The sequence below is a fragment of the Peromyscus leucopus genome, chromosome 23 (assembly GCF_004664715.2).
Source record: "Peromyscus leucopus breed LL Stock chromosome 23, UCI_PerLeu_2.1, whole genome shotgun sequence".
NCBI classification, from domain to species: Eukaryota; Metazoa; Chordata; class Mammalia; order Rodentia; family Cricetidae; genus Peromyscus; species Peromyscus leucopus.
The window spans coordinates 1,115,765-1,176,712 of record NC_051082.1 but is presented as its reverse complement, the minus strand read 5'-3'; the positions used below and the strand labels follow the sequence as shown (position 1 = coordinate 1,176,712).

Genomic DNA, 60,948 nt, shown 5'->3' with positions numbered 1-60,948 from the left:
AAAAAAGGGAAAATGCCTGATCATATAACTAAGGTCCTGGGATGGTATCTCACTTTCAAGCATAGCTGCTCCTGGGGTGATCTTGTCTGCACCTGAATCAACTTGTTAATCAAATATGCCTTAAGTCTTCAATCTCTGATTGCTTCCTTCTCATGTAGTTCTTTTCATATAGGGACCCAAGTGCAACTAGTTCCTAACTACTGAAGAAAAAGATTCCTAGTGTCAGGACTGAAGGACACTGGGGTCAAAAGCTATTCCAGGGGTTGGGGATTTAGCTCAGTGGTAGAGCGCTTGCTTAGCAAGCTCAAAAAAAAATAAAAAAATAAAAAAAAGCTATTCCAGGTGCCTATTAGAATACCAAAGCACATGTTGGCCCCACCAGGCTCTCAGTGTAACAACTACCTATGGCTCTTCTCACCACGCCCCCTACCCTAAACTTCTCCAGCTGAGTGGCTTCCCTTCCCCAGCTTCTCACTCCTACATAACCTGCCACAACTCTAATGAATCTCTTTTGTCTTCTTTGGTTTCATTGCCTTTAATATTCAAGCCACTCGAATTCCCATTAGCCCTCAGCACTAGGCCTGCCAAACCTCAAGGAAGAGAGCTGTGTGCCCACCTTCCCTGTCCTGTCCAGGTAAAGAGCTTCTGAAGCATAGTGCTCAATTGATAGCCTAGCCAGCAAGCTACAGAGTGGTCTATCATCAACCAACCAAGTTAGTTATAATAGGTCAGAAACAGAGAAGTTGCTATTAGAACTGCCTGTGTTCCTGTGTGTAGCGAGCACATACCACAGTTTCGGGGGAGGAATAATCACTCTTGACTCAGACTTGGTATAACACTCATTTATTCACACAATAAGATGACAAGCAATATTTATCCCGTCTTCCAAAAGGAAGTGGGAGTACCTCTCCGGGTGTACAGATCCGGGCTGGACCCGTCTGTTCCTCTGGATCTTGGGTCAGCCTGCACTGGGGACAGGATCTCACATCTCTGGTGGAGGAGAGTCGTCTCACTCGAGGGTCTGACAAACTCTGTTAGTCAGGTCTGAGGTTTCATCTTTTATCCCTTTCTGGCTAGGTTTCTAGTCTTACCCCTACTTTCACACATAGCTTATAGCTTATCACTACTCCATCTGTGGTTTACTTACATCATTCTGACCAGGGTTGTTCACCCTAGATCTTACATGTTCCTTACACTGTGGCTACTAACCCCAGCCATAGTCCTGAAACAAATTCCACTTTTTATGAGGTAAAGTGTGGGCCACTGTTGTTGGTTATTTTAACTCTTTACTCTTTTGAGGGGCCTGCCACCCAGCTCCCAAATAAATCACACATGGAGGCTTATTCTTAATTATAAATGTCCGGCCTTAGCTTGGCTTGTTTCTTGCCAGCTTTTCTTAAATTATCCTGTCTACCTTTTGCCTCAGGGCTTTTCCCTTTTCTTCCTTGTGTATATCTTACTTTCACTCTTACTCTGTGGCTGGTTAGGTGGCTGGCCCCTAACATCCTCCTCTCCTTGTTTTCTTGCTTTTTTCTTCTTTCCCTCCTAGATTTCTCCTATTTATTCTCTGCCCACCAGCCCTGCCCATCCTTTCTCCTGCTTCACTATTGGCCATTCAGCTCTTTTTCAGGCCACCAGGTGTTTTAGACAGGCAAAGTAACACAGCTTCACAGAGTTAAACAAATGCAACATAAAAGAACGCAACACATCTTTGCACCATTAAACAAATGTTCCACAGCATAAGCAAATGTAACACATCTTAAAATAATATTCCACCACAGGCCACCAACAATGTTTCAATTTTTACATGTCAAAGGGCTGTCACTGCAACCAGGCTTATGGGATACAAAAACGGTTCGTTACTTTTGGCAGTTCAGACTTCACAGTCAAAGGAAAGTCCTTAAGTTCAGAGCACTTGCTGCTTTTGCTGAGATCTTGGGTTCACATCCCAGAGTCTACATGATTATTCAATCACTTGTAACTTCAGTTCCGGAGGCTTCAATGATCTCTTCTGTACACCATGGGCACCAGGCACCCACACGGTATATATACATGCAGGGAGAACTCACTCACATTTAAGAAAAATAAATCTTAAAAAAAAAATCTTTAGACAGTCTCTTGTGATTCTGTCGGTTTGAGTCAACATCCTTTAATAATAATCCCCTAATAATATAAGCATGACTTAATAAATTACAAGAGACAAAAACACATTTGTTTTACAGTCAGAAAGACCTAGGTTGGTACCAACCTTTCTTCTTCCTCCTGCTCTTCTGATTTTATGGGTACGACTGTTTTGCTTGCATGTCTATCTGTGAACCACTTGTACGCCTGGTGCCCACAGAAGCCAGAGGGTGCCAGAGGCCCTAGAACTCCCAGCCAACTACAGGGTTTCCAGGGGAGCTCCCAGCCAACCATGGGGTTAACAGGCAGCTCACACACTATTGTGTTACACAGGTTGGAATAATTAAATGCCCCAAACTTAAAATGGAGTTAAAATTTTGAGCCACTGAGGAACCTGCCTGACTCCGTTTTGAAGGGGAGTCATTATGCTCTATTACTAAAAATAAGTTTCTATTTACTGTAAGAGCTGAATTGCTGGGGGCTGGAGAGATGGCTCAGAGGTTAAGATCACTGGCTGTTCTTCCAGAGGTCCTGAGGTCAATTCCCAGCTACCACATGGTGGCTCACAACCATCTGTAATGAGATCTGGTGCCCTCTTCTGGCCTGCAGGCATACACACAGGTAGAACATTGTATACACAGTATATAAATAAATGTTTAAAAAAAAAAAAAAAAAAAAGCTGAATTGCTGTTTTTAAATTTTCTGGAATCTGACCTTACCCCAACCCATGACCTTGACTTGTTTTTAAGACTACCCCTACCCTTCCCAACCCTCCCAGAGTCATCTCTAATCACATGGTGACCACAGGATTTTTTTTTTATTTTATTTTTTTTTTGCATTTCCTTATTTCGCCATTGTCTCTCTTCTGTAAACCTGCTTTGCAACTACTTGTGATTTTACTCTTTAAAAGGAGCCCAAGAAATGGATTCAGGGCTGCTCTCTTTAATCAGACTTAGAAGGCAGTCACTGGCCAGCTCAGCTCTTGAGTGCACCCCAATAAAAATCAACCTTGCTTCAAGTTGGGCTCAAATTGTGGTAGTGGTCTTATTCTCGCCAGTGGGATTAACACCACCATGTGGGTACTGAGAATTGAACCCAAGTCCTCTGGAAGAGCAGCCAATGCTCTTAACCACTAGAGATATCTCTAGCTCCTACCTTACTTCTCCACCTTCACCTCTACCACAAAGATAGTTGAAGGACCTAACTTAAAGAAACATTTTTCCCTCAAAACTTGGGGGAAAATTAATCTCAATGAAGCCCCAAGAGTTCAGAGATGCCGGGCGGTGGTGGCGCACGCCTTTAATCCCAGCACTCAGGAGGCAGAGGCAGGCGGATCTCTGTGAGTTCGAGGCCAGCCTGGACTACCAAGTGAGTTCCAGGAAAAGGCGTAAAGCTACACAAAAAAACCCTGTCTCGAAAAACCAAAAAAAAAAAAAAAAAAAAAAGAGTTCAGAGATATAAACTGTATAGATAAAGGATAACTTCTCTGTTTCATTTGTTTTTAAGACAAGACTCTCACTGACAGCTCAGGCTGCCCTTGAACTCCAATCTTGCTGTTTCTGCTTCTCAAGGTCTGGGATGTATTCCAGAAGAGTGAAATCAGACTAAAAGACACAAGGAGCAGCATGCCTGCCATCACATGGCTCCTTGGCAGACAGTCACCACAAATCACCCAATATCACCGTGTCCTTTTCTAAGGGACCTAGACATGTGTTGTGAGTGTGGACAGGGTTTCTCTGTGTAGCCCTGGCTGACCTGGAACTTGCTCTGTAGACCAGGCTGGCCTCAGACTCAGATGTGTGCACCACCACCACCACCCCGAGGGGCTGAGACTTTAAGGGACCTTTACAATTTGTATTCAGATCATACAAACTAAAACCAGAGTGACATCCTGAGAAGCCAGACTGCTGACAACAGTCAAGGTGAAGATCCAGATGAGAGGCACACAACAACTTCTAACATTGTTTTAGAATTTTTTTTTTTAATGTTTATGTGTGTCTGTGTGCAGGAACAGCTGTGTGGGTACCCACAGAAGCCAGAACTGCAGTTACATGGGTGCTGGGAACGGAACCTCAGTCCTCTACAGGAGCGCTCTGAACCACTACACCACCTCTCCACACAGCCCCTTAACAATTGTTTTTTTTTTTAAAGAAAAGGAAAGGGATTCATCTAAAGTGCTATTCATGCTATTCACAGGCTAATTTCCACAAGGTTTTTAATTGTGTATCAGCGATGGAAAAGCAACTGTTCCCATCATTAAAATACAGACTATATTTTTAAAAAAATATATATATATAGTCTTTAAAAAAAAAAAGACTTCAAGGGTAGAAAAGACAATCACAGTGTGAAAGGAAGCACATTTCTTTTTTTCTTTTTTCTTTTTTTTTTTTTAAAGGTTTTTCGAGAATGGGTCTCTGTGTAACAACTCTGGCTGTCCTGGAACTCACTCTGTAGACCAGGCTGGCCTCAAACTCACAGAGCTCCACCCGCCTCTGCCTCCCGAGTGCTGGGATTAAAGGCGTGCGCCACCACCGCTGCCCAACTGAAAGCGCATTTCTTTTACGTTCTAACTAGTGCATCACACACAGCCAGGCGCTTTGTGCTCTCAGCATCGTCCACTTCCCGTTCCAGGGGCCGCTTTCGACTAGAAGGCTGGAAATAAAGCAAAGGGAGAAGTGTTCAAAAGAAAAGCACGGCTTCTATCAAAACCCCTGAGGGCAGTAAACTGGGGGCATGTCACAGGAAATGGTAAGGACCAAGAGTCACTAGTTGTCATGACAACTGAATCCTAACACACCTCTGATATCAAGATGCGTATCTACTCTGCCTGGTGATTTCTAACCACTAATGTATGTATGTACAGTTCTTGGTTTTTCCTTTGTTTGTGTTTTGTTTTGCCTTACAGTGATACAAAAGCAAATTCAATCTTTCCCCTGTCTAGCAAAATTCTGGGTGAGGCATGACTTAAGGCAGCCAGAGCTCCCAGCCAAGCACAGGGTTGGGAGTACCAGGGGAGCTCACACATTCTATTGTGCTACAGGGGTTTGAATTATTAAAGGAATTCCTTATTTAAAATGCCTCCAACTTAAGGTGAGTTCCTCAGGATGTGATCACACTGTAAGCTGAAGAACATCTAAATAGAGACAACAGGCAATACCAACAGCTTCTCTTGGTCACTGTCTCCTGACACTGTCTAGCTATAGCTCAGTGTTAAAGGTGTTTACCATGCACTAAGGTTCTGGTTCAACCCTCAGCACAGAGTGTGTAGGGATTCCTAATCTCTCTCACAGTCTCAAGTTTTTCTGTTTTATGGAAACAACAATCTTTTATGCTATAGTTTATTTTCCTATTTATAAAACCAAGAAAGCACAGTGAGGAAAACAAAACAGGACAGGAATAAACAAGCATACCAGTGTAAACGTACAAAGAACTCTAAAAGAATAAAATTGCAATCAAGAAATCACCACAACCAAACTCATTATTTTACTCACTAACAACAACAACAAAAAAAATACTTTAAAAGAGAAAACCATCATAGACTATTTGCCCAAGTTTTACATTTTCCAAAAATTTAAATTTGTGCCTCTAACAGGGTATTCTATCTTGCCACGCAAAAGACCTTTTGACTGACAAGCTTTGCATCTATTGCTCCAACTCGTTCAACACATCCTGCATTATTACATCTTCCAGGGCTGCAGGAACACATCAAAACCAAGATAGAAACCCTGGCTCGGGCTGGAGGGGTGGAAGGTGTGCCTAAGCAGCATAAGGTCCCAGGTTCAATCCCAAGAATGGCCAGCAAGGAGAAAATAAGTATCTACTGCACTATACTTGTAGGGTAGAGTCACACTATGTAGACCAAGCTGGCCCATGACTCCCAATCCTTCTGCCTCTGTTGAGATTCAATGCCCAGTCTCAGCCTCCTTCCTAAGTGCTGAGAATATATGTGTGTGTCACCAAGCCTGTCATTAAGCACCTGCCACCACACAGAATTGTCAGTCATCAGACTTGCTCATCAGCAATTTAATTCTAGGATACAGTACAGTCATCAAAATACCTGGGCGGGAGTCAGGGGCAGGGCCATCAAATTCTTTTCCTGAGCCAGGAGTAGATCCTGAAATTTTTTCTTCATGTATTCATCCTGTGAAGAGATCCAAAGGCATAGATAGGCTGCACATAAGGAGAAGCAAGCTCCTAGAGTGACAGGTAAATGCCCAAGGCTACCATCCTGACGGCAAACCTCATGCATTTGCTGAAATCTCCTTAATGAAGAGACCATGACTGTTCACTTCTGCCTTCTCAGAACAGCCAGTGCTCAGTCAGCATTGGCTAAAACAAACTCAAGGGTCATGGGTTCTCAGTTGACCAGCCAGGCCCCTAGCTGTGGTTCAGAACTAACCCTAACCCCTGAGGAGTCAGGAGGCCACCCTGAGTACTCCCAGAACCAAACCCACCCCTCCTGCCACAAATATTGCCAATGACATGTGAACAGCTAACCCAGCACCCTAGGAAAGTCACACAGCAGTGCTAAGCAAGTTGACAGAAAGACCTTAAGCCCACAAAACCTCAGGCCCACATCTCATGAGAAAAGATGGTAATAAACAGGACCAAACATTACAGGTATTCTGGGTGTACGAGGGAGATGTGTAACAAGGATGGCATCGTAAAGGGAACTCTTCCCCAATGTGCATAATTTGCTCCCACCTCCCTCAAGGTAAAATCCTGCAGGGTTCAAGGACTGGCATGCAGAAGCCCTGAGAAGTAGCCAGGCACACCTCATTTTCAGAGACATAAAACAGAATCTATCAATAAAAAGATGGACTCCAGCCGGGTGGTGGTGGTGGCGCACGCCTTTAATCCCAGCACTCGGGAGGCAGAGCCAGGCGGATCTCTGTGAGTTCGAGGCCAGCCTGGACTACCAAGTGAGTCCAAGGAAAGGCGCAAAGCTACACACAGAAACCCTGTCTCAAAAAAAAACAAAAAAAAAAAAAAAAAAAAAGATGGACTCCAGATGGAGGCTGGAGAGGTGCTCAGAGGCTAAGAGTATGGACTGCACTTGGAGCAGACCCGAGTTTGGTTCATAGCACCCAGGTCAAGCACCTATAATTCCCATACCAGAGGATCTAACCCCTCTTCTGTACACCTCAGGCACTGCACTCACACATCACACACGCACACACGCACACAGCCTCACTATGTAAACCAGGAAGGCCTTGAGTCACAGAGATCTGCCTTCACCTGCCTCTTCCTGGGTCCTGGGATTCCTTTATCTCTGCACGCAGGAGGAACAGGCAGGTGGATTTTTGTGTGTCTGAAGCCATTCTGATCAATGGAATGAGTTCCGGTCTGTTTAGACTTTGTCAACATCACACACACTGGGGTCATCTTGGAAGAGGGGAATCTCAGTTGGGGAATGGCCTCCATAAGATTAACCAGTGGGCACATGTGTAGGGCATTTTCTTTCTTAATGACTGAGATGGGAGGACAAAAAAAAAAAAAAACACCCCTAGGCAGGTGGTCCTGGGTTGTATAAGAAAGCAAGCTAGCAAGCCCTGGAGAGCAAGCCAGTAAGCAGCACTCCTCCACAGTCTCTGCCTTCAGGATCTTGCCTTGAGCTCCTGCCCTGACCTCCCTCAGTGACTGACTGTGATGTGTGAAATGAAATAAACCCTCTCCTCCACGCTGGCTTAGTCAGTGTTTATCACAGGAATGGAGAAACCAAACACGAACAGAAATAGTGTGCAGAGAACACAGACCCAGATTTCAAAGCCCTGTGTACATTCCCACCACAGTTTTCTACCTCTACCATGGCGTCCAGGAGGAGAGGCTTCCAACATGAGCAATTCTGTGGAGGTGGGAAATTCCGAGGACCAAAGGATGAATAATGAGTTCCTCTCTATCTACTAACAGGAAGCAGCAGCTGCTGGCATCCCTGTGTTACTAGTTACTGAGTGGCTCTCAGAGTACCTGTCTTGACAGCACCAACCTCATACACACATCCCCATGGTCTTAGGATCTACTGCAGAATCACCCCTGAAGTGCACCTGCCTCTACGACCACCTGAACTGCACTGCTCTGTAGACCATGGTGCCTAACACTGTTTGAAACATGAACTCATTACCTGTGCTCTGAAGGAATGAATTCGAGAACAAATAAAACCGCAATGGAATGCCCCTGTGCTTTAGATAAGTGCTCCTAAATCCTGTGTATTAAATGCTTGGCCCCAACAAGAGTGTTGCTGGAGGATGTGGCGCCTTGAGAGGCAGACGCCACTGGGAAGAAGTTATATTATTGGAAGATACCCTAGAAGGAAACTTTGGACCTCATCCTCTTCCTTTTTAAAATCTTTGTGTGTATGCACAGCTTGGGCACGGGCACTCACACACACACACACACACACACACACACACATTTAAAACAAATCTTACCATGTCTTCCCCAGGCATGTAGGCATATGTAGCATGCATGTGGAGGTCAGATGACAGACAACCCTGGATGTTCATTCTCACCTTCCATCTTGTTTAAGGAAAGAGTCTCCTGTTGTTCATCCTTGTGTACAGTCGCGCTAACTTTGAGCTACAGGGGAGCCTGGACCCCCAACCTCTCAGATCCTCATGTTTGTGAACAAACACTTCATCCACTGGCCATCTCCTCAGAGCTTCTTCCTCTCTCTTCTCACATCAGTCATGGACCAAACCCCCCAAAACTTAGCCAAAATAAACCCCTCCTCTTTATGAACTGGCTTCTCTCACTCAGTGTGTTACAGTAACAGAAAGCTAATTGACACACAAATATCCTCTCCTAGACATTGTTTGGTGTGGCCAGAATGACCCGAGGCTATGTGCATCATATTCACAAGCTATCAGTCAAGAGAACAATGAAAATGAATCTCCACCAGGCAGTGGTGACACACGCCTTTAATCCCAGCACTCAGGAGGCAGAGCCAGGCAGAACTCTGTGAGTTAGAGGCCAGCCTGATCTACAGAGCGAGATCCAGGACAGGCACCAAAACTACACGGAGAAACCCTGTCTCGAAAAACCAAAAAAAAAAAAAGAGAGAGAGAGAGAAAGAAAGAAAAAAGAAAATGAATCTCAACATTAGCATAAGTTACAAGATTTTTCTGTAAATCTGTGAGAAGTCTACATCCAAAAATATTAAGGCAAGCAGGAAGGATTCTTCTATTTTTATTAAAAGTGAAATAGAGAGAGTTGGAGAGATGGCTCAGAGGTTAAGAACACTGACTACTCTTTCAGAAGTCCTGAGTTCAATTCCCAGCACCCACATGGTGGCTCACAGCCATCTGTAATGAGATCTGGTGCCCTCTTCTGGCCTGCAGGGATATGTGCAGACAGAACACTGCATACATAATAAATAAATAAATCTTTTTTTAAAAAAGTGAAATAAAGTGGGTCAAGACTATCCCCCCACTGGATATAGCTAATGACAAAGCAGAGAGGATTCATAGTCCCCCAAACCATGAGACCTTTCCCACAAGTCCAAGCTTATCATCATAAGCAGACATTTAGATAGCCCGTTTGTACCCTCGCCCTCCTCATCCAGGGCCCACGATGCTACTTCAGGCAAAAGGTCGAGAAGTGTCTTCACATGAGACTGGGGCAGAGCTGAGCTTCACCGTTTCTTGCTTGTGAATAACAGTTTTCTTTTGAGACAAGAAGTACAAACAAAATGGGCTACACTGACTCATCCATCTCAGGCAAATACAAACCCTGTTGCTAGGCCTAACTGGCCAGCCGCAGGCTTTTTTTTCCAAAGCTAACAGAGAAAGCCAACACAGTGGTCTGCCTCCATTTGGATCCCAGAAGCTGCCCTATTAAGGCATGTGAAAAGAGCCAAGGCGTGGGTTTCTTTTTTTCATCAGCATTAAAGCCCCACATGCAAAGATACCTTTGTTTCCAAACTCCTTGTCTCCAAGGCCCTTGCTGCTTTCAGATTGTGTGGTCTCGCAAACACTGAATCATCTGACACATTTCTTCTGGGAGGAGAATGTTTCCAGGGCAATATCCAAAACACATTTATCTGTCCTCCCCACCCCACCCTCCTCCTTCTTTAAAAATTATTTTATTGCAGTTTTTGTTTATTTATCTCGCGTGCATGTGTGTGGAGTCCGAGGACAACTTTTAGGAGTCAGTTCTCTCCTTCCATGTGGGTACTGGGGATCAAACTCAGGTCCTCAGGCTTGGTGCTGGACCTGGTAAGCCATGCCCCAGGCTCAGCAACCCTCCTTCCGACTTGTTCTCAACCTGAGCTGGTCTGGCCAAAACTTAGGTGTTGGGAGGGTTGCAGGAGAGAAAGTGGACAATCTTCCGGAGTCCCCGGAAGAGTATCGGGAAGCTTGATTTTCCCAGGTGTTCCCAAAACAGAGAATCACAGATGAAAGAGCTCCAGCCACCTAGTGACGTCACCCAGGCCGAGGAAACTGAGACCATAAGGAAGTTCACAGAAAAGTGTGGCCAAGCGGAACAGCAGAATCACACATCTACCCGAAAAGCTGCTGGATACGCTGGTTGATTAATTCCGAGCCAACAATTAATCTCCCCAAGTCACAGACGCTCTTACTCTGGCAGCAGCTTTGAATGAGCTTGGCACAAAAATCTGACATCAACAGGGACGTGTGAACACAGACATCATGCAAACTGAAAGGGTGCAGGTGACAGCCCGCACCGAGGGCACGCTTGCTCACCAGGAACAAGAGTGGGGACCCTTTCAAACACAACCACCTGGCTCAGGAAGTGACTGGGTTCCCTCAGGGAGACTGCCTTCCTGGACCTGCCCCAGTTTTCTTGATGGAAGGTGAAAAAAGCGGCTGGACCATAGCCCAGCCCACTCCACTTGGTAGAGGGAGAGCAGAAAAAGGAGACAGCTGGGCACTGAGGAAGACCAAGCTCGCAGAGGGTTACACAGCCACACGGCAATGTCAGGGCAGCCAAATGGAATCAGAACCTGACATGAAGTGAGCTTGTTCATCCAGGAGCTACGGAGTCGCATGGAAAGAGCTGACAGCAATAAAATATTAAACAATAAAAATTAAAAAAAAACAAAAACAAAACATGCACACATACTCATTCATCCTCCCTCCCTCCCATCCTCTCCCCCTCTACTCCTCCCTCTCTCCCTCCTCCACATGTATGTGCATCCTGATTGAAAACAACTACACACACACACTATATCCTTACGTAAATGAACCCAACAACACGGAGACAGTGTGTGACCCTTAGCCCAACCTCACGCAGTTCAGGGCTCCCCTGAATTTTAGGCAAACATGCATTACCTCATACACCCACCTGTAGCCAGGGATGACTCAAGGCTTCCTCAGTGGTAAACCTAGTCTTTGGATCCACAACCAACAGTTTCTTGACAAGGTCCAGAGCTAAGGCAGCAAGAGAATTGGAGAAATCATAATGAAAGAAATGGATACATTCCACCTGCATTTCTAAACCATGCCAGAACTACAGGCCACCAGCCTGAAGGAGAGCAGCATGAATCCAGCTGATTTGGTGGACAGAGCCCTCTAGGTCCGCCCTCTCTGAATGCAGAGGATAGGGACCTTGGGAACAAGGACGTATCCCATCTCTCCTGCTGGGACATCACAACCTTTTGGCTCCTTGCTCCCTGTCTTGCCGCTGGACTCGAGTTCAAGCTAATTAAAACTAAACTTCTACCCAGCTCTGAGATACTCAGAATGGACCACAAATTCTGCATCCCATTGCTTGCCGGTGAGAGACCAGAGAGGGGTTCCCTTCTGGGATGTCAGAATAAAGCTCAACCCACAGGCCAGCAACAACCAAAGGCTGTCTTGCCGGCTGCAGCAATATTCTTCTTTGAAGCCCTGATATTTAACATAATCACCTATGTTATATTATTGGACACGTGGTTTTCATCTACTTTTTCTCCTGGCAGTTGCAAAGTTGCACTTTTAAATTAAAAAACATAGGGATTGGGGATTTAGCTCAGCTGTAGAGCGCTTGCCTAGCAAGCACAAGGCCCTGGGTTCGGTCCTCAGCTCCAAGAAAAAAAAAAAAAAAAAAAAAAAACAAGATTTAATAAATTAAAAAATACAGATAGCCGGGCGGTGGTAGTGCATGCCTTTAATCCCAGCACTCGGGAGGCAGAGGCAGGCGGATCTCTATGAGTTCAAGGCCAGCCCGGTCTACAGAGTGAGTTCCAGGAAAGGCACAAAGCTACACAGAGAAAAACCCTGTCTCGAAAAAACCAAAAAAAAAAAAAAAAATACAGATAACTGACAACATTGAAGTTTTACATTCTTCTTACTCAAAGAATGTTTGTTATTAAAAGTTATTTTGCACACTGGAATGGGTAGCAGACCCTTGTGTGTATTACATTAAACCTCACACAAAACCTTTGATGTCAGAGTTATTGATCACCCGTTTACAAATAAAGAAAATAGAGACTCAAAAAAGTTAAATAACTTGCCAAAGGTCACAAAACTAACCAACAGCAGACCTGGGACTTAAGCCCAGGCTCTTAATAATGTCCTCTTCCTTTCAAAAGGTACAAAGCAACGGACAAAACAGACGAGAGAACAACACTGAGTCTGAGAAGAAACTCCCACCAACAGAACACCCACATTTCAGTAAAGATGCATCTGTAACCCTTCTGTATCCATACCCTTCTCTGAAACATCTGTCCAGACTTCAGGAATAAAGTTGTATTTTCCACTGGTGATCTGATCCTTCAGTGACACTTGAGTCTTATGCTCAGAGAAAGGTGGATACCCACTAAGGCTTAACATTGGTAGAGAAAGAAAGGAAAAAAAAAATCAAGTGGCATTCTCAGTGGCATTTGGATACACAGGTTTCTTCTTAAGCATTGAGAAAAATCAACTTTTCCTTGAATCAATGATTTAAAAATGACCTATATCAAACAGAAGCTCTCTACCCAGACACAGGTACAGTTTCATCTGACCTCATTCAACCACACTGTAAAACAAAGAAAATTTTTCCTACCAGATGAAAAGAATAACTCCTAAGCTCCAGCAGTCCACAGCACGGCTGTACCCAGCAGTCCCATTGGAGACAAGGACCTCAGGAGCCAGGTAGGTAGGCGTACCACATAAAGTTCTCATCAGAGAGGTCTCCCCCAGAATCTTGGACTGTCCAAAATCAGTGATCTAAAATTACAAATAAAACAAATGATATCTAAACATAATCATAGTCAACCATTCCTAAGAGACATGGAAACTGGAATACCTATTACACAGACACCCTCCATTAACCCAAAATGTACAATTTCATGTCTTGGCAAAGCATTTAATTTTGGTTAAAAGAAAATCCCTGGGCCTAGGAACCTGAGAACCAAGGTTTTTCCAATTTACCTAACATCATTATAACCTTACAAAAACTGCAGAACCCTGCCACAAACACACTAGGACTCTTAATACATATAATATAATTTGACTACACAATGGAACATTTGGAAAGCTTGGGGGTGGGGGCAGATGCACCTGTTGTCATCCTCGAGTTTTATGTTTTGGGGTTTTCATGTTGGTTTTTGTCTTGTAATTGTAACCGGAGATTCTCGAGTGAGGCTAGGCTGAGAAAGAAAGGCAGGATCCATGACTCAATGGTCCTTCCCTTTCCTCCCTCTGCACACAGAGTGGCTTGTATACCCCGGAGCTCAGGAAAGTGCTCGTCAGACCTCAGCAATAGCTGTTAAGTATGGGAAGTTCAGATTCCCAACCTTTGGATAGTCCTCTGTTTTTATGTACGACAGTTTGGACAGAAATCACAGCGGTGGCAGCAGAGAGGGTGAGGAGTGTTCACCTTGATAAGGCAGTCCTCTTCTTGAGATGACAAAAGAACATTCTCTGGCTTTAAGTCCCGATGTATAATCCCATTTTCGTGAAGGTACTGTACAAGGATAGAGGCAGGAACACTGGTTTATCCCACACACATGTGAGGACAGTTACCAACACCTAACTCCTCAAAGACAGAGCTGGACCAGGGCTGAGCACTTAGAAATTCATGTTACAGAAAAATCTTTAGACAGGGTTTCTCTGTGTAGCCTTGTTTGTTCTGAAACTCACGCTCTAGACCAGGCTGGCTTCAAACTCACAGATCATTAAAAAATGAACTGTGAAGCCAAGCAGGGTGGTGTGTGCCTATAATCTAAGCACTTGGGAGGTGAAGGCAAAAGATCAGGAGTTCGAAGCTAGGCTGGACTACAGAGCGAAGTTAAGGTTAGCCTATGCTACATGAGACCCTACCTCAAAAAAAAAAAAAACCTTACAGATGACTTGTGGGCTACAGATATGGGTCGTGTGTGTGTGTGTGTGTGTGTGTGTGTGTGTGTGTGTGTGTGTGTAGGTCGATACACAGGGCCCTTGGTTCTATCCCCAGCACTGTGAAAAGAAAGGAAAAATATAAGTGAGGAAGGGTTGTGATTGGGATCTAGGATTGAGGGAAAAGAAATATTTTTTTATAATGTTTCTTTTTATTTTTAATTATGTATGCGGGAGTTTATGTGCATGTGAGTGCTGCTCATTTAGACCAAGGGTATCAGATACCCTGGAGTTGGGAGTTACAGGTGTTGTGAACCATGCTCCAGTCCGCTGCAAAACTAGTACCTGCACTTAACTGCTGGGCCACTCCTCTAAAAAAAAAATTCTCATCCAAAACTTTGACTGGGCATGGATCTGTTGAAAACATTAAGAAAGATAAGCTCAGATAAGCCAAAGCTAGGAAAATCCCCCTCAGGCCTCACTCAGTACAATAACTGTTCCAAATACAGGCTACCCACTCCCCTTCCCCCACAGAGGGTTTCTCTGTATAACAGTCCTGGCTGTCCTGGAACTCACAGAGATCCACCTGCCTCTGCCTCCCAAGTGCTGGGATTAAAGGCGTGTGCCACCATCGCCCACCTCCACGCTATTCCCTTCAATGGATGGGCTTTCAAGAGAACAAACTTTGGTATGGTGGTGCACGCTTTTAACCTCTGCACTCGGAAGGCAAAGAGAGGCAGATCTCTGAGTCAAGGCCAATCTTCTCTACATAGATTCTAGGACAGCTAGGGCCACAGAGAAAGACCCTGTCAGCAGAGGAGAGAAAGGAGAGAGGAAAGTCAGAGGCAAGGAGGGGAGGAAGGAGGGAGAGAGACACTGACTAACCTACCAAACCTTGGGAGGTAATTACCACCACAAAACCTGGGACAGAGTGTGAGCACATGCCGGCACCTGCACATCATCGGTGTGCTGCATTTCGTATTATTGAACCAAAGAAGAACAAATTATCTGTCTCAATCATCCCAACTGGTCAGCCTTGCTTTCAATCCCACCTTTACACCAAGACATCACCACAAGGATCGGGTAGGTGCAAAAAATCAATGCCACTCCAGAAAACCCTCCAAGTCAAAGGCACAGACGGGGTTGTGTGGATTCTGTTTTTCTGTGATACGAGGGGATGAACCTGGGGCTTCGAAAATGCTAGGCACTCTACCTCTAAAGTACCTTCCATTTTGATTTTGAAACAAGCTCTCTCTACATTGCCTGAGCTGGCTTTGAACTCTAGATGCCTGCCTTAACCTCCCCACGTAGCTGGGATACCAGGCTGCACCACCAGGTCTGGTGGTGTATTCATTTCCTTAGTTCCCTTCCTTACTGTAGCCTCTCACAGTCAAAGCAGAAGCTTGATCATCTGAGTCATGGGGGCAGAGATTTTATTTAACTATTTATTTATTTACTTACTTTATCTACCTAGAGGAGAACAACAAACACAGAACCTCTTGAATTTCAACCCTCAGTCCCTGGGTCCTGGCCTAACACCAGAGGGCTCCTCTCACCTGCACGGCTAAAAGCATCTGGTAGAAATACAGCTTGCAGGTTGCTTCCTTCAGGCGTTTGTTCCCCACCACCCTGTCAAACAGCTCTCCTCCTTCCATCCTGAAACACAAACAAGCGGGACCTTCATTCGTGGAGGCTCAGCACAAATGAAATAAACTCCTCTAGCCCAGCAAAATGGGGGAGGGGGAGGGGGAAGGGGAGGGGTGTGAGTCAATGAGCCCTTGCCCCACATGGGAGAGGCCCCGGCCTGGAACTCCTTCACAGAACTTTTAAAATGAATGAGCTTGGCTGGGCGTGATGGGGTACGCCTTTCATCCCAGCACTCAGGCAGATCTCAGAGAGTTCAAGGCCAGCGTGTTTTGGGCTACATAGCAAGCCCCAGGCTGGCCGTGGATATGTGATACCCTGTCTCAAAATATAAATAAATAAGAATCCTCTTGAGGGCTGGAGAAACAGCTCAGTTGTTAACAGTGTGTATGTACTGTTTGTCCTGTCCAAAAGAAACTCAGGACAAATGGCTAACTGGTGTCTATTAGCATACCAAAGCCTGGGATGGCCTCCGGGCTCACTCAGTACCCATGGCTCCTCTCAGCTCTTCTCAGCACACCCCCCACCCTAAACTTCTCCAGCTCATGGGCTTCCCTTCCCCCAGCTTCTTTCCTATGTAACCCTGCCTTTTGGGTGATGTGCTCTCTTGGTTCTCCTGGCCCTCTCTCCTCTTCATCTCTCCCTTCTCTCCTGGCCTGGTTCATTCTACTTTCTCTCCCTGCTCTGGACTCTTCCCGATGCCTCTGGCTGTGCTCTTCCTCTTATCTACAATAAAACCCTTCTCCTCAACCACACCTTGGAGCGGCCCTGTCCTCATTCACTCACCGCTCTTACACACCACACAAATTCACTTCCCAGCACCCATGTCTAACTCGCAAGTGCCTGTAACTCCAGGGAACCAAAGCCCACTTACTTCTGACCTCTCTGAGCACTGGAAGTCACATGTTCACACCCACACACTTGGAAATAATAAAAAAGAAATCTTGTAACAAATTAACCCGCTAATAAACCTCATCCACCATCAGATGCCCCAGTTGGAAAAGAGAAAAAGGTGGAACAGAGTAGGCTCTGGTGGCTTCTTTGGGAACTTTAAAACGTCTAATTCGAGCAGGATGGTGGTGGCCCACACCTTTAATCCCACCTACTACGATAATTGATGTCAAAATAAGACATAACTGGTGGTGCATATCTAAACCCCAGCACTCAGGAAGCAAAGGCTGGCACATCAAGAGTTCAAAGAGATCCTGAGCAGCACAAAGAATTTAACACCAAAGTGGGCGACATGAGACTCCATCTCAAAGAATAATAATAGTACTTACTAATCGAGGATTGAGAATGTAGGGCACTTGTCTACCATGTACAAGACCCCGGGTTTGAGTCCATCCACATAGCAAAACTACTGATGCCCGTAAAGAGCATGGCAGAGTGCAGGCGTTCAGTGAGGCCAGTCATTTCCTTAAAGGACATTTCAACAGAGAAGCAGGAACCCACTGTAACCCGTGGAGCATTAGGAAGGATACTAAGTCCATTCAAGGGAAATGCTGCCAGCAGAATTGGGCTCACAGCAAGGCTGTAACAAGCAGCAGCTAGTGCTGATTATAGTGTTGCTACTATTACTGATTTGTTACCTGGAACTGTGCAGGTGCTGGGAACTGAACCCAAAGCTTCTGGAAGAGCAATCAGTGTTCTTAACCACTGAGCCATGTCCTCAGCCTTTTTAGAAATAGATAAATACACACACACACACACACACACACACACACACACACACACACACACACACACGTTATTGCTGGGTGTGTATGGTGTTTGTGGGTTAGCCACACATGCGACATGGCTTAAACGTAAAGGTCAAAGGACAGCTTAGGGGTCAGTTCTCTCTTTTCTTTTCAGCATGTGGGTCCTCAGATCAGACTCAGGTCCTCAAACCTGGCAGCAGGTCCCTCTCCTCAATGAGCCATCATCGTGCCCTCCCCGTCATAATCAAATGGCCGGTCTCCATGGGCATCATTTGCCAACTATGAGCCACAGCATTCCCTGCCTGACCCAACAGCTGCTCCCAGAAACATTTGCACAGGAACAGACATGGAACAGACCACTTCCAGAAATGACAAGAAACTGGGGCCCTTGAAGAAACTGAAAGACACTCAAGTGCCACCATGCAATCAGGTCCCGTGAGCCTCAAGAATGGTCCACACAGGCAGCTTTCTTCAGAGTGATTATAAACTAGACTCATGTTGAATGTCCACATGTGCCAGTGCCCTGTAGGGCTTCCCAACCCTCAAATCATTTAATCCTTTTAGGAAGTCTACATGTTAGGGTATAATTGTTACCCAAATGTAAAAACAAGAAAAGGAGAATCAGGGAAGTGAAATGAACTCCTCATGGGCGATCAGCTCATTTTGTAGAAAGTAAAGCTTGTCTGCAGGCCTCAGATACAGGGTCTCAATCCCTTCATAACTGCTGTTAGAAGGGCTTTAGAACTGATACACACACACACACACAGACACACACACACACATACACACACACACACACAAACTTTGTGACCCCACCAACACATTTCCATTTAGAGCCCTAGCATAAGAAAGGCAAGTCTGCACTCAATTCTTTTCTGGCTTATAAGACTTACACAGAAATAAATTAAAAATGTTACTTACTACTTGCTTGGCAGTGGAGGTGCACACCTTTAATCCTAGCACTCAGGAGGCAGAGGCAGGAGGATCTCTGTGAGTTCGAGGCCAGCCTGGTCTACAGAATGAGTCCCAGGCAGGCTCCAAAGCTACACAGGAAAACTCTATCTCGAAAAACCAAAACTAAAATAAAACAAAAAGTTACTACTTACAACTCCAGAACAATGTAATAATCTTCTGCATCAAAAACGTCTTTAATCTGGATGATGCATGGCTAAAACAGAGAAGAAAGGAGAAATGAGAAACTCCAAAAAGGAAACCTCAAGACACAGAAATTGAGAGAGGCTTCAGGAGGACAAAGAGCAGGCACTGGGCCCTTGTCACTATGGGAGACAGCGGAATGGGATGTAGCTGACTCCTCGTCGAGAACACTCAAGTGACAGCAAGGGGTGATTCATGTGTGCATTTGAGCCTACCTAAGAGTGACAGCGGTCTTTCCAGCCTTCTTGACAAGCGCCATGAATACGGCAGCAGTAGCTGGGTAGTTCAGGGTAATGAGGAACTTTCACAGCAGGCCTGAGACCCAGAATCCAACCCCAGCACAAGAGTGAAGGAGAAACAGGACACAAGACCAGAGACCATGAAGTTAATTTGTAATCCCAGCACTTGGGAAGACAAGGAAGGAAAATCAAGAATTCAAGGGCAGCCTCAGCTATAAAACAAGTTCAAGGCCAGCATGGGCAATATGAGACCCTGTCTCAACAACAAAGAAGGCGGCTAGAGAGGAAGCCCAATTATACTACCAGATACCAGATTCATCTGGGTCCAGGGCTGGAAGCATGGAGAATGGAGCCCTTTGTGATAATATCCTTCCCATTGTATAAAACCTTTCAAGCATGGCTGACAGCTTATGACCTAGCATCAGCACAGGAGACACAGAACACCGTGGTCAGGGAAGAACAAGTTTAGGTACTCTAGAATGCACACTTAACATTATGATTTTCCATGTAGAAAGCACACCCATTGTGTTTACACAGTGAGAGGGATAAGAAACAGACTGGGTGAGTATCGATCAGCACAGAGGACTGTGATCATGTGAGAATCGGAGAGCCTATAATACTTTCGGGATTGAGATTAAAAACGGTGGTGAAACCCACTCACCACAGTTTCTTCCTTCAAAGCAGTCTCAGCATAACTGCTGCTCTGTATCCAGGGGGCCTTCCTGCAGTGAACTGTTATAAGACAGTCAGTGGAGACCCCACTGCCTCCCTACATGGAAGACCTTGGAAACACTGCTGAGTGCTAAGGCAAGACTTCCATTTTAATAAGGCTCAAAAGAAGCAGTAAAGTACTTCAGGAGACAGGATGTGTGTAGTGGTTTGTTTATTTAATTACTTGTGTCTGTCTGTCTGTCTGTCTGTATCTATGCATGCCATGGAGCATGTGTGGAGGTCAGGGGAGAACTTGTGGGAGCTGATTTTCTCCTTCCTCCCTGTAGTTCCTAGGGATCAATCTCAGATGGTCAGACCTGGTAGCAAATGTCTTAAACCTCTGAGTCATTTTGCCAGCACCGAATGTGTTTTTTTAAAAAAAAAAAAAAAAAACACAAACAAAACTGGCAAAGCAGGCTGCAGCAGGAAGATTGCTTGAGCCAGGAATCAGAGCCTTAGCCCGGCCAATTCAGCCAGTTCCTGTCGAAAGGAACAAAAACAAACTCCACTCAGAGGCGGAGATGGAAGGATCACGTGAATCGCACAGAATTTCCCAGACCAGCCAGGGCAACAGGGCAGGGCTGTCTCCAAACAACAAAAAAGAAATGGAAGAGTGGGGGAGGAAGGAAGTGAGGGGGGAGAAAAGGCAGAAGGAGGGGAAAAGGAAAGGAAAGAGAGAGCAGGGAAGGAAAAGAGGAGAGGAAGAAGTTGCAGATGAAGTGGAGGACAGCCAAGCAGGGAGGCCGGCCACTGAGTTGTAAATAGGCTGGGAAGATGCTGTGTCCAAGGCAGTAACCTAGAATAAACAGAGCTTCGAGTTCTTGGAGGGAATGTGAGGAGGTGAAAGAGAAAGAAATTCTTTTGTTTGGAGGTTAAAAAGCGAGAATAAGAAAACCACTAGCTGGACAGGCAAGATTTGAGTCAAGTTTAACTCCAGCACCTTCAAACTAAAGACACTGAAAAAAATCGCAAAAGCAGAGACAAGATCAGACTGGTACACTACAGCCCTTCTCATCTTTCTGTGACTTCCACAGACACACACTCATCCTGACAAAAAAGAGGTAAGGACCATCTATACCCAGCAAGACTCCCCACACCAATGAATCAGACAGTACGACGGGAATCCACTTATCTGTTGCATACCATAGATTTAACTAGATTACTCCAAATAAAAGGTATATTAAAGGGTCAAAATTTCAGGTAAAATTAACCTCACTAAAACTTCTTTTTTTTTTTTTTTTTTTTTTTTTTCAAATATGATCACTAATCTCTATAAGATTTTGGTCAAGATCTCAGCAAAAATAGTATTAAATCATGAGGTTATAAAGCCTTTACAGAGGACTGCATTCTCAAAATCTTGAAATAAAAACTCTCGCAAAGTAAAAAAAAAAAAAGAGCTGGGTCATGTGTGCGTTCACATACATCCGAAGGAGCCCAAGTTAACATGAGACTCCTACAGAAACGCTTTGTACATGTCTCATATTTTGAGATGAGTTTCTATGAGTAATAGCAATACTTACATGATTCAGTTTTTTCAAAATTTCTATTTCAGTTTCAACACTGGGAGCCGTGTCCTAAATAGGATAACATTAGAGTTTAATGACAATAATAATTGTAATGGTTAGTATCTTAACAACATATTTACAATTAAACTTAATTAAGTAAAGGCCATCTGAGTTACAGCCTAGCCTCTGTTCATAGAGTACACAAATAAATAGATAAGATACGTAAACTACAGTTATGTAAAACAGACTCTAGCTAAGAAGACCAGACTTAAAAGTTTTTTAAATGTCTATTTTCTTTATTTTTTTATTTTTATTTTATGCACATTGGTGGTTTGCCTGCATGTATGTCTGTGTAAGGGTGTTGGGTCCCCTGGAACTGGGATTATAGACAGTTGTGAGCTGCCATGTGGGTGCTGGGAATTGAACCCAGGTCCTCTGGAAGAACAGCCAGTGCTCTTAACCACTGAGCCAACTCTCCAGCCCCCTAGATTTAAAATTTTTAAATCTAGCCTTTCCTCTCAGCAATCACACTCATTACTATAGCGCAGGGTTGGGGTGGGGGCAGGGGGGGCCTATTAATTGAGAGCAATTAAGAAGTAAAGATTGGCCCTAAGTTTTTAATCAATCTAGTAGATATGCTTTTCTCTACTAAATGGGAAGCAAATCATGGGGGTGAACAATCCATAACAAAGCGAACACAGACAGGAAATTCCTCTTGCCATGTAAGAATAGAATTATCTAGGGAAAAACAATCTGAAGAATGTTAAAGCCAGAAACAGCTGGCTGGGGAGGAAGAAGTGACTGGGTCCTGCCTATTACTTACTTTGTCAGCTTAGGTGTGGGAAAAAACAACGCATTTGGCTACTGCACTCATTCAGTAAATGTGGGTAGAAAAAGGGATAAACAGTTACTACATAAAAATAACTTACATTTAAAAAATCTGCAACTGAAAATTGGAAATGTTATCTCAGTAGTACAGTACTTCTCCGGCACTCATAAATCCCTGAATTTCATAAAAATAGGTCTCTAAGCTAGGTAGTGGTGGCCACCTTTGACCCCAGCACTTGGGAGGCAGATGCAGGCAGATCTGAGTTTGAGGCCAACCTGGTCTACAAAGTGAGTCCCAGGACAGACAAGACTGTTAAACAGAGAAACCCTATCTTGGGGGAAAAAAAAAATTGTGTTTCTATAACTAACTCATAGTCATTGCCACAACACCCAAAAGAGCAAAGAATTTGGAGTTACCATAACAACCAAGCAGAGAATTATTATCTGCATAAATTATGAGGAAGTTGGGACCCCTGCTTCTCAGTGATGTCTTTGAGAATCTATTTAAATCTGTCTGATAATATCCAGAACTTTTGTATAGTGTTCAACTCACACCTCAGAAGCGAATCTCATCAGGCAAATGCTAACCAACTCTGGAAAACACACCAGACCTTACAGAGCCAATGAGATCAGCAGGGCGTAGGGAAACAGACTGTTACTGTCCTTTGCAGTCAGAGGAACTTTACGATCAAACTGAGTCAAAATTACTTAAAAGTCAATTAGTGAGTTAATAAGCTACTTCAGTCAGGAGTGGGAGTACATGCCTATAATCCTAGCACTCCATAGGAGCCATAGGTGACGTCTTCTAGGCCAATCTCACCACCTGATGAGTTCTAGGCCAGGTGGCGCTATGTGAGAGCCCTATCTCAAAAAAAAAAAAAAGTTTTTGGAGTAAAAAAGTAATCACCATAACTTGGAGAAGGAGTCAAAATGATACATTGTAGGTAATAAGAATTTGATACTTTAACAAACAGATACTTTCAAAATCAGTGTTCAGAGTAAAGGACAGCAGGGTGAGCTGTCCACACCTTTGATCCCAGCACTCTAGAAGCAAAGGCAGGTGGATCTCTGAGATCGAGGCCAGTCTGGTCTACAGAGTGAGTTCTAGGACAGGCTCCAAAGCTACACAGAGAAACCTTGTGGTAAAAAAAAAAAAAAAAAAAAAAAAAACAAGAAAACAAAGTACCAGAACTAAGCCATCCAATCTTCCTGAGATTGAGGCATACTCCAGGGTTACTGGAGGAAATTATGAAGACGTGAAGACCCAGGGGGCTGCAAACACAGGTACTTACTGCTTCTCTTGATGAGCCAAGAGCAAACTTCCGCTTGCTGATGATCTTTATGGCTACTTTCTTACATGTTCTCCTCTCAAAAGCCATTTTTACCTCCCCACAAGCACCACTAATGGGAAAAACACAGACAGTGACTTCTCAGGATGATTTCTGTCATGAAACCCACCAGGTCCAAATCTGCCTTGACTATAAGAAGTCAAAGATGGGACTGAGGAGGTTGTGTGGGTGGGTAACGTGCTTGTCATGCAAGTGTGAGAATCTGAGTTCAAATATCCAGAACCCATGTAAACCAGGCATCCTAGCACGCATCTGTAACCCAGGCTCCACACAGCAAGACTGGAGGCAGAAGCTTGTGGGTTGGCCTGCCTGGCATGCATAGCAGCAAACAGGGACCCTGTCTCAAGGCAGAAAGCCAAGGACCAACACACAAGGTTGGTCTCCACACAAATTCTGTGGCACACACACTCCCAGACTTCACACACACACACACACACACACACACACACACACACACACACACACAGAGGAAACTAAGAATTGTCCATGCAACACTTTTTTCATTGTCCCTGTGTTCAAAGGACACACTGAAAGTTCAACAGAGTAAACTGTCAAGAGCACAGTTAGATGCAGAGCACCCATCAACACTGAGTTTGGAGTGACTTCAATCTAAATCACAGCCTTGATCATGAAATTCAGAGAAAAACACTACGGAAAAAGAGAATTTACTTTCTCTAGAGGTCAGAGAAATATCAAAGAGTCTTCCTGACCAAAGCTGAGTACCCATGCCAGGAGTATCACACAACTGTAATTCAAGAGCGGAGAAGAGGGACAGGAGAGCAGCCAACCAAGACCAACTTGGGTCCACAGAGTACACCCAGGCCTGAACTGAAGAAAGAGAAAGCCCAAACCAATTACCAACAAACAATTTGCACACACAGTTGGAAGCATGAACTGCACCCTATACTACATCCAAAAGTACATGATTACTCTGCACGCAGCAGCATCCCTCAAAGATTTCAGACTCACTGGGTACCACCAAGGGCAGAGGAACGGCCACACAGAACAGTATACAGCCCACTGTGACCCCCAGTAAATCTGTTCTGCAAAGTGAGATCCATCCTAGGAACGATTACTGTACTACGAGTCATACACTACCGGTCTGTAGTGGGCTTTGATCGTGACGGGTTTTGAGTATCAGAGAGGCTTCACATCTTTCTTAATGTGTTGAGTACAGACAACATAAAATCTACCATTAAAATCATTTTCAAGTGTAGAATGCAATCACACTAAGTACATTCACAATGTCCTGCAACTGCTACCATCTAGTTCCAATTAAGAAAACACCATATTACCTTGCCCCTAGCAACCACTAATTAGCTTTCTAAAAATTATCTGATATTTCATGGACATTCATATTGCTTTCATTTAGCTTAATGTTCTAAAAGCTCACCCATGTTATAGCAGCAATCAGTACCTCTTTTATTATTTGAAACTGGATCCTACTACGTTGGTTTGGACTTAACCTTTCTAGAAGCTGGAAGATCCTGTGACAGCACCTAGCTACCTATTTATTTCCTTTTATCCCCCTTTGAGACAAAAGTCTTAGGAAGCTCAGCTGTCCTCAAATGACTATTATGCCAAAGGATATAATAACTTTGAACTCCCAATCCTCCAGCTAAATTTGAGTGAAGTTGTAGAATGCCAAGTATGTCCCACCCTGCCAGGCTGTCTTTTTCTGTTAGGGACTGAACTAAACATTTTACACTAAATTGCATGCCTACCTTAGAAGAGTAGGGGTTGACAAGACGGCTCAGCAAACAGAAGTGATTGCCCCATAAGCTGGCTAGGGTTTTTTTGTCAACGTGACATCATCGAGGATCACCTGCTACGAGGGACTCTCAATTGAAAAAAACACCTCCATTAGATTGTCCCATAGATAAGGACATTAACTTGACTAATGTGGGAGGGCCCAGCCTACTATGTGCAGTACTATTCCTGGGCAGACAGATCTAGGCTGTTAAGAAAGCAGAATGAGCTGGGTAGTGGTGGCGCACGCCTTTAATCACAGCACGCAAGAGGCAGAGGCAGGCGGATCTCTGTGAGTTCGAGGCCAGCCTGGGCTATAGAGTGAGATCCAGGACAGGCACCAAAGCTAAACAGAGAAACCATGTCTCAAAGAGAAAAAAAAAAAAAAAAGAAAAAAAAAAAAAGAAAGAAAGAAAGAAAGAAAGAAAAAAAAAAAAAAAAAAAGAAAGAAAGAAAGCAGAATGATGAAGCCATGGAAATTGAGTCAGTAAACAACATTCCTTCATGGTTCCACTTCAGTTCCTACCCTCGAAAGATTGGGCTGTGATCAGAACATGGAAGCCAAAAAAACCCCTTCCCTCTTTTGGTCACAGTTTTTATCGAAGCAAAGTAGGAGAGAAATTGGTACCAGGAGTGGGGGTACTGCTGTGATGGATGTCACCACGTTGTTTGGGGGAAGGATTATAGGATTTTGCAGCTCTAGGCTGAAAAAGCCACTGAGTGCTCAGAGATTAGCGGGTTGTTCTGTAGAGAATGGAAGATGGTGCTGAGAGAAATGCAAATAGGGGTCTGGTCTGTGAAGTTTCAGAGGGAAAATTTAGAGTCCCTTAAAGACTCTATCAGAGCTATTTGTGTGATAGTTTTAATTAAGATTTTGTGAAAGTGAGGCTGGGCGATGGTGGTGCATGCCTTTAATCCCAGCACTCGAGAGGCAGAAGGAAGTGGATCTCTGAGTTTGAGGCCAGCCTGGACTACATAGAGAGTTTCAGGATAGCCAGGGCTACATAGAGAAACCCTGTATGGGCGGGGGTGTTTAATCAGTGAAATGAAACCTTTTGTGCTTTACTGAGATAATCAATGCTAGTTAGCTGGGGATTAAAAATCAGCTGTGAGGCCGGCGGTGGTGGCACACGCCTTTAATCCCAGCACTCGGGAGGCAGAGCTAGGTGGATCTCTGTGAGGTTGAGGCCAGCCTGGGCTAACAAGTGAGTCCCAGGAAAGGCACAAAGCTACACAGAGAAAGCCTGTCTTTAAAAAACCAAAAAAACAAAAAATCAGCTGTCATTAATAAGACACCAGCATCATCAAGGTGAAATCTTCTGGGTTGGCACACAGAAACTGCAGTCCAGAAAGGGTCCAAAGCTGCATCTCATGCTGGAAGTCAATAATGTGTAGTAATGTATAACTTTATAATGTGTAAAGAGTCTCCCATAAGATACTAGTTTTGAAGGCATGAAGGGGCCATGGAAAGCAGCTGAGGCTTGGCACTGTGTGGCCAGGTTGGGGTATCCCTGGAGAGTCCAGGAGGCCCCTGGTAAAGATACAGGCTCAGGTGCAGTTGGAGACCCCGGCATAATGGAGATGCCTGGACTGAGGGATGACCACCGAGAACAGCAGCAGGTGTGGAGCCAGCCTGAGACTACAAGACAATCTGTGTGTGCCATGGAGGGCACAGTGGGAGAAGCGGAGCTGCTCGAGACTTCGGTAGTCCAAACGATCATGAGTGGACACTGAGCTACGTACACCGCTGGAATTTGATTTTGCTCTGACCTGACTGTAACCCTGGGTCCTTCTTAAAATAACACTTATTTTTGTTGTAGTTGTTGTTTTCCAAGAGCCCACAGTGAAGAGACTTTGGATATTTTTAATGAAAACTTGAACTTATAAATCACTGAGTCTTTTGGTTTTTTCATTTTATGTGTGTGGGTGTTTTTCCTACACATATATCTGTGCCACACTTGTGTGCAGTATACCAGAGACTAGAGGATATCAGATCCCCTGGAATTAGAGTTACAGGCAGTTATGAGACATCACGTAGGTACTGGGAATCAAACTTAGGTTCTCTTGAAGAGCAACCAGTGTTCTTAGTCGCAAGGCAGCTCTCCAGTTCCAAACTGTTGGACTTTTTATTTATTTATTTTTATTCTGTGTGTTCTGCCTGCATGTTTGTCTGTGTGAGGGTGTCAGATCTTGGAGTTACAGACAGTTGTGAGCTGCCATGTGGAGGCTGGGAATTAAACCCGGGTCCTCTGGAAGAGCAATCAGTGCTCTTAACCGCTGAGCCATCTCTCCAGCCCCCATGTTGAACTTTTTTAAAAAGACCCAGTCTTGGCCGGGCGGTGGTGGCGCACACCTTTAATCCCAGTACTCGGGAGGCAGAGCCAGGTGGATCTCTGTGAGTTCCAAGCCAGCCTGGGCTACCAAGTGAGTCCCAGGAAAGGCGCAAAGCTACACAGAGAAACCCTGTCTCGAAAAACCAAAAAAAAAAAAAAAAATCCAGTCTTAAAAAAAATTAGATGATGCTTCACACTGTGACATTAATTTTTGTTTGTTTTTTGAGACATGGTCTCTCTACATAGCCCTGGCTGTCCTGGAACTCACTATATAGACCAGGCTGTCCTCAAATTCACAAAGAACCACTTGTCTCTATCTCCCAAGTACTAGATTTAAAGACATGCATCACCATCCCCAGCCCATGACATTAATAGTTATGTGACATCTTGGGGAAGAACAAGAAAGGAAAGGTTATGGTTCGATGGTAACATGTTTGAATGTCAAGTCGACAAGGAATCAATTGTACTGGGTTTTGTTGTTGTTTATGTTTTTGTTTTTTGTCAACTTGACACAAGCTAGGATCATCTGGGAAGAAGGAACCCCAATAGAAATAAAAATATCTCCATCAGACTGGCTTGTACACAAGCCTGTGGGAAATATTCTTGATTAATGATTGATGCTAAACCCACTGTACACAGTCTTACCCCTGGGGATGTGGTCCTGGATTATAGAAAAAGCCAGGTTGAGCAAGCCTTTGGGAGCAGGCCAGTGAGCAGCGTTCCTCCATGGTCTCTGCTTCAGTTCCTGTCTCTAGGTTCCTGCCTTGCTTGAGTTCCTGCCTTGGTTCCCTCAATGATGAACTGTGATCGGGACATGAGAGCCAAACAAGCCCTCTCCTCTCCAAGCTGCTTGTGATTATGATGCTTATCACAGCAACAGAAAGCAAAGCAGGGCTCCAGACAAGCTGAGTGACCTGATCAATCTCTGGAATCTATGGCAGAAGGAGAAAACTCCTGAAAGTTCTCCTGAGTACCACATGCAAACTATGGTACACAGGTCACACGTACCTCACACTTAAACACACACACACACAAACACACAGACTCTCTTCACACATATCACATTCACTCACACATACATTATACACTCATACCTACCCACACTCACACACAACACAATCTCATACACCCCTCACACATCATGTACTCACACATACATAATACTCCCACCTACACTTACACACACACACCATACACAGACACTCTTCACACACATATCACATCACACTCACACGTACATTAATACACTCACACCTACCCACACTCACACACAACACATACAATCTCATACACACACACCTCACACTCATCACAAATCATATACTCATACATATATGATAATGTTCTCATCTACACACCCACACCCACATATACACACAAAAGTAATGAAATAATTTTTAAATGACAATAAATATACTGGACACGATAGCTCATGCCTGTAACCCCCATGAGTTTGAGGTCCACCTGGGCTACATTGTGAGTTCATGCCAGTCTAAACTATGGAGTGAGTCCCTGTCTCAAAAAAAAAAAAAAGCAGGGGCTGGAGAGATGGCTCAGAGGTTAAGAGTACTGACTGCTCTTCCAGAGGTTCTGAGTTCAATTCCCAGCAACCACATGGTGGCTTACAACCATCTGTAATGCGATCTGGTGCCCTCTTCTGGCCTGCAGACATACATGCTGTATACATAATAAATAAATAAATCTTTAAAAAAAAAAAAAAAAGCAAAAAACTTAATTAGTTAATTAATTAAATGGTTTGGGGATAAGGCTCAGTAGTCTAGCACTTTACCAAACATGCAGAGAATCTTGGATTTGAACACTAGCATTATTAAACAAACAAACAAAGCAAGGCCAGGCCAGCAAGATGACTGAGCAGGTAATGACATCTGCCCTCAAGCATGAGGACATGAATTCAATCCACCTGGTAGGAGAACTAAGCCCTCTGGCCTCCAGATACTCACTGTGGCATGAGTGCCCCCACACACATACAAATACATGTGAATGTTCCATGAATCACAGGTTATTAAAAACTGCTTCTCAAAAGTCATCAGTAGCTGGGCATGGTGAGGCAGGCTTGGAATCCTGAGTGGGGAGGTAGAGGCAAGAGGATCAGGAGTTCAGGACCATCCTTGACTGCATAGTGATGTTGAAGCCAGTGTAAGCTACATGAAAAAAATAACCCAGCCAGGAATGGTGGTGCCTGCCTTTAATCCAACCCCTTGGGAGACAGAAGCAAGAGAATCTCTGCAATTTCTAGGCCAGTCAACACAACAAAGTGACACCCTATCTCAAATATTACTTAATTAAAGTAAAATAAAGAGCTGGGAAGACAGTTCAGTCTATAAAATGTTTGCTACACAAACGTAAGGACCTGAGTATGGACCCCAGCACCTACATAAACGGCTTGTCTCTAATCCCAGTGCTGGGGAAGTAAAGACAGGGGCATCCTAGGGGCTAGCTAGCCAGCAAGGTAAACTGAGTCAGTGAGCTCCAGGTTCAGCGAGATACAAAATATAAAGTGGAATCTCTCTCTCTCTCTCTCTCTCTCTCTCTCTCTCACACACACACACACACACACACACACACACACACACACACACACACGAGTCATCAATGAAGCCGAGCCTGGTGGCACAAGCTAATCCAAGCACTAAAATTTATAAGGAAAACAAGTGTATTTAAACTGATCATTACCAAATAAATCAGTAATACATCATCTACCACAAAGCTCGACAAACAGCTATGATATAAATAACAAGGCTGTAAAATCAAGTACAAAAACTAACCAATGAAAATACATAGGAAAAAAAATGAGGCCTAGTTTATTATATAAAGAAAAAAAAGTTTACCTTCCAAGAGTTTTTGACATGATGTATTCGTCTCTTAATTCCTTAGGATAAACTGACTGATCATCTACAGTCAGATCAAAAAACACAAAAACTGAGGGGAAAGGACAGAAATGGGCTTGTTAATTCATGATTAGAAAACTGGTTCTAAAATCCAGCTATGTAGAATATAAGATTTAGAACTACATGTACCATGTAATACAAAGTCAATTATTTTTAATCCAGGAACCAGCAAGGCCGCTCAATAGGTAAAATAACTTGATACACATGCCTAATGACTTGAGTTTGATCCCCAGAGCCACAGCGGAAGGAGAAAACCAGCTCCCAAAAGCTGTCCTCTGACCCCTACATGCATATTGTAACGTGTAAGCCTGCACGCTCACATAGAATCAATCAATCAATCTCTCTCTCTCTCTCTCTCTCTCTCTCTCTCTCTCTCTCTCTCTCTCTCTCTCTCACACACACACACACACACACACACACACACACACACACACACACACACACACCCACACAAAGAAAAAATTCAGCACTCAGGGGCAGAGGCAGGCAGATCTCTGAGTTCAAGGCCAGCCTGGTCTACACAGGGAATTTCAGGAGAGCCATATACTGAAACCTTGTCTCAAAAAAACAAACAAACAAACAAAAACAAAGGAAAAACACAACTCAGGCAATGGAGTTAACTCCTGAATGTGACTGAATGCTAACTTACTTACTTGAGTAATTTAAAAGTATAATGGATGAAGACACAAAAATTTCCCTTTACAGAGGAAGTTAAGAAAAGCCCATTAACAATATGATAATAATATTACCTTTATTTCTACACAGTGAAAGTGCGATTTCAGAGTTGTTACACAGAGGAAGGCGTTTTCCTTTCCCTATAAGCTCAGTATTTACAAAGGTTCCATTCCCGCTGTGATCTTCTATGTACACGATGTAAGAATTTTTAGGGCCCATTTCCTAAAATAGAGAACATTTAATTTCCATGTTTTAACAACAGGGGATGAATGGTGCAATACATCCAAGAGCAAAGACTACATCACCAGATCTCAGAGGAGAGAGGTAACTGTCACCTACCCTGAAAATTCGAAAGTGCTTCTTGCTATACGTCCGATACTTATCGGTCCTTCTCAGCAGTGGTCCATCAAAGCAATATTCACAGCTTTTATCCCTCCCAAACCAGTAGTTGTCGTTAACACAGTCTGTTGATACAAAAGCACATAGCAGAGGACTGGAATCTCATGCATCAAACATTCAATAGTGCTCACAGTAGGGAGGACTTGATAACTATGTGACCCCAGCATTTGGGAGACTCCCAAGAGATGGAAAGCTCAAGGCCACTCTTACCTACACAGAATGAAGATGTAGTCAAAAAAGAAGTATGTAATTGAAGACAATCAAAGGTATAGATTTGATGACCAAAATTTTCTAAGATTAAAAATTGGGGAACACGGCCGGGCGGTGGTGGGGCACGCCTCTAATCCCAGCACTTGGGAGGCAGAGGCAGGTGGATCTCTGTGAGTTCAAGGCCAGCCTGGTTTACAGAGTAAGTTCCAGGACAGGCTCCAAAACTACACAGAGAAACCCTGTCCCTGCCCCTCCCCCAAAAAAGGCATAGGATGGGAAAAGGGAAGTGAAACGACAGGATATTTTAAGAAAGAATATATATATATATAAAGAGGTAAAACAATAAGTTGTTCCCTTTTTTTAATGATGTTTTGAATTTTATTTTCTAGGCATTGGTGCTTCACCTGTGTGTACGTCTGTGTGAGGATGTCAGACTCCCGGAACTGGAGTGACAGGCAGTTTCAAGCTGCCATCTGGGTGCTGGGAATTAAACCCAGGTCCTCTGGCAAGAGCAGCCAGTGCTCTTCACCACTGAACCATCTCTCCAGCTCCCAAGCATAGGTTGTTCTAAAGATGAAACAACTCCATACTGTAAGGATGAGTCTTAAGACAGAAAGTAAACAACTCAAAATAACTTCTGACCCTAAGTCCCTCTCTCCCCAAGAGACAAGACAGACTGCAAAGAAGGCTCTTGGACCTGCCACACTGCCCAGACCAACTGAGCCACTGGGATAGGACACCCTCCAACCTGCTGAGCTGCCTGCAGGCTGTGCAGTGTGCTCCAGGTTCCCAGCGTTGTGAGCTGTCTGTCACCCGTGCTGGGGTGGACCTTTGGTGATGCAGCTGCCTTGGAGTCATTTCTGCTCCTCTAAGTGACCTCTCACCCAATAAAACTCATCAGCTCACCCAGTTGGACTTGAGTGCTTGTCCGTACGTTGTTCTAGTTCTAGGGTAAGCAAACATTTACTCACTTCTGCCCAGGAATAGTACCACACAATACTCCAACTACCTGACTGGCTCACTTCCTCTCTCCTTTTGTATTTGGACTCAAACAGAAGCCCAAAGGTGAGTCTGGACTTACAGCTTCCCCTAAGCCTTCTATATAAGCAGACCCCCATTTCACTGTCTTACCTAGTATCATAATAATGCCCCGTTCTGTTACTCTACAAAGATGGGCCCTTATTTTAATCCTGTGCCGACTGTCTCCTTGATTAGACCTTGAAGTCCGTAAGGACAGCTGGGAGTATCTTGTTCAAGAGTGCAGCTCCAAGCCCGGCATGCTGATGCACACCTTTAATCCCAGCACTAAGGAGGCAAAGGCAGGCAGATTTCTGTGAGTTCAAGGTCAGCCTGATCTCGATAGTGAGTTCTAGGACAACAACAGGGCTACGAAGACTGTCTCAAAAAAAAAAAAAAAAATTGGCAGAACTATGTGTTGGTATTTATTATAGGCATGCCTGATCATGCACTACCACCACCCCAAAATCATTATATTTTAGCCAGTGGTGGCACATGTCTTTAATCCCAGCACTCGAAAGGTAGAAGCACATAGATCTCTGTGAGTTCCAGGCCAGCCTGGTCTATAGAACTAGTTCAGGGACAGCCAAGGCTATACAGAGAAACATTGTCTCAAAAAAATAGAAAGTAAAAAACAAAGAAAGACAAAAAGAAAAAAAGACACAAAAATTGCTTTAAGAACAAGAAATAAGCCGGGCGGTGGTGGCGCATGCCTTTAATCCCAGCACTCGGGAGGCTGATCCGGGCGGATCTCTGTGAGTTCGAGGCCAGCCTGGGCTACCAAGTGAGCTCCAGGAAAGGCGCAAAGCTACACAGGGAAACCCTGTCTCGGAAAAAAAAAGAAAAGAAAAGAACAAGAAATAAAAGAAGGAAAGAAGGGGAGAGAAGAGAAAAAAGGAACAGTCTCAATTCATTCTATGAGGCCAGTTAAACCCTAATGACAAAACCAGGCAAAGATAACACAAGCTACAAACCAATATCCCTTATAAATGCAGATTCAAGATTGCTCAAAATATATTAGCAAGGTGTAGTAGTGACGTCCATAATCCACACCTGTAATCCCAGCTTCAGGAGCCTGAGGCAGGAGAACTGCTGAGTTCAAGGCTAGAGTAGAGTACTTAGTGAGTTCTAAGCTAGGACAGGCTACAACCTAAGGCTCTGGTCCCCAAATAAACAAAGTCAGGTGCAGTAGCAATCCCATCACTTGAGAGGTAGAGGCAGGAGGTTCAGGTGTTGACGGTGGGCCTAATGTACATAGCAAGTTCAAGGTCAGCCTGGGTTCCATCAAACAAAAGAGGGAATAAGACTTGTATATTGAAATGTAAAAACCACTGTACAAAGAAATTAAAGACTAAATTCTGGGAAGATGACCCACATTCATAGATTAAAGACAACATGGCTATTAATTGTTCATTCTTGCTGGGCATACTGACACAACTATATAATTTTTGCATTTAGGAGGCTGAGCTAAGAGGACGATGAGCCAGCCTGGCTATAGGTGAAATACTGTAATGGTCAACCTTGATTGTGAACCTGACTGAATCTGAAAACAACTAAGAGATAGATAGACCTCTGCGTGGATCTATGAAGAATTAACTGAAGGAGAAAGACTTACTCCAGAGTGGGTGACACCTTCTGTGAGCCAAGACAGAAAAGGTCCAAGGGAGCTGGGTGGTGGTGGCACACACCTTTAATCCTAGCACTGAGGAGGCAGTGCCAGGCGGATCTCTGTGAGTTTGAGGCCAACCTGGTCTAGGACAGGCGCAAAGCTACACAGAGAAACCCTGTCTTGAAGAAAAAGAAAGGAAAGGTCCCAGGGAAAAGCAGTATTGCTTGCTTGCTGTCACTTCTTGCTGATACGTGCATTCTACCCCGTTATGTCTGGCTACCACCTTTTGTTGCTTCTTTGACCTCCAAACAGACTGGAGATCAGCATCTCTCTAGGAATCCTCCAGGCTGTCTCAGTACCAAATCACGACTGCTAAGACATCCAGCCTTGAGGACGGAGCAGCTACTAGGCTCTCAGTCTTTGCACCATGCAGAGAACTATTAATGGACTCTCCAGACCATATTGTGTAAGCCAATTTAATAAATCACCTTGTAATTTTTTGTTGTTGTTGTTGTTGTTGGGGTGATGCTTTGTTTTGTTTGAAGACAGGGTTTTTCCGTGTAGCCCTGGCTATCCTGGAACTCAATCTATAAGACCAGGCTGGCCTCAAACTTAGAGCTAGGCCTGCCTCTGCCTCCGGGCACCACCACTGCCTGGCTAATCCAGCTCTTCTGAGGTGGGAAGGTCCACCTTTGACCTGGCCCACACATTCTGCTGATAGCCTATATAAAGGACATGGAAGAAGGAAGCTTGCTCTCTCTTTCCTGCTTGCTCACCCTCTTATTAGCAAGTCCATTCCTTCACTGGCATTAAAGCCTACTTCAACAGTATCTTGGTGTACACTGAAGACTAGCTGAGACATCCAGCTCTATGGACTGAACAACTGCTAGATTCCTGGACCTCCCATGGGTAGCCATTGTTGGACTAGCTGGACCACACACAGCCTGTAAGCCACTCTAGAGAATCCTGAATAACACAAGTATCTTTCAGAAATAGCTCTGGATCAACTGGATATCCACATACAAATGTATAAATTTGAACCAGGTATGGTTAGCATGTGTAATCACAGCTACTCAGTAGACTGAGACAAGAAGCTCAACGCCAGTTCAAGGCCATGAGGAACTACATAGTGAATTGCAAGCCAGCCTGGGCTGCAGAATTCCTCGTCTCAAAAACAAGTGAGTAGAGCCTGGTGATATATGGCTATGATGCCAGCACGTGGGAAACAGAGACAGGAAGATCAAAAGTTCAAAGCCAGGCTCAGCTACATAATGAGTTTAAGGCCAACCTAGGCTACATGAGGCCTTTTTTCTGAAAAAAAATAAAATTTTGAGGCCAGCCTATGAAATTTAGCAAAATTCTATTTGGGGGAAAAAAAAGAAAAATGAGGTAGCTAGGGATAGGACTACAGATGTAGCTCAGTATAAGGCCTAAATCTGACCTTTAGCATGAAGATCAACCAGGAGGAGAAATAATAACATGAGTACGTGGCAGGTAACAACAACCCACGCACTCCACCACAGCCTCTATTTTCTTTTTAACTTTTTAAATTTTTTCACCTCTAACCGGTTACAGGGACCCTGAGATTTCTTTTGCAACAACCTATCCACCTTCTCTAGTTCTCTAAACAATATACTATGCTATAGCACAAAATGCCTTACCCAGATTGGAGAATCCATCCTGAAGGGACCATAACCGAGCCCAAGGGACAGGACCAGGTTCCTCGGGTTCTTGGTCCTCCGGAATAGAACAGAGTTCCTGAGTGGACACTGTCTCTAAAGAGCTCAGCGTCCCAGAGCTGGAATGAGAGGACTGGCTGGAGGAGGTCACCGTGCTGTTGGAGGAACTGGATGTGCCTTGAGACTGTGAGGAGAGGTCGTGCAGCTGAGACAGAGTGCCTTGGGACTGGGTGAAGCCACCTTGGGACTGTGGACAGGCACCACTGCCGTGGGCCTTGGAGGAAGTGCCGCTGTGCAGCTGCTGGTTCTTCATGTCCGACCTCAAAAACAAGAGCCCAACCATAAGGTGAGGTCCAAGGAACAAGGCCTAAAATTCAAAGTGACGAACGGCTGCAGAGATGACTCAGCAGGAAAGAACACATACTATTCCTGTGCCCCGCACCCATGTCTGGCAGCTCAAGATTGCCTGCAACACCAACTCCAGGGGATCTGAAGTCCTTCTCGGCCTCTGCAATCTGTTACATGTGCACACTCCCACACACATAATGTAATTAAAAATAATAAATCTTTACCCAAAAGTAAGTGAGGAATGTGGCTATCATTCAATGGGAGATGGGAGATCCCTTACCGAACAAATGCAAAGTCCTGGGTTCCATGCCCAGTAGCACCAAACATACAAAGTGAGGAATGGGTAGGCTAAGGGGCTGGAGAGACATCGCAGCGGTTAAGAGCACTTGTCGCCGGGCAGTAGTGGTCCACGCCTTTAATCCCAGCACTCAGGAGGCAGAGCCAGGCGGATCTCTGTGAGTTCGAGGCCAGCCTGTTCTACAGAGCGAGATCCGGGACAGGCACCAAAACTACACAGAGAAACCCTGTCTCGAAAAACAAACAAAACAAAACAAAGAAAAGCACATGTTGCTCTCTTGAGTTCAGTTCCCAGCACCCACATCCAGGAGCACACAAATAACTTCAGCTTTTGGAGAATACAATGCCCTCTGCTGGCCTCCATGCGCACTGCTCAGACTTAGCCATGACTTAAAAAACAAAAAATTTTAAAGGAACAGGCATATTATGATCACCTAAGAAAGGCAGGACCACTGATAAGTGAAAAAAAAAAAAGTGACCACAGCAAAATTCCAGGATTATGAATAGAATGTATCGGCCATTTACACAGCGCTATACCGCCTTTCCTTCGTGCACAGGAGCCGAGTGGCTGGTTGCCTTCTATCTACTCCTTGCCACCCTACCCCACACACTTGCTCACGTACCCTCTCCAGTTCCTGCAGAGCCCAGCAGCGAATACTGGGTTCTCAGTAAGGGAAGAATGAATCAAGGGCCTGGCATGATCACTAACATTCATAATACTCACTACGAAAGTACTTCGCTCTGGCATTGAAGGACCCAACTCTGTGCCTTCCTACCCATGTGTCCAGACCTGTTTCAGCTTGTTAAGTCACGGAAAGAGAATTTGCCCTCGAAGAGCAGATTAAAAAAGGAAGAGTTGCCTGCACACAGCACCGCCCCCTCGCACACACAACTAAGCAAAGAGGAAGCTGCGGAGGGCCCCCTTGCATGAGACCCTGAGAACGCGATTCGAATCCTCAAACACACACACACAAAAAAATTTTCCGCTAAGACTCACCGCGAAAGAACACCTGGAGCCACAAACACCCTACCGCCGCAGCCAGTGGTGTGGCGCTAAATCTACCCATACAAACTCCACCCTCGGCCAATCAAAACGCCTTCCTCCTCGGCAGGACCAATAAGAAGGCACAAATGGTGGCTGCAACACGTAGCCTCAAGGCTTGCTGGGAGTTGGAGTTTAGGATGCAGAACGGGACTCGGCAGCCTGGTTTCCCGCGGCTGAATCCCGCCTCCTCGGCTCCTTAGCCAATCAGCAGCGAGTCGCTCTTGCCTCCTCTCCCTCGGGTCCGGCGACCCAGGCCAGGCAGGCGGCTGTCCGGATGTGGGGCTGCAGGGCTCGGGATTTGCTTTGCGTGTGGGAGGTGCGACTGGCCGGGTTCCTGGGCAGGAGACTGCTGAGCAGCAATGCTGCCTCGGGAAGAGCAATGCGCGGCAGTGCTGGAACTGCGGCGGCAGCGCCGCGGGTGTGGAGAGTGGGGATGGGTTCTTCTGCGAACACTGCCGCGCCCTGCAGCCTCCTGACCCGACTCGGGACTACTTCAGCCTCATGAATTGGTACGCGCGGCGCCGAGTGATGGGAGGGCGAGGCGGACCCGGGAAGTTCGGTTGGCCGAGTTAGTAAAATTAGGCAAGTCTTACCCTAGCGATCATGACTTGGGTCAGAGCCGGCGGGCCTGTCATTTCCAACCAGCTGGAAGACTGAGACAAGAGGACCGCGGTTCAAGGCCAGTTTAGGCAACTTATCGAGACTGATTCAAAACAAGTTTAAAAAAAAAAATGTCTACAGGTCATTTGTATAATATAGTACCTAATGAAATTTTAGGAGTTTGCTTGGGAGGAAGAGGGAATCAAGTTACAGACTGGAAAGTTGAGGATGGAGGCGAGGGATTAAAGGAAATAGAGGAGTGAACTTGCAGATGCCTCTAAGTTCTTGGGAAGTGGAGGCCGGAGGTTCAGGAATTCAGGACTAACCTCTGCTTTGACAAAGGCCCTGTTTTTAAACATCGGCAACACCACCAAAAGGAAACGGGCACGAGGTTACAGTATAGGGAGGTCTGAGGGGCGGGACTCCTGGAAAAGTGAAGTCCGGAGGCTGAAAACTCGAAAGGAGCAGAAAGGAGGAGTGTTTGTTTTGTTTTGTTTGGTTTTGTTTTTTAAACATAGCCTCACCTTGTAGTCCTTCCCGTCCTAGAACTCACATACATTCACCTGCCTCTACCTCCCCAATGCTGGGATTAAAAGCATGCTGGAATAAGATAGGATCCCCAGTTGGAACCCAGCCACAAAAACAGGAAACACCTCATCTCAAATATATAAATATTTTAAAGGAGAAAGTAAAAATAAAACAAGCCAGGTGAGTGCCTGTGTGCCCAGCACTCAGAGGGTAAGATGGAGGATTACAAATTTTAGGGCAACCTGAGCTATACAGCAAATTTGATGAGAGTCTGGGCTATGTAAGACCAGGTCTCAAAAATTGAAAGCACCGCCTGGCGCACGCCTTTAATCCCAGCACTCGGGAGGCAGAGCCAGGCGGATCTCTGTGAGTTCGAGGCTAGCCTGGGCTACCAAGTGAGTTCCAGGAAAGGCGCAAAGCTACACAGAGAAACCCTGTCTCGGAAAAAACAAAAACAAACAAAAAGGAATGAAACAAAGCACTGGTCCCTGGTGGTGACCTTTAACCCCAGCACTCAGGAAGCAGGAACTCTGTGAGTTCCAGCCAACCTGGCCTACAGAGCCGAGATCCAGGACAGCCAGGGCTACATAGAGAAACTGCTCAAAAAATAAAATAAACCAAGTGTGGTGGCATATGTCTGGAATCCCAGTATTCCGGGATGAAAGGAGAAAGGTCACAAGTTGGAGCCCTGTTTGAAAAACCAAAATTTTAATTCAGGCTCAAGATTTGAGGGAGAGAGGCCAAGAAATGTTTGTTTCCTCCTGCCTTTTCTTCTGGAGATTGGTACAGAAGTGTGAGCAGAGCTGAACTAATAAAGATTAGATTAAAGGGGGAGGGCCATGTGTGGTACACACCTGTGATCCCAGCCCTCCAGCCAGAAGCAAGAGAATCCTACAGTCGGCTACACAGAGTCACAGTCTGACTCCCCCAACATTACCACTCCCCCCAAAAGAAAGTAAGTGCTTAATCCTTGCATTGGCTCAGTAATACAACACTTGCTTTGCATTAGCAAGAATCTGGGTTCGAATTCCAATACTATGCTTAAAAAAAAAAAGACCTGTTTCTAGATATTAATGGCTCAGTGTGGTAGCCTCTACCTATAATTCCAACTACTCAGGAAGCTGAAGAAGAAGGATTAAAGTTTTCAACCCTCAGCAACACTCAACTCAACCTTTTTCTTTTTTTTATTAAGCTGGTAAACTGGATTTATTGTAATATGTCTATAATCCTAGCACTTGAGGGGAAAAGGTGGGAAGATCCAGAGTTGTATGTTTCTCTTAGCTGTTATTGCAAGTTTAAGGCCAGCCTGGGATACATAAGTGCTCCTTTTTTTTTCTTTAATGTCAAGGCTCTAGGCCTGGTAACAGACCTGTAATCTGAGTGATCAGGGAGACGAAAGTAGGTTTTTTAAGTCAAGGCCTGCCTGACCTATAGAGTGACTTCAAAGTCAACTTGGTTACCTTAGTTAAGAAACTGTCTCAAAATAAAAAGTAAAAAGAGGTCTGGTGGGTGAAGGAGGGAAGGCAGTGACTTGGTGCTGAAGTCCTTGCCCAGCATGCAGGAGACACTAGATCCAGTTTTTAACTGGCCGGCGGGGGAATAAAGGGACATGCAGGTTGGTCAAGTGCTCCTAACTCTGGGACACATTTTCATCAGTCAATTTGTCAAGCTATTAATCTTCCTGTCACTTCAGGGTCTCTGCACTTACACATCTCTCCGCTCATGTCCCTTTTCTGATCTTTGGTCATTTGGTAGTAGCACCATTCAAGTGTCTTAAATGTCATACCCATGTTACCTAATCTGTTCCTGTTCTATTTTCCTTCATTACAGCTACCACGTCTTAAAAAATACCCTTTGTTAGTGCTTATGACGTCTTCACCAAGAGCAGACCCAGACCACAGTAAAGAACTAAATACTGTGCATGAATAACGTCTAGTTTCTTTCAGCCACCGATCCTTCAGGGTTGACGTCATGAAGCTTCAGCACAGGTACCAGCAACTACAACGTCTCGTCCACCCAGATTTCTTCAGCCAAAAGTCTCAGGTATTCACTGACCACCCCTAATATTCCCCACATATGTGCGCAACTGGGTGGGTGGCGGTGTTGATCCGGAAAGCGTTGAGCTGCTAGCTCCACCCTGTGGCAGCAGCCGGCCCCTAGACAGCCAGGCCCCAGAGATGCCATTTCCTCACAGCTTTTATCTGACTTCCCGGATAACCGGAAACCCATCCGTTGAAAATGCAGACTACTCATCCAATGGCAGGTTCTAACTTCGGCTACACTCCTTAAATCCCTGCCCGATCACCGTAGTACAGAAGTTTGGGAATCCAAGAGGACTGACTCTTGTGGTAATAAAAGTCTTTCTATCTCTGTGAACAGACTGAGAAACTCTTCTCAGAGAAGCATTCGACCCTGGTGAATGATGCCTATAAGACTCTTCAGGCTCCCCTGAGCAGGGGACTATACCTTGTAAGGTGATTTCCCAACCCATCTGTAAGTGACTTCCTCTGTATGAGACCTGGCCTAGTCCAGGAGGCTGATCATATTTAGCCTCAAAAGTACGACAGAAGAGAAAAGAGAGAAAAAGATTCTATACAAGTATCATTTTTGTAGTATTCTTTGTAAGTCTGTTTTGCTGGTTTCTGTGTCTTTTGAGACAGGATCTCACTGTCTAGCTCAGGCTGGCTTGAGGATACTAATTCTCTTGCTTCACCTCACCCACATCCAGCTCCTCTGTAATTTTTTTTTTCTTCAGTACTGGGCATTGAACCTATGCCTCATGCTAAGTAAGTAAGTTCTCTGCCACTGAGCTCCTGTCCGATAATTACTGGGTTTTTCTTTGCTTTGTTGGGGGAGGGGGAGCTGTGTTTTGTTTGTTGTTGTTGTTTGTTTGGTTGGTTGGTTGGGTTTTGGATTTTTTTTTGTGGGGGCTTGGTTTTGGTTTTCTTTTTGGGGTTTTGGGTGTTGTTGTTGTTGTTGTTGTTGTTTTGCGGGGAGCAGGGTGCTTGGTTTTGAATCCACTGAACTATATCCCCAGCTACCTTGTTACTTTTTGAAACAGGGTCTCACTCAGCTGCTCAGGCTGCACTTGACTTGTGATCTCTCTGCCTTGGCCTCTTGGGATACAGCTGCACCACCAGGCCTGGATCCTTTTGTACATCTTAACTTCCCCGGTTGCATTGTTTTAACTGTTTTCTATAAATCTGATGATGGTAAGAGTACTTGGGGAGGTTTTTACAAGAACATCTGGGCAATTTTAGAATTGAATAGAATGTTTAAAAACATTTTAACATCTGAGCAGAGGTATGACAATCCAAGGTCCAGCTGCAGAGGGCACAGAGTGAGTGAGGTCCTGTACCAGCACTCTTATCTCAGTCCATACTTTCTTTATTACCAGGAAAGCTCCAGTTTTCCAGACTGCACATGTGACTCAGTGGTAGAGTGCTTATTTAGCCTGTACTAGGCTCTGGGCTCCCTCTCCAAGCAGTGTTCACATTTTCTCACATGAGCATCAGTGTATTCCAAACATGACCCTGATCTGTTTCATTTTCCTTGTTCTTCTCCCTAATAGCTAAAGCTCCAAGGAATAGAAATCCCCGAAGGGACCGATTATGGAACAGACAGTCGGTTCCTTGTGGAAATAATGGAAATCAATGAGAAACTCGCAGAGGCTCAAAGTGAGGCTGCCATGGAAGAGATAGAGTCCACGGTCAGAGGTAATAGGTGAGATTCTCACAAATATCCTTCATTGTTCTTAGGAGCACATGACTAGGTTAGGGGAAATGGGTCAAAAAACATTTGTTGGCCCTCATCATCATCCAGGGAGTTCTTTGTTTCCCGGTCATCTCTAGTGAGGAAAATGAGCCTCCGACATTGGCAGAAATGCCTCTGATCACACAGAGATCTGTAGCCCGGCCAGCACTGAAACCCTGACCTTCTGGTCCCACCTGCTTTATTTTTCATTTCACTCCATAGTGTATCAATCAAGGTTCTCTAGAAAACCAATAGAGTATAGGTCTGTTTATTTCATAAAATTGGCCCAAATGTGTGTGTGGAGGCTAACCCAGAAACTGCAGGCAAGACCTGGGACAGTGAGGTGTTTGTGTGCACAACCGTGAGGACTCAGTTTCAGTCCCCACAATTCCCACAAGTAGTCTCTGACTTCACACAGATGCTATGGTTCTCTCTCTCTCTCTCTCTCTCTCTCTCTCTCTCTCTCTCTCACTAAGTAAATATAATTTTTAAAATAAAAAAAGGTGAATGGTGCCTGAGGAGTGACACACAAATGGCTTCCAGCCTTGACACACTTTCGAGCACACATACGAGTGAACACACATACACACTGATGCATGTGCACCTGCAAACACACGTTGCATACACACACACACACACACACACACACACAGTCTGTAGGGCAGGACATCAGGCTAAAAATTCAGGTTGGATTTTTATGTCACAGTCCTGAGTATGTTTTGTGTGGGTGCTAGGTCTAAACCAAGGACTTACACCTGCTAAGTAAGTACTCAACCACCGAGCATACCACCCTCTATGTTACAGGATTTGTTAGTTTTCCTTCTGGAGAGGCTCATGTGTCCTAGGTTGGCCTTAAACTCACTTTGAAACTTAGGATGACTTTGAACTGATTCTCTTGCCTCCACCCCTCACTGCTGCAATTACAGGTGTATCATTCTGCTCTTCTGGGTTACGGCATTTAAGCAGAATTCCTTTCTTTGAATCCCTCTTTTTTGCACATAATGACCTTACTTAATTGAATGAGACCCTCTCACAATGTTGAGGTTATCATAGTTAGGGTTTCTATTGCTGTGATAAAACACTATGACCAAAAGCAACTTGGAGAGGAAAAGGTTTACAGTTTATTGAAATTAATACTTATACTTCAGAGTAACAGTCCGTCACTGAGGGAGGTTGGGCCAGGAACCAGAAGGTGGGAACTGAAGCAGAAGCCATATAGAAATACTGCTAACTGGCTTGCTGTCTCTGGCTTGCTCAACTTGATTTCCTTTTATTTATTTATTTATTTTACATCCCCACCAAAGCCTCTCCTCCCTCTCCCTCCTTCCATCTCCCCTGTGCCCCAACCTCAATCCACTACTCCTGTATTTGTTCAGAAAGGGTCGGGCCTCCCATGGGCATTAGCAAAGCATGGCCCATCAAGCTGCCATAAGACCAAGCACCTCCCCCTGTGTTCAGGCTGGACCCCACCTGCCCAGGGATGCCACCACCCACAGTGGGCTAGGCCCTCCCACATCAGTCATTAATCAGAAAAATACTCTGGGGCTGGAGAAATGGCTCAACAATTAAGAGCACTAACTGCTTTTCTCCAGAGATTCAGTTCCCAGCCCCCGCATGGCAACTCATAACTGTCTATAACTCCAGTTCCATGGATCTGACACCCTCACACAGACACGTACAGGCAAAACACCAATGCACATAAAATAAAAATAATTCATCTCTAAAAAAGAAAATGCCCGGGAGGCAGAGGCAGGCGGATCTCTGTGAGTTTGAGGTCAGCCTGGTCTACCAAGTGAGTTCCAGGAAAGGCGCAAAGCTACACAGAGAAACCCTGTCTCGAGCAAACAAACAAACAAACAAAAATGCCCTACAGGCTTGCCTACAGCCCAGTATTATTGAAGCATTTTCTCATTTGAGGTTCCCTCCTCTCAAATGACTCAACTTGTGTCAAATTGACATAAGACTTGCCAGCACAAGGGTGAACTTTACACTCAACTGACTATAAATGTTACCACAGCCACAATCATACCTTCATCAGTAACAAGGGGCATCACAGCCTGGTCAGGTTGTCCTATAAAATTGACCATTTCAGGCCAGGCAATGGTGCCGAACGCCTTTAATCCCAGCACTCAGGAGGCAGAGGCAGGAGAATCTCTGTGAGGTCTAGGTCAGCCTGGTCTACAGAGCAAGTTCCAGGACAGGCTCCAAAGCTTCACAGAGAAACCCTGTCTCAGGGGAAAAAAATGACCATTTTGTGCAGAAAAGGCTCCAGGATTCTCATGTAGGTATAAATTTAAGTACTTAAACAAAAATTGCCAGGCAATGGTGGCGCACACCTTTAATCCCAGCACTCAGAGACAGAGGCAGGCGAATCTCTATCAGTTCAAGGCCAGCCTGGTCTACAGAGTGAGTTCTAGGACAGCCAAGGCTACACAGAGAAACCTTGTCTATACATACATATATATATTTACAATATGCCTATTGTGGATCAAGCACTATGTGTGACTGGGCATATATCAAGTAAAAAAAAAACTTATGTATTCCAACCCAGTATGTCCAAATAGAATGTATAAGTTTTACCTGTCTGCCCCCACCAAAGGATATATATATGAGCCTTTCCCCGTTCCCTCTCTGAATTCATTCGTGATTCCTGCAGCTGAACAAAGGTAGACACTGAGTTGTCTTTAACAAGCTTATGCTAGATGCAATTGTACACACCTGTAATCCCAGCTCTTGGAAGATGGAGACAAAAGAATCAGGAGTTCAAGGCTGGCCTCACCTACATAGCAGTTTCCAGGAAAGCCTGGGCTATACGTGAGCCTTGTCTCAAAAAACAAAACGGTAAAAACGTCCTCGGCTGTGCACTCGCAGTCAGTACATTAGCAAGTCTAAAGAATGGACCTAGGGTGGGCTGGAGAGATGGCTCAGCAGGTAAGAACATTGGCTGCTCTTGGAGAGGACCAGGTTCAGTACCCAGCACCCACAGTGGCTAACAGCCATCCTTTACTGGAGTTCTAGATGCCATTTTCTAGGTTCCATGGATTCTGGAACACATGTGTGATGCACTCATACAGGCACACAAACATACACATAAAGAAGTAAAGAAAGAAAGCAATATTTTCTTTAAAGGATAGACCTAAAGCCAGCAGGATTGCTCAGTGGTTAAGGTGCTTGCTACCAAGTCTGACAACCTGAGTTGGATTCCCCCAGAATCACATGGTCTTCTGATCTCCACTTTCATACCATGGCATGCACACATCCCTCCTGCTACAAACACATGTAAATAAATTAATTTTTATTTAAAATATATATATAAACATTTCTCAGCTCCATCTACCAATCTCTTCACTATCAGCAATCTCCTCCTCTCACTTCTAACAAAACCATAGCAGCTGCAGACTCTGTGGTTGTCTGTACCTGGAAGCCAGCCTAGAGTATATCTGCCCTGTCACGATGGGGTGGTTTTGAAACCTAAATCTCCTCTCTGTTCAGGGCCTTGTCTAAAAACTTTTAAATGGATTTTCCCTGCTCTTGGGTTTGAAACCAAACATTTCAACATAGCTGACAAGGCCCTGCATGCTCTGCCCTCTGCTTCCTCATCAGTCACAGGCAGCCTTCTACCCCAGGCCTTCGTGAGCGCTATTGATGCGGCCGAATCTCTCCTCTTTCTCATCCCATCCATATTAACTCCTCTCTGTCTCTGCCCTTGGCCACTGTGATCACTTTACTGCTGTCTGGAAGGTCAGCAGTATGGACCTCCCAGACTGGCTCTCTGCAGAGGCGTAACTTGTGTCTGTTCTTTGCCTCCCTCTCAGAAAAGCACCCTCAGTACGACAGGGACTCAGCTAATGGCTGTTAACTAAGTCACAATAGTAAATAGAAGTGCTGAGCAACCTGTCAGATGGAGACGATCACAGCGTCAGGGCTGGGTGGCCCAGAGCGGAGAGACTGGGGGGGGAGGGGGCGTGCAGGCAGAAGTGGGGCCACACTCCTCCAGGAGCTTCAGGCATCATCTGGGCTAGAGTTCCTTCACATAAGGCTCCAGAGCGAGGATCAGTCTCAGCGCTGCTGTTGATTTTCTGTGTGACCCTAAAACACTGGCTTCAGGTATCTGAGCCTCCGTTCCTTCAGCTGTGAAATGGAGAGCATTAGTTCAGTACCAGTAAGGGTTAAGTATGTGAAACACTTCTAACAACATAGTAGATGCTGGGTTTCTATGGGTAACTTACTGTCCTTTGGATCAATTCCTAAATTTCTTCCCCTGGGATTCAGTTCCCAGCTCCTGCACTCACCAGCCCCGTGCCTAAGGGAGAATTCCATACCTGTCATTGCCTAACTTAGAGATACAATTTATTTGAAATGTTTTAAAGATTCCAAATAAATATAGTTAGATCTGAAGGCATACTTGTAAAATCCCTCATTTTCTGATGAGACACAACAGGCACATGAAGTGGTTGTGCCTGCTCTGCATTTGGCGTTTTTTCTCTTCTAAGATATAATGAAATGGAAATGATTTCATTTTCCTGGACGGCTATATAATTTGCAAGTGGTTGCCTAAAACACTTGGTAATGAATGGTAAGAAATGCCATGATGGTAAGGTGTAGAGATGGTCACAGCACACCCCCGATTCCTGTGGCGGTGGTCTTTCCATCACGGTGACACAACGCCTGAAATGAAAAGGTTTCTTCTGACTCACAGTTTAGCGGTCCAGGCCATAGTGGATTGGCCCGCTTGCTCCTGGGGCTGAGGCAGGAACATTATGGCAGCTAGCCAAAAGAGAGAAACAGCAGCACCTGGGTCCCAGAACCCCTTTCCAGGACGTGCCTCTGATGCCCTAACCTCCTCCCACGAGGCCCTGCCTCCTGAATTGTCCACCCACTTCTGTTAGCAAAACCAGTCACCATCCAAGCTCTTAACATCCAGACCTCTTGAGGGACATCCAGACTATGGGGATCTCTCCCTTCTCTTTTTTTCTTGTGTGATTCCATAGCCACTTTATAAGCCTTGGCATTTGCCTCCAGATCTTCCTTGTTGAAAATCAAAATGTCCATAGGGCCTGTCAGTACTGCATTTAACAAGAACTGCTAGACAGGTATGGTGGCACATACCTATAATCCCAGCAGTCAAGAGGGAGAGACAGGAGAATAGTGAGTTCAAGGTTAGCCTGGCCAACACAGTGAAACCCTGTGTCAAGAATGCAGGGACAGAGTGTGCTCAGTAGTCCAGACTTTGCACAGCATGCCTGAAGCCTTGGTCCAGTCCTCAGCAGCACAAGAAGACAAAGGTTGTAAAACCTTGAACCCAAGTCCATCTTGTGTAAGAATCGGCATGGTCACAAAGTGTTGCCTTCATGTTATAAGTCTGCTTTTTTTCCCCTTTCTCTTTTTTGGGGGATGGGGTACATTTCAAGACAAGGTTTGTCTGTGTAACAGCTCTGGCTGTCCTGGAACTCACTAGGTAGCCCAGGCTGGCCTCGAACTCACAGAGATCCACCTGCCTCTGCCTCCCAAGTGCTGGGATTATAAGCATGCTCCACCACCACCTGGCTTTATTGTAAGTTTAATTAAATGGAAATTTTTAAATAATTATTTTCCTTTTTCAGCTAAACAGAAAGAATTTACTGACAGCATAAACAGAGCTTTTGAACAAGGTATTTAATTCCTTCTTAAAAATTCCTATTACATTTATGTTGCATGTATACATTATATGTGGGGGGGGGTATGCATGAAAAGATCAAAGGACTACTTTGAAGAGTAAGTTCTCTTCTACAATGTGGTCTCCTGGAACCAAACTCGAGCTGTGGGCTTCAGCAGCAAGTCAGGGCCTTTACCCACTGGGCCATCTCACTGGGCATTTTAAATTTGATTTATTAACTTTAATTTTTTTTTTTCTTCACTTGAAATTTTTTTATTGGGCTGGAAAGACGGCTCAGAGGTTAAGAGCATTGACTGTTCTTCAGAGGTCCTGAGTTCAATTCCCATGGTTACATGGCAGCTCACAACCATCTATAATGAGATCTGGTGCCCTCTTCTGGCAGGCAGGCAATCATGCAGACAAAACACAATATACATAATAAATATAAATCTTTTTTTAAATTTTCTAAAATTTATTTTATGTATATAAGTGTTTTGCCTGTAGGTATGTATGTATGAATGAATGTGTGCCATACGTGTGCCTGGTGCTCTGGATTCTGGAACTGGAGTTACAGACAGTTGTTGACTACCAGGTGGTACTGGGAATTGAACCCAGCTCCTCTGCCAGTGCTCTTAACAGCTAAACCATCTCTCCGGCTCTTTGACTTTATTAAATGTAAAACAGTGTTTATAAAACATAAACATTGAGGCTTTCTCTCAGGGTTAGAGAGTTTATAGAGAGTCCCCCTCCCTTCAATAAATGTTAGATAATTTCACATTTCTAATAAATTCACATCTCTTACGAAAAAGAAAACTTGGGTGACAATGAGGGAGAGAGTGACCTGTGAGCAACAAAAGATTGCAGAGAAAGTAGAAATCCAAAACCTGTGAGCCAGCATGCACATAGGGCTTGGGGGTTTTGTTACTGTTTGCTTGTTTTATTTTTCTTCTGTGTGCATTGGTGTTTTGCCTGCATGTATGTCTGTGTGAGGGTGTCACAACTTGGAGTTACAGACAGTTGTGAGCTGCCATCTGGGTGCTGGGAATTGAACCCGAGTCCTCTGGAAGAGCAGCCAGTGCTCTTAACCACAGAGCCATCTCTCCAGCACCCTGTGTTTGTTTGTTGAGACAGTATCTCTCTCCATAACCCTGGCTGACTTGGAATTCTCTCTGAAGATCTGCCTGCCACTGCCTCCTGAGTGCTGGGATTAAAGGCTAGATGGGGCCTTAACAATGGTCTGGTAGGGGAGACCGTGGAAAGTTTGCTTCTGTGTATCTTAATATCCTCTAAGCCAGCGATTCTCAACCTTCCTAATTCTGCAACCCTTTAATACAGTTCCTCATGTGGGTGTGACTCCCATCTATAATTTTCTTTTTTTTTTTTTCAGTCTGGCCTCAGACTCTCAGAGATCCGCCTGCCTATACCTCCTAAGTGCTAGGATTAAAGGCCTTCACCAACACCACCCTACCATGAAATTATTTTCGTTGCTACTTCATATCTGTAATCTTTCTACTGTTAGAAATCATAATGTAAATATCTGATATTTCCGATGATCTTAGGTGACCCCTGTGAAAGGGTCATTTGACCCCCAAAGATCGTTCACACTACTCTAAGCAAACTTATTGGTAGATCCCTATTATTATTATTATTTGTTGTTGTTGTTCTTTTTTACTCTTTTGCTCTTTTGGCTCTTTGGAGGACCCACCACCCAGCTCCCATATAATCACACACAGAGACTTATTCTTCCTTAGGAATGCCTGGCCTTAGCTTGGGTTATTTCTAGCCAGCTCTTCTTAATTTAAATTATCCCATCTGTCTTTTGCCTCTGGGTTTTTACCTTTCTTTACGTCTTACTCCATGGCTTGCTGTGTGTGTGGCTGGGTGGCCGGCCCCTGGAGTCCTCTCCTCTTTGTTGCTCCTAGAGCTCCTTTTCCCAGAGTTCTCCTTCTGTTTATTCTCTCTGCCCACTAGCCCCACCTATCCTTTCTCCTGCCTCATTATTGGCCGTTCAGTTCTTTATTAGACCAATCAGGTGTTCTAGACAGGCAAAGTAGCACAGCTTCACAAGAGTTAAACAAATACAACATAACATAAAAGAATGCAACACAGCCAGGCAGTGGTGGTGCACACCTTTACTCCCAGCGCTCAAGAGGCAGAGGCAGGAGGATTTCTGTGAGTTCAAGGCCAGCCTGGTCTATAAAGCGAGTTCCAGGAGAGCCAGAGAACACAGAGAAACCCTGTCTTGAAAAACCAAAAAAAGAAAAAGAAAAAATGCAACATATCTTTGCATCATTAAACAAATATTCCACAACATAAACAAATATAATACATCTTAAAAAAATATTCCACAACAATCCTCCATATTTTCTATACACTAGTTTATCATTTTTTAATTAATTCTTTTCTTCAAGGCTATCAGCTTGCTTCAGCAGGCCGCAAACACCCTCCTGCTGGCGGGTGGGCACCTTACACCGCACTGTCCCCCGGCCCCCTTACTTATTGTTTTAACATTTACTGTTCCCAGGGTTGGCTACAAAAGACCTTCACTTTAGTGTATATTACACTGATTTGTATTTGTCTAAGTTGGGGTTTCTCAACCTTGCTGACATTCTGAGTGAAATAATATTTTTACTGGAGGAGGTAAGATCATTCACAGCGTATCTGCCTTTTTTTTGGTTTTTCGAGACAGGGTTTCTCTGTGTAGTTTTGGTGCCTGTCCTGGATCTCGCTCTGTAGACCAGGCTGGCCTCGAACTCACAGGGATCCACCTGGCTCTGCCTCCCAGAGTGCTGGGATTAAAGGTGTGCACCACCACTGCCCAGCTAGGTTTCACTTCTACTTCCCTGGTTATGGCAGACAAAAATATCTCTAGACTTTGGCAAATGTTGATATAGGGTGTGCTCACCCTCAAGTGAAGCCGTCAGCCTTAGGGCCGTTTGATCTGGCTGCCTGAGATGCCAGAGTTGGTTTTATTGTTGCCTGATGTGATTGTCTCTTGTTTATTTCAGGTGATTTTGAAAAAGCCAAGGAAATTCTAACAAAGATGAAATACTTTTCAAACATAGAAGAAAAGATCAAGTTAAGCAAGAGTCCCCTCTAGTTGCTAATTTAAAGTTTTAAAAATAAACTTTCTATGTATTTCTTTTCTGGCTTCTGCTTATTGGAAATAGATCTGGGGGCCGTGGCATACCTTAAGGTAGAGAACGCTTGCCTAGCACATGGAAAGCCCTGGATTTGATCCTCATCACCACAGAAAGTGAGGGAAAGAGGCAAAGAGAATGGATAGACTTTAGCCATTTATGTCATTTCGGTTTAGTTTATGGCTCAGATACTAATGGCTGGCAAAGTGCATAGTGTCAGAATGTGGGCGCTCAGTTATTCATTAGATATGAGAGTCAGCGAGCACCCAGCCTAGGCCAGCAGATGAGAGGGTGAAGAGGAGGCCCACCTGATAGATCTCTACTGTCTGTCCTCTCACCCAGATAGACACCATCTTCAAGAGTTCAACTGTGCCTGCTTGGAAAAGATCACCACAGCTCAGCTTATTAGCTGTGGACATTCCCTGGTATCCAGGTATTCCTCCAGCCAGTTACATGCAATTCTGCCCTAACTGCATATGGCCTCCAGGTCTTGGGAGGGGCTAGAGCATAGAGGTAGGGATAACTGAAGGAAGGGAAGAGGGGTCCATCTACATAACCATTAGGGAGTCATCCTCGGTGCTGGGTGCTGACCTTCCTGTGCACTGCTTCAGGGTCACCCCTGATCTGTAAGTAACTCCAGGAAACTCAGGGTCCCCAGGGTGAACTTCGTTTTGGCTTAATGGACTATAGTGGTTCTGTAGTAACTGCTGGGTTCTGCTGTCATAGCACAAGCAGCCTGGTGGCCAGGGAGGCGCTCAGATGATTACAGAGAGAGTATTTATGAAACAGAGGTTAGCCGTGGGCTCTCTAGCCTCTGCTTCACAGCCACAACTTCACTCTGCAGAACCAAGCCATTTATTGGGGTCTTCCTCCAACAGCTGGAAAGCCTTACCCAGCAGGATGAGGGCTTCTGCCTGTCGCTACACAGATTGAGCCTCTGCTCTAGTCTTCCCTGGCATGCATATAGACTATACATGCATACATATATACATACACACACACATACATACATACATACATACACACACTCTAGTCTCTCCACCGGGCCACCTGCAGCGTTGTCAGGTTGTAGGGAGCAGATACTCAGGTGAGAGTCTCTTGCATTCATGAGTGCTTGTGTGTGTGTGTGTGTGTGTGTGTGTAACATCAGTCAGCCCAGGTGGCCTGATTGTTTGCGAGGGATCACTACTGAACTCCCCCAGATGGTTGTTTGGCTTGGATAGCCACTCACAGCAGGGCCTTTGGTGCCAAGGCAATAAGGTAGAGAACTCTAGTTAATCCCACCAGTCCAGAATAAGACCACTACCACAGTTTAAAGCCAAATCTAAAGCAAGCTTTAATTAAATACTGGCTAGGTGGGTGAGCCTAGACCAGGTCCATCTCTAGGTTTCCAGCAAATGGCCTCAAGTCATGGTTTGCAGTGGCTTAAGTATTTCCAGTCCGGCAAGCGTACATCCTGCCTGTGAACCTCCCACCTACATGTGATCAAGCACGTCTGGTGTAGATGTGTCAAAAACCTTGTTTAGGGGAGTGAAAACATGTGGCTTGCTATCTCCCAAAGCAATAGCCTCCAGCATTTCAGGAACTGTCTTGTCTGCCTTGGGCAAGGGCCTTGCAGATCAGAGGCATTTTTGTTTCATGGATCTCTTGGGCATAGTAATTGAAACTTAAAATGTAACTTTGGCTCTCACATTCCCCCCTTGAGTTGTATCCTGAGTCAAATTCTTGACTCTGTGATGGGTACCTGTTTATATTGGGATCTAATAACCGTCAGCTTAATGGTACTCAGACAGGAATTACCATTTAGTTAAGGCATCCATGATGCAAGGACCAACAGACAACACCTGATCTGACCTCCCACTCTGCCCTCCTCCTGTACGTGTACAGTCACACACTTGCATATGCAGATGTGCCACACACAAACCACATGAACACACACATACAAATCATGCCTGAACCAATTCTCCAGAAACAAGCCACTATAATGCAGCACTTTGACCTTGTCTAAAAAAATGTGAGATTTGAAGTTCCTCATACACAGGTTTACTTAGTTAACAGGATCTACTGATCATCACAGCAGCTGTGTGGCCTGAAGATCTTTGGGTGTATCAGTACTGGCTCTACCTGCCTCACAGTTTCCAAAAAAAAAAAAGTCAGTTACTTGTCTGAACACACCAGGAGCCGTTTAAGCAAATAATTACCATGCAAGCAAATGTGCTGGTTAAGTTGAATGCTTCTGCAACAATGGAGAAGAAAGGCGGTTAAAATACTTGAGAAGACAATCCTCGTTCCTCCTACAGAACAAGGATCCGCACCAAACCAGTCTGTCCACAAAAAGAAATCGGATAAGCACTGACAGCCTGAGAGAAATCCTCACTTTACCCCATTCCATTAGCTGGAAAGGCTGCTCATTCCTGATTTAGGGCACAAACTACAGAGGTGTTGTTTCTGAAACAGCTTCTAAGTGTCCTAGTCGGCTATCTGTTACTGTAATAAACACCGTCAGAAAACGCAGTTTGGGAGGGAAAGGGTCCCGTCCCGTCCCCGTCCCCGTCCCCGTCCCGTCCCGTCCCTGTCCCGTCCTTCCCCCCCCCCCCCCCCCCCCGTCTTACCCTTCCACAGTCTGCCACGGAGGAAAGTCAGAGCAGGAACTCTGAGGCAGGAGCTGAAGCAAGGGCCGTGGAGGAACTCTGATTACTGGCTTGATTTTCATGGCTGTCTCAGCCTACTTTCTTATACAACCCAGACCCACTTGCCTATGGGTGTCACTGTCCACAGTGTGCTGGGTCCTCCCACATCAATCATTAATCGAAAGAATGCCTCACAGGCTTGCCTGCTGGAGCAATTTCTCAATTGAGGTGTCCTCTTCCCAGCTTGTGACATTGACAAACTAACGCAACTGACCCCTTGTCAACATGACACACAAATACTTCACTGTTAGACCATAACCTTTCTTTTTTTCAAGACAGGGTTTCTCTGTGTAGCCCTGGCTATCCTAGAACTCACTCTGTAAATCAGGCTGGCCTCAGACTCAGAGATCCACCTGCCTCTGCCTCCCGAGTGGATTAAAGGCGTATGCCATTGCCACCACCACCACCTGGCTCCTGTGATATCTGTTAAGTTGGCAAGTGTCTATTTGTACTAGCTGTTATGGCTTTCCTCACCTTGTTTTCTCATAGTTACGGGAACTAACACAGTCACTCTCAGGCTTCTGGGAGTGTCCTTAATGAGGAGGCCACAAAGGACTCTGTATTGAACAATGCATCCTGACAGGGTAGTATGACTACTTAGAAAACAGAACACCTTAGAGCTCCAACCACAAAGTCTTTGAGATGGTCTTTGCTCAAGAAGTCATCTAAGGCCAGGCAATGGTGCCTTTAATACCAGTACTCGGGAGACAGGCAGGTAGATTTCCAGGTTTGAGGCCAGCCTGGACTACAGAGTGAGTTCCAGGACTGCCAGAGCTACATAGAGAAACCCTGTCTAAAAAAAAAAAAAAAAAAAAAAAAAAAAAACCTAACTTCCCAGAAAATATTTGTGAATTTTAATGACTTCATTTCTCAAGACTGCCAATACTCAATCACTCTCTGGTTTCTTGAAGTGTTATTGGAATGGTCACATAAGTCTTTTTACATTCTGTAACAGTGTCTAGTGATACATCACTGCTTATAACACAATCACTTTGTGAGAGATGCCTGCAAGAGATTCTTGAAACTTAATATTTTTAAGAAATCACACAAGGAAAGATAGTCACTTGCTTTCTAAGTCTTTTCATTTTAAGGAAAAAATATTCTTTCCTTATAGGTTTTCACAGTAACCTCTTTCTAAGATACCCGTTAAGAAGCCAAATGTCTCAGAAACCATTGGATCTTGGTGTTTAGGCTTCTGCTGCCTGTTTTCTTTTTAGGACTGGAAATAACACGGTTTGTAAGACTTAATGAAATGGTCCTGTGGGCCTCTTTACCTGAAGTGGACACAACATGGTGGTGGAATAGGAATGACTAATTACACACAGTCACTCTTAGAGAAGCATCCAAGACACGAGAGACCTAGTGCTCTCGCGAAGTCATACACAGAAAAATGGTCGCCACTTGCTTGCTGTGTACGTCTTTCAAAGGACAGAATATGCTTCCTTCTTACTTCACAATGACTTGTTCCTACAGAACCTGTTAAGAAGGCTAATGTATCAGAAACTGTCAGGCTCATAGAGCTTGTTTCTTTGTTTCTTTGTTTGGTTTTGGAGACAGGGTCTCTCTGTGTAGCCCTAGCTGTCCTAGAGCTCACTCTGTAGACCAGGCTGGCCTCAAACTCAGAGATCCACCTGCTCTGCCTCCCCAGTGCTGGAGTTAAAGGTGTACAACACCATGCCCAGCTTACATTATTTATCTTAAGTAACAATTAATAAATTCAGTCTAAGGCTTATGGGACTGTTGGCCAATGAGGTAATCCAGATAGACCTGAAGTGAACAATTGATGGTGATGGGGGAGGAAACCTTGTAGCAGGAATCTTAACAGGTCTTATTAATAAAATCAAACCTGCAGCCAGTTATTAGGGTGAATGCTGGAAGATCAGAGAAGCAGAACAAGCCACAGCTTCCTCACCTCGACAGTTCCTCAGCTGATCCTGTTTCCTCAGACTGGAAGCTTCTGTGTCCTCATCCCAATGGCTCTCAGCAGAACTGCTGCTCGAAAGCCTGAAGCCTAACCAGATAAAAAGTTTCTAGTTCCTGGTTTTCACACCTTATATATCTTTCTGCCATCACTCTCTGGGATTAAAGGTGTGAGTCACCATGCCTGGCTGTTTCCAATGTGGCCTTGAACTCACAGAGATCCACAGGGATTTCTACCTTTGGAATGCTAGGATTAAAGGCGTGTGTGCCACCATTTTCTAGCCTTTGTATCTAGTGGCTGTTCTGTCTCTGACCCCAGATAAGTTTATTAGGGTGCACAATATTTTGGGGAACACAATACCACCAACAAACCCTGCACAAAATACAGTTACCTTTAGAGATGCATCCAGAAAAGACCTGACTCTTACCTCTCTCAGGAAGTCACATAAGGAAACACTATCACTACTGGCTTCCCTAAGAAGTCTTACAGTTTCATTTATTACTACACCCTTCCTGATCCTAGCCCTCAATCTAACTCGAGTATTTACTGTAAAATAACTTTAGCCATAACCATAACCTTTTATTCATCCCTAGAGAACACTGTATCAAAACCAAACTTAAACCTAACCCTAGTTCTAACACCAGCAGAGATCCACGGCTGAAGGCTAGCATTCATAACTTATCCCTAAACAAACACCAATCCTTAAACATATGCTCAACCCTAGAATTAATTAACCCTAACCTTAGCCTCAACTAATTCTAACCCTAGAACTTACCCTAACCCTAACCCTGGATGACACATTAAAACTTGCCCCATCCCTACACCATCACCCAATCCCTAATGCAAAAGGAACAATAAACCGAAGCCTAACCATAGTCCCAACCCTAACACTAGGCCCATCCTAACTAGCCTGGAACAAAGCCTAATCTTAGACCTAACCCAATCCCTAAATGTAACTGTAACCATACCATTAACCCTGATCATAGCCATAAAACAGGATGTAGAGCTGAGTCTTCTCCTAGCCCAAACCCTAACACTAACACTGGGTATAATTGTAAGCCAGTCATAACCTGACCTGAGCTCTAATTCAAGTATTAAACACAACTCTAATGATAATTTAGACCAAACAAAAAGACAGTCATAAACCTAAAGCTAGACCTGAGTCTAGCTACAACACTTGTTCTAAAAGTAGTTCTAGCCCTAACCTTAGCCATAGCCACAACTATATCACTAGCCCTAGCTAAAACTCTAACTCTAACCTAAGTCCTAAACATTTTGCTACCCTAACACTAACCATATGCTTGAAATAAACCCTAAACCTAGACATAAGCCTAACCCTAAACTTCTCTAAACATAATTATATACCTAACTCTAGGCCTAAACCTAAAATCTGACATTAAAATGAAACCCAACCCTAAACAAAAAGAAAAACGTAACACCTAAACTACCTTACCCTAGTCTAAGCTTTGCTCTGACCATAACATAAAACCAAACCATAACCTTAACCCTAGCCCTCATTCTAACCATAACCCTAGCCCAAAACCAAAAATTAAACCTAGTCCTAAACCTAAAACTAGTCTTAAGTGTAGACCTAACCCTACTCCTAATACTAGTCCTCAACACTGACCAAACGCAAACCCTAGGTTAACTATAAATCCAACCGGATACCTGGACCCTAAACAGAATCCTAGCACAAACCCTAGACCTGACATGAGCACTGCCCTAATTCTAGTCTTAACCCTTGTTTCAGTTACCTTAGTTGTAACACAAATTCTAACCCTATCCCCAATCCCAGCATGAACCCAAAATGTAAGCCCACACTAACTATCATGGCCCTAGCAATAAACCTAACACTAACCATATCTAGAATCAAAACTCTATCTGTTATTCCTAAACTGCTGTGGGATGGCCTGTATGTCAAATCTGTTGCTCTGATTGGTCAATAAATAAAACACTGATGGCCAGTGACCAGGCAGGAAGTAGGTTGCCAGGCAGGAAGTAGGTGGGACAAGGAGAGAGGAGAATTCGGGGAACCGGAAGGCTGAGGCAGAGAGACACTGCCAGCCGCCGCCATGACCAGCAGCATGTGAAGTCGCCGGTAAGCCACCAGCCACGTGGCAAGGTATAGATTTATGGAAATGGATTAATTTAAGCTATAAGAACAGTTAGCAAGAAGCCTGCCACGCCCATACAGTTTGTATGCAATGTAAGTCTCTGTGTTTACTTGGTTGGGTCTGAGCTGTGGGACTGGCGGGTGATAAAGATTTGTCCTGACTGTGGGCAAGGCAGGAAAACTCTAGCTACACTAACCCGAGACCTAACCATCATTCTAGTTCTCATCCTAGCCATACCACTAAATATTATCCTATTCCTAACCATTAACCAAGTGCTAATCTTAACCTTGACCTAACACTAACCCTAGTCCCAGCCCTCTAACCTGAGCAACAACTTGTTTAGAAATGTTTTACATTGCTATGGATTTTAGTTTATTGATACAAGTTTAAACTTAATTTTGTTATACTGTATATATATTTCTACTCTCGTTTGAGGTATTATGTTTATGTAACTCATTTAAATTGTAATGGATAATTAAAAATGCAGATTAATAACTAATCTTCTATGATAGTCAAACTTATAGTCTTGTTAAGTTTTCTAGGTATACATACATATAATTCAATTAGTTAGGTAATCTTCAAGCACTTCAAAGACCTACAGAATATGGCATTTAAAATGTTTTAAAATATTCAGACTTTCTGGACAGTGAGACATGTCTGCTCCTGGCAGCACCGATTTACTTCAGAGAGGAGGATGGGCATAGAAGACACTCAATATGAAGTTTATCTTCTTCTTGGCAAAAATAGCCATTTGGGCAAGAAACTGTTCTTGCCTGGACTGCTTGATCGACTGAACATGCAGGATCCATAAAAAGATGACCACTGAACTTTGCTTGGCAAAATGGTCCTTCAGGTTCCTGCTTCACAGAGGAGACTGCCAGACATTCTACAGGACACAGAGAGAAATGACTGACAGACTCTAGGCCTGTGGGCTAAAGATTTGCCCCAATTTTACAAAAGAACTTTGGATGACTGTCCAGGCTGCCAGCTGTCTTTGTCTACTCTCACAAGACTCCCGAAAGTTGCTTGCATCCTTCACCCGTTTCTCAGGTAATATTATATCCTTCTGAGGTCTTTGATGTAGTTTAAGAGTAGATAGTTATAATTTCCTTAGTCATGATAAAAGATAAGTTAGATATGAAACCTTAGACTCACAAATATAGGATAGGATATCTTCTTTAATTTGACAAATACAAATAGACTAGATATTATAAATAGACATTTTGTAACAGTAATTCTTGCTTGATAATTGTTTTGTTATGTGTAATTTTACTATGTTAAAGTTAAAACCTTCCTTTTTGAAAAAAAAGAAAAAGAAAAGGAAAAGTGCTGTGGGATGTCCTGTATGCTGTGAAGGTGTTGCTCCAATTGATTAATAAATAAAATGCTGATTGGCCAGTAGCTCGATAGGAAGTACAGTGTAGGCCGGACAAGGAGAGAGAATTCTGGGAAGTGCAAGGCTGAGTCAGGAGACGCTGCCAGCCACCACCATGAGAAGCAAGATGTTAAGATACCAGTAAGCCACAAGCCACATGGCAAGGTATAGAAATGAGTTAATTTAAGATATAAGAACTAGATAGCAAGAATCCTGCCATAGCCATACAGTTTATAAGTAATATGTGTCTGTGTGTTTATGTGGTTCTGAGTGGCTGCAGGCCCAGGTGGGACTGGAGATGACTCCAGTTGCACCACATGGTGGCTCACAACCATCTATAATGAGATAGATCTGGTGCCTTCTTCTGGCATTCAAGCAGATCGTTGTATACATAATAAATAATTAAATCTTTAAAAAAGAAAAGTCCTAACCTAACCCTAGAACACTAACAATAATCTAATAATCTTAGTGATAAACATAAGCCTAGGGACAGGCCTAACCCTACAAAAGCCCTAATAGTAAAGCTAACCATAGCACTAACAGAATTAATAACTAACCTTAGCCTTTGCCAAAGATAAAAATCAGCCTTAACTCTAATACCAAACATTCCTTAGTCCTATCCCTAGACATCACTCTAAACCTATCCTTGTCATAATTCTAATCCTACCCTAATCATAACCCAAAATCATACTCTAGACCTAATCCCAACTCCTCATGTAACCTTATCCCTGACCCTAAACCTAGACCAAAACTCATATTAACCCTAGACCTATCTGTAATCCTGACACTATCCCTAACACAGGCCAAGCCCTAATAATAACAATAACCACAACCCAAACTTTAGCCCTAAACCTAACTCTCAAACTAATATACACTTAATGCACACTTTAGGGTTCGTTTTAATATTAACCCTAACCATTGCCCCAACCCTAAACACAAAATGTTCTATCAGTAAACCAAAATACTAAAACTAGCCCTAACTCTAATGCTAGTCCCATTGATAACACTAATCCTTGTCCTGCCAGAACTAACCCTAAACCAAACCAAAACCCAAAACTTATCCTACTCCTAAAAATAAGTTTACCTCAGTACTAATCCTAACCCTAGGTCCAACCTTAACCCTAAATCTAACTATACCCCTAACCCTTACCATAGCCTAATTGCTAACCCCAGCCCTAGCCATAAACACTAAACCAAACCACAGCCATGTTAACCACAGGCCTAACCAAAAGCCCAAGTCTAAGAACAGCCTTAAACTGGACTGCAGCTGGAACTCTACCCTACCTAGAACTTCAATACCAGCTTCAATAACCTTAGACTGCACATAATCCTGGCCAAACTATAACTCTTAAACCTAAACCTAGCCAAGCCCAAACCTAATCCTAGAGACAAACTTAGCCTTGGCCATAA

The 60,948-nt window shown here is 44.4% G+C and overlaps 2 protein-coding genes across 3 annotated transcripts; one reads left to right on the top strand and one right to left on the bottom strand.

Moving 5' to 3' along the window:
* Positions 1–4,570: 4,570 nt before the first annotated feature.
* On the bottom strand, positions 4,571–37,837 carry LOC114685972 (serine/threonine-protein kinase Chk2). 2 transcript variants are annotated; one of them, XM_037198592.1, is made up of 15 exons: positions 37,735–37,837; positions 36,075–36,412; positions 31,518–31,642; positions 31,253–31,400; positions 30,444–30,534; positions 23,456–23,564; positions 21,351–21,404; positions 18,832–18,893; positions 15,938–16,037; positions 13,924–14,010; positions 13,108–13,271; positions 12,770–12,885; positions 11,425–11,510; positions 6,179–6,262; positions 4,571–4,773 (listed from the first exon to the last, which is right to left on the bottom strand). In XM_037198592.1, the coding sequence occupies exons 2-15, from the start codon at positions 36,403–36,405 to the stop codon at positions 4,681–4,683; spliced, it is 1,650 nt and encodes a 549-aa protein (XP_037054487.1). In that variant the 5' UTR covers positions 36,406–36,412; positions 37,735–37,837; the 3' UTR covers positions 4,571–4,680. The 2 variants fall into 2 exon arrangements, with proteins under 2 accessions (XP_037054487.1, XP_037054488.1); XM_037198593.1 differs by lacking the exons at positions 30,444–30,534; positions 31,518–31,642; positions 36,075–36,412; positions 37,735–37,837 and having other exon boundaries at positions 31,253–31,339.
* Positions 37,838–37,987: 150 nt separating this feature from the next.
* On the top strand, positions 37,988–51,442 carry LOC114685971 (iron-sulfur cluster co-chaperone protein HscB-like). The gene is given in 7 exon segments (XM_028860618.2): positions 37,988–38,147; positions 38,150–38,291; positions 40,857–40,953; positions 41,290–41,379; positions 42,482–42,626; positions 48,267–48,314; positions 51,307–51,442. Coding segments are annotated over 7 exon segments (705 nt in total). The 5' UTR covers positions 37,988–38,056; the 3' UTR covers positions 51,399–51,442.
* The last annotated feature ends 9,506 nt before the right edge of the window (positions 51,443–60,948 follow it).

Excerpts from the sequence above, each read along its gene's own strand:
- LOC114685972 (XM_037198592.1), bottom strand. The coding sequence starts at position 36,405 with ATGAAGAACCAGCAGCTGCACAGCGGCACTTCCTCCAAGGCCCACGGC. Across the intron at positions 31,643-36,074 it reads GGATGGATTCTCCAATCTGG|ACTGTGTTAACGACAACTAC; the intron begins GTAAGGCATTTT and ends TTGTATCAACAG. Across the intron at positions 18,894-21,350 it reads TTTTGAAAAAACTGAATCAT|CCATGCATCATCCAGATTAA; the intron begins GTAAGTATTGCT and ends TCTCTGTTTTAG.